This window comes from Vidua macroura, chromosome 3, assembly GCF_024509145.1.
Source record: "Vidua macroura isolate BioBank_ID:100142 chromosome 3, ASM2450914v1, whole genome shotgun sequence".
Lineage (NCBI taxonomy): Eukaryota > Metazoa > Chordata > Aves > Passeriformes > Viduidae > Vidua > Vidua macroura.
The window spans coordinates 31,142,769-31,204,698 of record NC_071573.1 but is presented as its reverse complement, the minus strand read 5'-3'; the positions used below and the strand labels follow the sequence as shown (position 1 = coordinate 31,204,698).

The 61,930-nt window shown below is 39.3% G+C and overlaps 3 protein-coding genes across 6 annotated transcripts; 1 reads left to right on the top strand and 2 right to left on the bottom strand.

The window, feature by feature from the left end:
* Positions 1–13,878: 13,878 nt before the first annotated feature.
* On the bottom strand, positions 13,879–18,600 carry CRIPT (CXXC repeat containing interactor of PDZ3 domain). Its single transcript, XM_053974648.1, has 5 exons — positions 18,503–18,600; positions 17,610–17,675; positions 17,160–17,214; positions 16,397–16,500; positions 13,879–14,344 (listed from the first exon to the last, which is right to left on the bottom strand). Exons 1-5 carry the CDS (start codon positions 18,516–18,518, stop codon positions 14,280–14,282), a joined length of 306 nt encoding a protein of 101 aa, XP_053830623.1. The 5' UTR covers positions 18,519–18,600; the 3' UTR covers positions 13,879–14,279.
* On the top strand, positions 18,587–39,691 carry PIGF (phosphatidylinositol glycan anchor biosynthesis class F). Of its 3 annotated transcripts, none has more exons than XM_053974643.1 (6): positions 18,587–18,619; positions 18,821–19,067; positions 20,688–20,779; positions 21,621–21,737; positions 26,311–26,419; positions 37,417–37,788. In XM_053974643.1, the coding sequence occupies exons 2-6, from the start codon at positions 18,840–18,842 to the stop codon at positions 37,528–37,530; spliced, it is 660 nt and encodes a 219-aa protein (XP_053830618.1). In that variant the 5' UTR covers positions 18,587–18,619; positions 18,821–18,839; the 3' UTR covers positions 37,531–37,788. The 3 variants fall into 3 exon arrangements, with proteins under 3 accessions (XP_053830618.1, XP_053830617.1, XP_053830619.1); XM_053974642.1 differs by having other exon boundaries at positions 18,597–18,655; XM_053974644.1 differs by lacking the exon at positions 18,587–18,619 and adding an exon at positions 38,891–39,691 and having other exon boundaries at positions 18,720–19,067; positions 37,417–37,550.
* Positions 33,060–55,471, bottom strand: RHOQ (ras homolog family member Q). 2 transcript variants are annotated; one of them, XM_053974646.1, is made up of 5 exons: positions 55,280–55,471; positions 55,066–55,124; positions 39,697–39,861; positions 38,859–38,954; positions 33,060–38,125 (listed from the first exon to the last, which is right to left on the bottom strand). In XM_053974646.1, exons 1-5 carry the CDS (start codon positions 55,419–55,421, stop codon positions 37,970–37,972), a joined length of 618 nt encoding a protein of 205 aa, XP_053830621.1. In that variant the 5' UTR covers positions 55,422–55,471; the 3' UTR covers positions 33,060–37,969. The 2 variants fall into 2 exon arrangements, with proteins under 2 accessions (XP_053830621.1, XP_053830622.1); XM_053974647.1 differs by having other exon boundaries at positions 39,697–39,794.
* Positions 55,472–61,930: the final 6,459 nt, after the last annotated feature.

Genomic DNA, 61,930 nt, shown 5'->3' with positions numbered 1-61,930 from the left:
CCCTCAATGTTGTGTCTTCCTCCTTGATTCCTTTCCCCGGATTTTACAGCATCTGTGAGGTTACTTTTGGCATGTTTTGGTCCTTTTCACTGCACCTTGTAGAAGGTTGCATTGTGAGAGAATAGAGATAGCTGAAGGCAATATTGCCCCTGAGGATTTGCAGCTGTACTAATTACCAAGGAGTAGGAACAGCCCTGTCACAGGTGTGTCCAATAAGGATGGGTGTTATAAAAGAGTGGGTCAGCTAGTTGAGAGGAGAGTTGGAATCAGTTGGCTGTGCTGCTGTGAGGAGCAGGGGTCAGCTGGTCGTGTTAGGGACAGAAAGGGTTAGGTGATAGAGATAGGGACAAGAAGAAGGCAGCTGGCCATGTGGAAGAAAAAGAAAAGGAATCAGTGTTGCAAGGAGCTCCCTCTAGGAACTCACAGAGAGAAGGTATGGAAGTCTTACAGTAAGATAATAAACTAATGGTGACAGTCTGTTTACATCCACCAATGACTGGTGCCAAGCACTGATGCCAATAATTGGTGGCCTGTATGGGGATGGATCCTGACAGCACCTCATTTCCTCCCAAATCATTTTCATGTAGTCACTAAATTTCCTAATTATGTATTTTTTTTATTTTTTCAATTGCATATCATTTGGTCGTATCTCCTTTCCCGAGTGTTTTGAAGTCCTTCTTTTCTGTTTCCAATATTTCAATGGGTATCAATTTTGGAAAGCTTTGGTCTTTGTCACTGCACTTCATGGCATGCCATGCCTTTTGATAGCTTTCAATCTGGTGAAGATTTTTTTTTTTTCAGTATTCATGCCATGTCACTCATGTCTTCCCCTCAATATTCTAGTTTCCTCCTTGATTTTTCCCCCAATTTTGCAACATCTGTGAGGTTACTTTTGTCATATTTTGGTCCTTTCCACTACAACTGATGTAATCCTGCTCCATTTTCATGTAGTCACTAAATATCCCAATTTTTTTTTTCACTTGCATTTCATTGGATTATATCTCCTTTCCAGAGTGTTTCTAAGTCCTTCTTTTCTGTTTCCAAGATTTCATTTCCTTTCCTGAAAGAAAATTAATTTCCTTTCAGGAACAGAAAAGAAATCTTGTTACTTCAATTGGGATCAATTTGGCATGCTTTGGTCCATATCCCTGCACTTCATGGCATTCTCTATCTTTGGAAGGATTTCACTTTGAAGATTTTTTTTTTTTTTTTTCCATTTCATTCATGTCTTCCTTCTTTATTTTTCCCCCCCTATGTTTGCAACATCTGTGAGGTTAGTTTTGGCATGTTTTAGTCCTTTTCACTGTCCCTCATTTCCTCCCACACAATTTTCTAGTAGTCAAAAAATGTCCCAATTATCTTTCTTGGTTTTTCACTCACTTGCATTTCATTTGATCATATTTCCTTTCCAGAGTGTATGTAACTCCTTTTCCATTTCCAAGATTTTGTTTCCTTTCCTGAAAGAAAATTCATTTCCTTTTGGGAAAGGAAATGAAATCTTGCAATTTCAATGGGGATCAATGTGGCAAGCTTTGGTACATAGCCCTGCAGTTGCTGGATGTCATGCTTTTGGATGGATTTTACTTTGGTGAATTTTTTTTTTTTTTTTTTTTTTTTTTTTTTTTTGAGTATTCATGCCATGTCACTCATATCTTCCCCTCAATGTTCTGTCTAATCCTCCTGGATTTTTTCCCTGATTTTTCAAGACCTGTGATGTTAGTTTTGTTATGTTTTGGTCCTTTTCCCTGCCCATCATTTTCCAGACCATTTTCTTGTAGTCAAGAAATATCCCAATTTTTTTTTTTTTCAATTGCATTTCACTTGATTGTATCTCCTTTCCCGAGTGTTTCTTAAGTCCTTCTTTTCTGTTTCTAAGATTTCGTTTCCATTCCTGAAAGAGTGTACCTGAGTCATAGATTTGGATGCAGAGAAGAATTTTCAATTTCTTGAATGTAGTGAAAAAGGAAAGAGAAGGTCTGGATGCAAACCCCCACTTCCTCTTAGCACAACTGTGTCCTCAAACTAACTGCACAAGTTAACTGCAGGTTTTTTTCATTAAAGCTGTTTTCAAAGCCTGGATGGACACCTGTATTTCCCATTTGGCAAATTTCTCTTTGGCTCTTTGGGCTGTATGGGTCATTTGTTGCGTTATGACCGTAAACTCCTTCAGAGCAGAGTTTTCTGCTCTAAAGTCAGGTATTTCCTTTCCTGTAAAAGCTCATCTGTGCTTTCATGTACACTTAAGTGATGCTGTCTTGATAAAGGTCTCAGTGAGATGACCATTAAGGATACTGACAGGCTGTCCCCATATAAGTATCACTTACTACCCCTCGTTACTTACTGTCCAGCTCTTTATGGAAAAATCTGTTTTTCAGCATCGTGGATGCCATGTTGAATAAAAGGAAATAAAGAGGGAAATAATAGTGAAGATAATAAAAGAGGAAAAAATTGCTGTGAGTTCTTACTGGCCAGGGAGGTAAACCAGAAAAGAACGCACTCATCCTTAAAGGCATATGTTGAACTGTAGCTTCTTAAGAAGACAGTTTGGGGAGCATGAAATGTGAAAGTTGTTGTGTCTGTGGCATAAAGCAGTCCAGGACTGGTCAGTGTAGATGTCCTCCAAGGAAGAGTTACATTTATTTCTGTAGCTAAATAGCTGAAAGCTGATGGCCTAGTTAGGGGTAAAGCTGTTGCTCTACCTCAGGCATTCATAAGCCCCACTGAAATTAATGACAATAAGGTCAAGTATTGCTCATGCAAACACTATGCAAACTGCACCAAGCGTTTCTACCTGAAATCTGAAAAGCTTAATCTGAATTTTACATTCACTGGCTTGATCTCCAGATCCTTCCACAACTGAAATGCCTTCTACCTTTATTTGCTAGAATGTCATTTAAGCTAATTTCTTTTTTTCTAACCAGTAGAACTTTATTTTTTTTCACCTTCAGCCATAGACATTTTCTATGTACACACTGCTTAGCTACAGCATGGCCCCAGTACTTACTCCATATGAATTTGTGGCAGCTTGAATGACTTGGAATATGCAAAAAATATACCTACCTGCCTTAGCAAAAATCCTTCTTCTAATCCAGACTCACATAAACTGTGCCTCAAAATAAACTGATTAATAATTTGAATCACTGTTTTAATTGTGACTTAATACAGCAAATGGAAATTCCTGACTTGGATCATTTGTTGTTTTCCATTTCCATGGTTTTTTTACCTCACAGAAAGAGTTGGATTCTCATTGACTAGTAATGTATTCATTTGCAGCAGAACATAGCCTTTATATTACATTGGAACTTCTTTTTGCTAATCAGTACAACACCGTTCTTTTCTTACACAATCACGTAACATGGCATGTATTTATTCAGATTTCTAATGCCTATATTTTATTTTAGAAAAAAGTAGCTGCTATTAAAAGTCAATTTATTTTTGATTCCTGATTAGTGTTAAGCTACACTTACATGCCAGTTGGAATATTAAAACATTCAGAATATTAAAGTAATGCTTTACTAGATTAATAAAATCAGTTTGAATACCCAGCTATAGGAATAAAAAGGCTTTCCAAAATAAAATTTCCATTTAAAATGTCACCTTGTCTTCATGAGCTGGATGATTGTTCCTGGGCATTCCATCCTTCACAATGTTATGAGGCTAATGTTATTCTGAAACTGGAGGGAATTAAGTTTCTCAGCTCCTTAACATCTCAGCTGTAAAATACCTCTACATGCGCCCTGTTTACAGCTACTAGGCTCCGTTTCAGATGCAGTAGTGAATCTCCTATCGGTATTGCTGGCAAGATGTGCAAGATTCAAGACCACAGTTTAGGAGCTCAGTGTTTGCTGTTTCTAATTTACACCTATACTGCTGTGGTCAGAGGCAACCCCACAGATTTAGTTGGCACAGAAATCCTCTCTGCTCACTACTTTGTTTAAACATCACTTTTCCTCCTAGGATCACTCCCTGTAGTTATTCAGCACTTAGATCCTCCTTTCTTTTTGCAGGTGCCTCCTTTGAGTTGTGACAAAACTGGCAGATAAAAAGCTCTGCATTGCCTCCCAACCTGACAAAGAAAGATGACCTTCAGGGAGCAGCTGCAAGATACACAGGTGAAACTCCATTTCCACCTCAAGTTCTGAGAATACTTTCCCTTTCTTATAGCAGGCAAGGCTCTTTCACAGACAACAGGAACAATGCCAATGATAGACTGTGATTTGTTTAGACCAGTAACAAAGATTATCTCAGATTTTTTTTGTAGGAAATTATAGTTTACATAATAAGATTTTATTGTAATTTATATGGTTAATTGCAGCTTTTTACTGGCAGGGCTGTTTCATGCCAGAGAAATGGTATCTTTTGTGACAGCATTTCTCAATCAGACTTCTTGAAAGCTTGCACACAAAACACTTGCCATCATCGGCAACCAGAAAGATTGGCAGGAGGGTATTCTGTGTGTGAGGTACTTAACTGAGGACTTGGCATCTCACCCTGAACTAAAATAGCTTCAAGGGCATGCTGTAAATATTTACCTATTGCCCAGACCTCTCAGTGGGCAGGGACTTGGCAGGAAGCTGAGGCCTGTATGAAGAGTAAGTTCTGTGGTCTGCTTAGTTAAGACCTAACCACCATATGTACATATTTTACTGGCAGCTGCTGATGGCCCTGCTGGGCATCTGCTAGGTTTGACAGATTACTTTTGCAAACAAACCAAGAACACCTGTAACTTCTAGACTGGTGCCTCTTTCTGGGTAGAAAAAAAGATTTCTCACAATAGACGAGCTCTACTTTCTGTTGAAGGGGCTGATACTATCAAATAATGAGCATACTCCCTGCACTTGAAAAATGGTCCATATACCCCAGACCCAAAACCAGCACTTGCCAGTGACCCTACTGTATTCCTATGTAACTGCAACAAAGGGACTGTGATATTGGAGATTGCTTTATGACTGCAATAGCAAGGCTGATGCATTGGAAATAGATTACACTGGTAAAATAAATTCTCTTTGTCATGCCTGACAGATACCTTACAGAAAAAAGAAAGGTTTTCATATGTTGACCTTAGAAGATTGTAAAATTTATTAATGTTTAAAGTATGTATTAAAGTAAGTGGGTGCTGCTTTAACTCTGGCCTCATAGACTTGGCCAGAAAGGAGTAGCAAAGGTTTCAACCATAGCTGAGCTGCAGAAAGTTAGGCATGTATTTCACTGGCTTATACAAATGGGACTGGGAGTCCCTCATGCCTTCTTTGAATGCACCCCAAAACTGCCACAGCAGTCACATAATCCAAACTGTAACAGCAGCTGAGTATTTTTTAAACAAAAATATTTTGAGAGATAATTCTACAAAGAATATAGCAATGATAACTAGTACACAGGATATTATGAATAGGCCCGAATACCGTTTTTGTCAGATTCGATATGGTGGTGTACAATAATTTGTATTCCCAGCCCTGTACTCCTCGTTAGTACTATGCTTACTGGCTTTTCAAAGCATTAAATAAATGCTTTTAGCACAACAGCTCACTTCATTACTTGGTGTTCATACGTAATGGCATGTGCCTGGAGCACAGCATGCTACTATTATCTTCATGCTACTTCATAAGTACAAGCTGCCAAAGCAGATTTTGGACCCAAATCCCATGACCTTGGTGAAGTAATTTGCAGTTAGCTCCACTTAGGAGACAGAGGTGCTCCAGGGCTTCATTTTAGGCTAATTCACATACAATGGGATATTCAGCCTTGAGATGGGCACTGCTGCTTATCTGCACAAAAGTGCATTTCAGAGCTGTTCTCAAAAGTTAAAAATGATACTGCTGTGAACCTTTATGCAGACATAATATTCTAGAATATTAAACTCAGACTGAAGTTTTAACAAATCACTGAATGGATGCATATGTGTTCTATTGCTCAGTGCTGACAAACAGCAGGACAGTCACCAGCATCATCAAGGGCAAATGGCCTGAAGTTGCACCAAGGGAGGTTCAGGCTGGATATGAGGAAAACTGTCTTCACTGCAAGCATTTTTAAACATTGGAACAGCCTGCCCAGGGAAGTTGTGGAGTCACGCTCCCTGGAAGTGTAAAAAACAAGCAGACCTAGTGCTTTGTTATATGGTTTAGTGGGCATGGTGGTATTTGGTCAAAGTTTGGACTTGAAGACCTTGAGAATTTTTCCACCCCTAATTGTTCTGTGATATTTTTGCATTTTTGCAAGAAAATACCAAATCCAAGGAAGAAATTTCTCATGCTGATCAAGAATTAAATGGAAACAGACTACAACAGTTTGACAGCACCAACAGTAAAAACGATTGCCAGACACTAGAGCTTCCATATTGTGTTATGTTTGGAGAAACTCTATCAGAGAAACAGCTACTTCACAGCTTTGTTCTCACATTCTGTTAGCACCTTGCAGTCTCCTTAAATTCCTGCTAGAGAATAAAAGTATTTAATTCATAGCTACCCAACAAAAAACAGATGAGGGGTATTCTCTCACTGTTTGCAGCATAATGCCACTCTAACATTTTACTGTCAGAATCTAAAACTACCTACTCATTCCCACACAAGAAATCAAAAACAAACCAACTCATCCCACATACTAACAAAGTGTAGAGAAGAAAAATTTAACTACATATTCCCAAAGACATGCAGGCAATAACCAGATGTCATGGAAAATTGGATGACCAAGCATCCTTGAGGACTCAGACCACTAAACCCTGCTCTTGAGGATTTAGCCCCACTTCAAAGGGTTCTATGGGTTGTTTTCTAAAAGATGCATTGATTTATGTAATTGGAGAGCCATTCTTCTCCAGAACTGCCCCTTTACTCCACAGAAATGTTTCTAGATCCTGAAATTAGGACTCTCTAATACATAGAAATGTTATGGAGCCTTCTGCAGAATCCAAAGAAGAGGACAAACCTGTATTTGTTTAGCCCTCAAATCCTTTTTAATCCTTTTCCTTAACCTAAAGCAAGTTTCTAGAACAACTTGGAGAAGGATTGAATGATACACTGTTATCATGCAATGAAGTACCATGTAATGTATATCAGTGCGGCATGTTCAGCCTGTTTCGACGTACCAAAAATGTTCAGTCAAGAGTTAATAGGCTACCTCATTCCTCCAGTGAAGACAATTTACCACTAGCTAGAAATTGCATGTCAGAAGCAGTTTCCCACTTTTTGAAAGGAATACAGAACCAACCAGGTAATATGAAAAATCAGCTTCTATTGTATCACTATATACCCACTAATGGCAAACTGCATTTTTATTAAATTTTTTCTGGAAAGAAACCTGCAGTAACAGTAAATCAGATGGTGATGGTATATAAAAAAAATACTACTTGCTCTGATATGCCACATTTTGTACCTTATATGTACTTTGCAGTACCTTATTATACAGCTTGATGCAAGCACCCATTCTCAAGGAAATAAATTTAATGGGAATTAAGTCCCTAACTACCCTTAGATATTTTCACCTCTAAACCAAATGAGAAGCAATACTTGGGAGAAAGAGATACCTTACTGCATCAAGAAGTGTGTCAAAATCTGACAGTTAATTTGAATCAAAATCTTATCCTCTATAGATTTTGTTTGTTTTTTTTTTCCCTATCAGGTTATTGATTTATTCAGTATTCCTGGTTTTACCAGTTTTATGAATACAGCATTTTTCAAATGCAAATGTACTTTCAGATATAGTTGTTCTTCAAAGCACTGTAATCCTGTTGACCCATCTTCTTGACAAACACCCTACAACAAGCTGGATATGCCTTAATCTTTGGCAGAACTGGGATAATATAGCCCATACATGTTCAAGTAAGAACAAATTGAACTGATAGCTTTATGTATGAAATGTTCAATAAATATCAAAATTCCTATCTAACTTGAATTGATGCTGAAAGTTGACTAATTATACAGAGGAAATGTTTACACAAACAAAACAGCAGCATAGCCCAAAGTACTAAGTACTGGTACAAAACTTAGACACACACATAAAATGTTCTGGAAAACTGTTTGAATGGACCTTGAGGGAAAAAAAATCCCATATGAAAACTCTGCTGTATTGGTTTCTCAAACTAATTCTTTCACTAAAACACTTCTTGTGTCAAACTTGTGTCTTGCTGTGCCCTGGTCATATGGGTACCAAAAGCTTGCACATGGAAAGGGCACTCAGAGACAAGGCATCTCCCAGCAAACTACAAATGCCACAGCTCTTTTCAGTGAGTTCCTACCTCAACCTGACACCAACTTCCTCATCAGCCTTGGACAAATCAGCTGAGTGGTTCTCATTTATCCACCTGGTGTGGGATTGCAAGGGAAAACGAATGCTTACCGAGTGCTCAGTGACAGAAGTGTGCACTTGTGTTCCACACACTTTTACTGGTCCTAGTCCTGCCATTCTCTCTCTCAGTCCAAATGGTGACATTTTCATTATGGATATAAAGGCAGGAATAAAGCCAGGGCATATGGCACTTCATGGTTGAACAGTGTTTATAGAATTGCATTTCACAGCTAGCATGTGACAAGCACACTTGTCGAAACCTGGCTAACCTATATATTCACCTCCAATGAATCTTCATGACCTTGCCATATACAGCCTTATACTGGAAAGGATTTGAAACTTTTAATTATTTGCTTAAGTAAGCTTAAACTTTAAAAAAAATGTCCCTGGCCCCCAGCTGTTTCTCAAAAAAAACCAAACCAAACCACAATCTTCAGAAATATTTAATAGAATAAAAAAGCATGGAGATTGCAAGCTGGTTTATAACCTTAATATTTGCATGACCATTTGTTTTTAATTCAGCTAAGATAAATAATTTTTAAAGGTTTCTCTTTTATATGAATGTGACAGTCTTTAAAAACTTTTTTTTCTTTTTAATTCATGTGTCATAATACCTGGTCATCTATTTTTTCCTCAGTGCAACTATCAGTACTGCACTTACTCAAAGTACACCAGGAACAAATGCTTGTATGTTACCCAGGAAATCGGGATCCCAAAAAAAGGGTGGGGGGTGGGGAGGAGGATTATGAATATTAGCAGCAAAACTTAAGAAATAAATTTCATTTGCTGTTCTCTACAAAGTTCCCTTAGAAGCTTCAAAGATTCACTCACACAGTTCACTGTTTGTAATGTTTTAGATTTTGCCACAGAAATTAAATTTGAATACTTTGACTTCTAGAACCTGAATTCTGTTGCCCTCACTAGCAGACACTTTTTTCTTTAGCTACCGCCAGGAGTTTCTCTGCCCGGTGCCTCCACAACAGCACTGCAGGATGCCACATGGACTGTGCACATGGTGGCCCCTTCTTTGTCTCCAGGGCAGCCCTACCAAATTTATGTAAATCCATACTGATCTACTTACCTGGCCACTATTTCTAAGCTAGGCTGGGAAATGTTCTGCAAAATGAACTATGGCCCCTCCCATAAAAGTTGATAAAAAAACAGCTACTGATGAATTTCAGATGACAGCTTCGTCCATAAAAGCGCACATCTGGGAGGAAGACAAGCAGTTAAAAACCCAACTGGTCTTCATATGAGGCACAGCTATAACCCCCACAAAAAGAAACACTTGGGTCTGTTATTTCTAAGGGCTGCCATCAGGCTTTCTCATACTGTCCAACCAGTTCTCCTGACTGGGAGAGCAAAAATACTTTTGCTTAATAACAAACCTCAGCTGTGATGCAGCAATGTTTTCATTCTCTCATGATATTGAGGGAGAGTTTTCCTGTCACCACTATTCCCTTTGCACCTGGCCATGTTTATTTTCTAAACCAGTGATCTAGTGAGAAACTCATAAGCAAAGGAAGTATGTTCACATCCCCGTGCTGAACCCGAGCTCATTGAATAGACAGTTCTGTTAAGCAACTGGTAGGTCAGTGCCAAAAACCACTCTTGGATTCTTCAACAGCCAAAGCAAATGACAGAAAAAGGCACATCTTCAGGCTGAATATACTTACGTGAAATCAGGAAGCCCAGTTCCAATCCAAGAAAAGCAATGATTTGTCAAGGGGAATTTTAAAGACTTTGGTAGCTTCAGAATTTTATTCACAGCATAGAGGCCCTATCATAAACTAAATTTTGTCAGAATAGATGTAAAGAACTTGTCTCTTGGCTGTCATCCTTCAATGAATAATGAATCTCTCATGCTGGGGAACCTTGTGTATCTAGGAAACTTACAGCTTTGTATTAGGAAAATAAAGCAACATGGTTCATTGCACTACTTTGAACAGCTGTGTTTCAACTTTTGCATATAGCTTTAATGACCACTGATAATACAAAAGCACCAGCCATTCTTGCCCAGGACTGTGGGGAGATTGGCAGAGGGTCATGGCCTAAGCATCTACAGGTGGAGCAGAACTGGAAGATTTGTACAATCTGAGGCATTGCAGAGAGATGGGCTGATGATACGAGTGATGCCAGAACTAGCAGGTGCAACAGACTTACTATTTGAAATCTGCACATCTCTTATTTTGCCAAAAAAAAAAAAAAAAAAAAAAAAGGAAGATTTTGGTGCCAGTCTGGTCCATTTTCAAGAAAAACTGAATGCAAAGTGGTCAGTAATGCCCCTGTATAGAAGAAAAAGTCTTTCTGGTTATTATTCTGCTGATGAAGGAACAGAATGAACAAAAGAGGGAAAAAACCACCACCACATTTCTATAAGTAAACAATTAGAACAGTCTTAATGCTTTGGAACAGTATTGCCAAACGATCATTCTTGGATGGTCCTTTCTCCAGCTTCTGCAGCAGGAAGAGCAGGGTTAAAAAAATAAAACAACATGGGAATGAATGGGAGAACACCCAGACACAACAAGGACCCTTCAACATCTGCTGTTTAATTTTCAGCTGATTGGCTTCTCCAGTCACAGTGACATTATGTAGCTAATCTGTTCTCTTCATACTCTGCACGAAAATGTTACTTACACTTAGCTCAGTAATAGTTCTGGCCAACAAACACACAAAGGAACAGCAAGGACAGTATATAATAAGAATTCAGCAGTACCAAGGAAAATTCTAATCCTACTAAATTTGGCAGCACAAATCTCTTATGTAACCTGTGATTTAGAGGACAGGCTGATCATATGAGTATATTCCTGTGTTCTTCTCAGTACATTAAACAAAATTGGCAATTTTTCATTACAAATTTTGTTTTTCACTGCATAATGTCTCAGGAAAGACATCCCATGCTTAAACATTTCTAGCATCAACAATATGCTTTTATATATGACAATTCAATTATACAGAAGGTGTATATAAGTTTAATAGCTTAAGTGCTTCTCTGCCAAGGCTGCCTTGAACTGTGGTACATCTCTGAGGTTCAGGAGAGGGACGACTTGTGATCTAAATTTAAAGCATTGAGACTTCAAAATAATGCTTGGAAAAGGAGTTTTTCTCAAAGTTGAGTGTTATAGCAGCAAAATTTACAGATCTCAGGAACTGATACTCTCATGAAGCTGAGGAGCTTTGAGAGCTACAGATGAAAGATCCTAAATATGTAAAAATGACCACAAAACCAGAACAGTTTGTATCCACCATTAAAAAAACCCCACCAAATCAAAACATGTCCTTTTGCAAAAAAAAAAAAAAAAAAAAAAAACAAACAAAAAAAAAAACCACCAACAGATTCTAACATGCAAAAGCAGCTGTCCAGTAATAGGACACAAATGTAAAAAAGCTCAATTCACAAAATAATTATGAACCAAGCATCATATTATTTAAATTTCTGTTGTTCTTCAATCTTCAATACCTCCTTCAAAAGGAGGTATTCATTCAATGTCAATATTTACAGAGTGCAATAAACATTCAATTAATGCCAATTCATTCAAGAATTATGATGCCATGCTTTTGAAATATAGATACTGGCCAGTTTTAGGAAGAGAAGTTTTATTCACACAATAGCAAAATTCAATCAATCTTATAGCATATATCCATAAAGGGTGAAGAGGTCAGGGATTATTGGAGAACCTGCCACCTGAAATTGTCATGCACACTGCTGACAAGATTTGCTGTGAAACTTGAAGCCAATTACAGACATTTTCTTCTCACCCATATAAAGGATGTGTCATAGAGATATACACTAATATGGGAATTTCTTGATGTGTTTGGAAACAAGCGGCCACCACCAAGCTATCACCAGCTAGCTAATCCATGTACCTCCATGCAGTTGTTACAGTAGGAGAAGCTTTTGCAATAAAAAGCAGCAGCATTCCTCTCTTCTTTGGGGAGGCCCAGCTCATTCCACTATGTAAGCTGACAAAGCTTCTCAGCAAATATAAAATGCCAAAAATAGTTACCTCTTTAGCAATTGCAGGAAGCCAATACATTTGAACGAGAAACTTTGGTGATAAATGCTCAAAAATGGATAGATAAGGATGACAGGAAATGTCAGTCAATCCCTTTTAGAGGGCTACTTGCAGCACAACTACTGCATGGTAGAAAGGCAACAGCAAAGAGGGTAACTACAAGCCCAGTGTTCTTTATTTTGCCTCACAGAAAGAATAGCAATTTTTTCAGTTTCCATTATCATGTAGTTTCCTCTGTAATAAAATGAGAACAAAAGGAAACCCAAAACAGAATCTGTCCATAGGGAAATTCCCATTGATAGTTTTTCTGTTACAGCTGAAAGACAGTTGCAGAAGTGTGAAATTGCCAAGAGGAGGTTGCAAGGGAATAAACAATTAAATAGGACTAGTAAAAACTTCACCATGCATTAAGAATTAATAATTCTTTGCCCTAAACTAAGAATGAATTAAAAATTAACAATGAATTAAGAATTAATAATTCTTTTTCTTAAAATACATGCAAAGGGAATAGTTATTATGCTCCATAACATAAATTGCTTTCATATTTAGAAACTAAGCAAAAGACAAAAGAATTGCAGAGCCACAGTCAGCCTCACATGTTCAGAGACTAACTCCTTGTATCAAACCAGAGCTGAAAAGCAGTCAGCCTGCTTTGATCTTTTATATACGTATATAAGCAATTACATCATAGAATTCAAACCCAGTATTTAAAAGACAGACTAACTTAGAAAATTATGAGACTGAGATATTTAGAAATTGATGCTCATTATTTTATTGCCTTGGGCCACCTGATACCATATGTAAAGTTTCCTTGGAGGCTAACAAGGGAATAGCTGATCAGTCCTAATGCCTGTGCTAGTTTTGGATGGGGTGGAGTTCGTTTTCTTCACTGTTAGTGGGTTACTGGGGCTATGTCCTGGATTTGTGCTGAACACAGAGTTGATAATACAAAGATGTTTTTGTTACTGCTGAGCAGGGCTTACACAGAGCCAAGGCCTTTTCTGCCTTTTGCACTGCCACATTGGGAAGGAAGTTGGGGTATTTGGGAAGTTGGGAGGAGACACAGCCAGGACAGGTGACCCCAGCTGACCAAAGGGATATTCCAGACCATATGAAACCATCCTCAGTGTACAAAGTGAGAGGAAGAGAAGGAAGGGGGGACATTCTGAGTGATGAGTTTGTCCTCCCAAGAAACCATAATGGTTGATGGGGCCCTGCTCTCCTGAAGGTGGCTGAACACCAGCCTACCCATGGGAAGTAGTGAATTAATTATATGTTTTGTTTTCCCTATTAAACTGTCTTTATCCCACGTTTTCAGGCTTTTACCCTTCCAATTCTCTCCCCAATTCTGATGGTGGGGGAGTGAGGGAGCAGCCTCTGTGGGGCTTGGTTGCTGGCTGGGGCTAAACCACAACAACGCCACAGAAAGAACTGGCAGGGCAACACACTAGATTTCACTAGCTTAAAAATTTGTGATTTAACCAACCATATTGTAGGCAGAAACAAAATACAACAGGACAATTGCATTAAAATCGAGGTCATAATAGTTTGGGATGAGAATAATTATAAATACTTACAGGCATACAACTAAATAAAGATACTTTAATGAGGTGATGCAAGTTCATATTTAATCTACAAACCATTACCATGAAACAAGCAGAAGACTTGTGATAGGAAAAAAAAGAAGTATTAATCTCAAAGATCTGTGTTCTGATGGCAATCTATTTTCAACTTATCCACTTACATCTTCTCCTTCCTTCTGAACTCTAACAGATGCTGAAAGCCATTACCTTCAAATACCAGTTAATATTAGTGCTAAAACAACAATAATCAAGTATTATGTACATTTTAGGCAAGCAGGCTGTCTTTACCTCTCATTCCAAGTACTATCTTCCAGAAAGTAATATTCACAAATTATTTTAGAGAAAAGTTACTGTACAAAGACACAGAAGCTGAAGTTCATAAAAAGACTAGTCAGTACAATTAGACCGATGTTTGCTTGTAGTTCTTCGTATCCAAGACCTTCTTGCCACACATCGAGCAGATGCCTATAAGCACACAAAAAGTGTGTGAATTATTTTTAAATTATTAAAATATTTTCTCAAAAACACAGTTACTATGTTTTTGTAAGCATCTTTTTCAAGAAATTGTCCAAATGAGCTCTTATTAGCAATCTATCTGTTCTCAGATGTGTCCTCAACAGATATTACAAACTTAGAAGTAATATTTTAACTCCTAATATAAATTAACATGTGCAGTGTGTGTATAATCCTTCCACTGAAGAAAATAAGCTTCATTTTGAGAGCATTATTATTCACAATACTGCTGGAAGCCTCTACAATTTGCTGGAATGCCTGAAGATAGCCAGGAAAGGCTCACTTCTGACAAAAAGGTAAAAATGGTGTATTGTTAATAGTTTTAAGTCCTGTAGCCAAATGAGGCCTGAGATGGACAGAAAGTAGCAGGGCTAAGAAAATACAGTCACCAACAAACTGACTGCTAAATGAGGCATTCACAGGTGGAGTGCTTCAGAGAACTGAGAAAGTTTAGAATATGTTTTCATATAACTAAGGTATTTATAGAGCAGGAGTGAAAAACAATGAACACCAAGAATTCTTGAGAGTTGAAGTGATGAACACTGATGTCCCACTGATGTCGTAAACTCTAAGAGTGTCAAGTCAAAAGACCAGAGCACCAAAATGTACACAAGTTTGGCAGAGGGGTGGGTTGTCTCAATCTTTCCCTCTCCTTTCAAAGCAGAAAGGTGCTAAGTCTTTTATCACCTCAATTTACACAAACATTCACCTGCAGACAAAAAATGTCAAGTGGCATCTACTCCTGCTTTCTCCAAATTGTGTGCTTTCATACACTGACATCATGACTATCATATCTAGCAGTCCTTTAGGGAAGACAACAGCAGGGAACATGGCACAATGATTTACTCTGGTGACCAAAATTCAGCCCACTAAATATTGACTCCAGATCTAAACTAAGGATTAATTAATTTGAGATTGCCTCTCAATTTCAGAGATACGCAAAAGCTGAAGCACTGAGCTTCACTGAAGCACTGAGCTATGACTGCATTTGCTTCAAGAAGTATGCCCTAATGACATCTTTGATGGTCAGAGCTACAACCTAAAGCACTTAGAAAGTTCTCAGTTTAATGAAGATAACAGGTTCAACCTGAAAAGATACAGAAACAAAGATCAAATCCTGAAGTCCACCCAAACCAGACATAAATTTAAGAGAGAGTACAAGTACTTAATAGGGTTCGGTCTGGAGAGGACCTAGCAGGCAACATTCCTACAGCAGGCTGCTAAACCACTGACTCAGTGACACAGCACATATTTATTGAACAATTAATTTCATAAACAAAGCTTACTACTGGTGAGCTGTAGCTCTACACTCAAAAACCAGTTCACCTCATGTGCTGCAAGAACTCTTGGGAATTAAATCATGTAACTGACTTCATGATGCTTTTTTCCATCTAGGAATTTTAGATTTAGCGATTATAAAAAGGGGAGAGAAGGGATGAGAAAAGGGACTGCAGCAAGCAACTGAGTTTTAGAACTTGTTAGATGACAGTTCTCTATGCAATTGCCAAGATTAAGTTTCCAAATGTACTACTTCAGACACTGGAAACATTATAAAAGAAGCAGAATTACAGAATGACAAAGGTTTAAAAGAATCTCCTTCAGTCTCTAGTCCTGCCCCACTCAAAACAGCCAACTTGGATAAGGCTGGCTCAAGACTGTTCAAGCCATTCTCCGAATACCAACTTTAAAGATTCCACAACTTCTGATGGTACCTGCTACTAGAGTATTTGATCACTCCCAGACTGAAAAATTGCTTTCCTTGTATGTAACTAGAATTTTCCACATTCTAACTATGTTTCTTATTTTTTCATTATTTCTTATTCTATTACGGTGTACCTAAGAGTCTGACTCCATGTTCCCTGTGCCTGCCTATCAGTAGCTGAAGATTACAATTAAATCTCATCTTAACCTTCTCTTCACAAATACAAATTTAAGTGTTGTACCTCCTCTCTTGTTCCAAGCCAAACTCAATGAAACTCACCTTTGGCACTCAATGAAACTCACCTTTTTTATAGGCACATCCTTGACAATAGTGGGACCCTGGCTGGTGGACAGAACTCTTACAAATCCGACATATTGCAAATTTGTTCTTTCCGTAAGGATCAAACCTGGGAAAAAGGAAAAGTTCTTTATTTACCCTCCTTGAAATGAAGTATTTTTCTGCCTCATCCTAAAAAGTCTAAGCTAGACGGTGCAGTCAGAAACTCCAGCAACTGCAGTCCAAAAACTGTAATTTAGAAAAGGGACATACAAGAATTTTTTCTAATAGGCTACACAAAGTATGCAGAAAAGCTCCCACTTTCCCTATTAAGAGACATTTCTTCCATCACAGACAACAACTTCATGAAAGCAGAACTAAAAATGTTTATTTTTATTAAGATACTACATGACTTTGAACTTAAACACCTTCCTGCAGCATCTTGCCCCCTTGCACACAGAAAGTCCTGCAGACATGAAGGAAATGCTCAAGAGATTATCCTGGCAATATTAGCACAAAAAATAAGTGTTCTTGGCTTCTCTCCTACAAAAGCATCAAATCCTAGCAATTCCAGTGAGAACTGCAGTAAAATATTCTATGACTGAGCAGAAAGCACCCATGGAATATGTATGGACATATTTTTACCAACAAATCAAATACCATAATCCTAGCAATTTTAATTTATTAAGTGTATTTGGACAAGTTTGGAGTTGCGCAGCTGTTTAGGAAACACGCCTCAGTTAGTTTGCTAACTGATGTTCTTGGCCAAAATCAGGATTAAGTACTAACCTTGCCTTCTTTGAGGTCAATGCCTTGTTTTCATTTAGTTTTCGACCACCGCTTTCTACAAAAAAAAAAAAAACAATAACTCCGTTCCAAGCATACTTTAAAAATCTTCATTTACAACTTTTACACATATGCAAATAAAGTCACAAAGAGAGATAAAAAATTCAGCACAACATTGGGGACAGGGTAATGGAACACTTTTTGCTCCATTTAAATACTCTATGTATTGTCCTCTCATCCAAGAAAGAAAAAAATTAAGAAAATTCAATACCAAAGAGTTCTGGACAAATAAATTCCCAATGCATTAAATCAGCATGGGAGGGAAAGTACATGACTTAATATTTAACCTGATTAGTAATATAAAGTTTTGGTCTTAAGATGGTAACATAGCTCAGGTGCCCAGCTGGCTTTATAATACCTCAAAACCAAGCTGCTAAACCTTGCTGAGGTTACCTGTAGTGTTTCTTGCACCATCTTTCCAGGTATCAGGAGTGATCACCGTTCCAAGCTTCTTCTCGCCTACATAAGGAAAAATTACAAAGGAAAAAGCTCAGAATCCCAGAGTCAATTAGATTGGAAAAGCCCTCTGAATTTATCGAGTCCAACCTGTGACCAATTCCCACCATGTAACTGGACCTTGGCACTGAGTGCCATGTCCAGTCTTTCCTTAAGCACCTTCAGGGGTGGTGACTCCACCACCTTCCTGGGCAGCCCATTCCAGTGTCTCATCTCCATGACTAGGAAAAAATTCTTCTGAATGTCCAACCTAAATGTTCCCTGGTCCAGTTTAAGACTATTGTCCTCTTGTCCTGCAGCTTGTTGCCGGGCAGAAGAGGCCCATCCCCACCTGGCTACAACCTCCTTTCAGGGACTTGAAGAGGGCGATAAGGCCATCCCTGAGTCTCCTCCTCTCCAGACTAAACAACCCCTACACCCTCGGCTGCTCCTCATCAGACCTTTTGCTCCGGACCCTTCACCAGCACTGTTGCCCTTCTATGGACCTGCTCCGCCACCTCAATGTCTTTTTTGTAGTGAGGGGCCCAGAACCGAACACAGCACTCGAGATGCGGCCTCACCAGTGCCGAGTACAGCGGGACAACCCCTTCCCCGGTCCTGCTGCTCACGCTAGTGATGATACAAGACAGAATCATTTAAACTATGCACATCGATACGCTCCTCAGGCGGAGAATGACAGCTCACACAGGGCGCTGCCGGGAACCGCCACCCGCGGCCTGCCCTGAGCAGCCCGGGACCCGCGGCTGCCGCTCCGCTCAGGGCAGCCCTGGATCCCCTCGGGCAGGGCAGGGCACAGCGGCCGGGCCGGCCCCCCGCACCCCCGTACTCACACTTGTCGCACACCATGGCGGCCCTCCACAGCCGCCGCCGCTTCCGGCACCGCCCCGGAAGTGCCGCCGGCCGGGCCCCGCTGCCTTCCGCTGCCGGGCGGCGCCGCGCGCTCCGCGGTAAGAGGCGGGAGCGGCGCCCGCCGCCCGCGCGGGGTTTGTTTGTTTTTTCGAACAAACGCTGTTTTCTGCCCCAAAATCGTCCCCTTCGTCCCCGGCCTGGGCCCAGAGCTCTGCCCTGCGCGTCGCGGCCGGGGAAGATGCTGCCCTGCGGCGCTGCTGCGGCGTGTCGGTGACGGGGCGGGACTCGGTGTGTTGCAGGTGCTGCTGCCCGGACACCATGAGGGAGGCGGAAATCAGGAGGCTCCTGGCTGCAAACCTCCTCTGCGCTCTGTCCATCGTCCTGGCCGCGGTGGCCCCGGCTTTCTTCCTGGACGGATTCAGCGTCCTGGGAACGCACCTCACGTGGCTATGTGTTTGTTCTGTTTGTGTTGCTACCCTTAATATAGTCTTGCACTTAGTCCTTAAACCAAATCAGTTTCCTAAGAGACGTTCCTTTGCTCACAAGGTAAGACTTTTTTTTTTAAATTCTTACGTTGTTACCAGTCAGTCCAGAGGGGAAGCAAATTCTCTGAAATAATCAAATGAGAAAGACAATTTTTGATGGTGAATTTTCATTTTCTATTAGTGAGTTGAGTGTAGCATCTCTTGAAACAAATTTTTCATTATTTTCATGATGTTAAACTTTCTCTGCCTGTAAATAAGCTGTTGAGGTGAGTAATTCTATGCTTTCCTGATTCTTGTCAATGCAATATTGTTTATTGTCCTAAGAATTTGCATGGTGGCAAAACCTGGCAAAATTAAATGGCACAGAACTCATTCTGTAGTCCAGGCCTGACTCATCTTCCTGTTAAGTGGATATACCAGGAAGAAATGGCATCACACGTTTCTCGTGTAAAGTTTGTAATAACTTTAAAAGAAAAAAAAAATTCAGGATCTGACACATAAAAGAGATACTATGCTGCATTTCAACAACTGAAAAAATCATATGGAAAGGTATTAAAATGACTGCATTTCCTCGTATGATGAAATTTGCATACAGAAGAATCTAAAGTTGGGAGAAACTTTTTGTAGTTACAGTTTGCAATGGGGAGCATTAAGGGTACGAATCCCAATGAAATACTTTGGAACAGAGTGATTTTGGAGCAGCACGCAACTTGCCCAGCAGTGGGGGAATGCCCCAGAGTTTTGAAGTCAGGGGGATAGTCTTGTACTCCTGACTTGCTGAGCCAGGCAAGATGTAGTGCTCTGAGGTGGTCCTTAAATGTTTGAGTAATCATCCCTGCCAGCATATCTTTGTGTGCAAAGCTTGTGTATAGTTTTGCTGACTGAGGAGGATATGAAATGCACAAAAACATGATGGAAAGCAAGTATTTCAACTATCCGTGATTTAAAAATGAAGCACACTTCATGTTCTAGGTGAGATTACATCCCAGGAAATAAAAGTAGAAAGGAGTAAATGTAGAAAAAATAAGGGTTCAAGGGAAGTTACGGATTTTGCATTGGTGACCTGATCAGAACAGACCTTACCAGAACTGTTTATCAAGTGTTTTTGCTTCTACATAATATAGTGAGTACCCAGAAACTGTTGTTTAAGTTCATAGAAAATTATGTGTTTTGCAGACTTATAGAAAGTTTTGGATATTTCTCAAATATATTCAGAATTTAAGATGCCAAGTTCAAAATGTAGTTTTAGTTAATGTAATTTTGATTCTTTATTTAGCAGACTTTTTTATATTGTATGTTTTCTTGCTTTTAAATTTTTTCACTTTTTGTGAGAGTTACCTTTTAATGAATGGATATGACAGTCAGATGTAAAACGGAAGTGTAAAAATGTCCAATAAAATTACTTCTGCTTATCTTGTAATTTCTGGTTATATTTTTTGTATGTTTGCCCTGTTTAATGGGATACACGAAAAAAAGTTGTAGGTGGAGTGTGATATTTTAAAATTAATTATTTCAAGTATTAATATATGGGAAACTGTTTTGAAATATGCCATGCTATTACATTATGCTGCAGCTGAAATTAAAGAAGTAATCAGAGTACAATGCACTTGATAAGATATAGTGTGTGTTACTTATGTTCTGTTTTGAAGCATTATTCTGATATTTCATTGCTCTTTTTTAGATATCCAGATTTCTAAAATGCTGTATATACTTTTTCATGTCTTGCATACTATTTCATGCGATTATTGTTCTTTATGGAGCACCTCTCATAGAGTAAGTCAGAAGACCCTCTCTTTCTATAAATATTCTAAGGGGCAGCTCTCCCTGCAAATGTTGGTATAAATACTTGTGTATTTTCTGGTACACTGGAAGTTAAGGGATAAGCTCCTAGCTGGGGGAAGAAAGGTGGCTGTTTCAGCTTCCTCTTGATTTTGGGGTTTTGTTTGTTTGTTTGCTTGTTGTTTTCTTTGGAAGCCAGCTCTTAAATGAGACTTCTGTAAATAAAAATTGTAATGCAGTTACAAACAACTCAGTTTACTTTAATTTTAAACATATGGGCACAAACGCTTTTGTAGCTTTATTTAGTCATTTTCTGTGTATGATTCTAAACCACACATCTTGTCTATCTTTCATCCTTTTGATGTTAGTGTTTTAACTTTTGTGAAAGTTTAAAGAAAGAAGTGTGAAGCAACCTGGGTTTTGAGAGATATAGTAAGTTGTTGACTAACAGTAGTTTCATGTATTTTGGTTTCATGGTTGCTGTCAAACTGGAAAAATAAATGGAATAATGAAGTAAATATCCAAGCATACTTCAGTTTAGAACTAATGACCTATGTGAAGTACACCTGTGGTTTTTTAAAAATGTTACAGGTCTCAGACATTTCAAAAAAATACTACATCTCACTCTTGAGATAACAGGAGAACTCTTTCCAGCTTCCTTTAATATTCTACAGAGTAAGAAAAAAAATTTCATTCTTTTATATGAGGTTTAAGAAAGCGCACATGCTTTCACAATTCAGTTTCACAGTTGAATTAGAGGGGCTTTATTCTTCCTAAATCTTGGAACTTTTAGAACAACCACCTAAATTTTGTAATATTCTTTTTCTTTTTGTAGGTTAGTGACTGAGACGTTTTTGTTTGCAGTTCTTCTGTCTACATTCACTACTTTACAATGCTTGTGTTTGCTGGGACCAAACATACAGGCATGGATACGGGTATTTAGTAAAAATGGGTAAGTCCTAATCTAAAGTTTCTGATATTTCTCTGAATAGAAATGGACAGAATTGGTGTAAAAATATATAATGGAATTTTTTGTAAAGAAAAGAACACTTCCTGGATGATGGGTGGTTTTTGTGATTATAGCTTTTGTGATGAAAGCTTTTCTGACAAAGAAAGATTTATTTGAAGACACTGATTCAGAAAAATGGCTTTTTGTTTTTGGTGTTCAGATGCTAAATCTCACTTTATATGTGTTTGAAGGAAATAATGTTTCCAGCACATACTCTACCGGAGTAAAAGCATCCTGTATGGTGGTTGCCAAATAAAGGGGAGACCTGTCACTGAGCTGTGCATGAAGAATCTTACACATGACCCAGTAATATTTCGTAAATACAACTTTTAAAGTAGGAAGTCAAAACAAGCACTGTTTTAAACTCAAAACAAGCACTGTTTTAAAATTGAATATAATGTTGAAAATTATACACGACTTACTGTGTTCTTAAATATGTAATATTAACCCATAATCTTTTTTCAATTTCAAAGAAAGCTGTTTTGAGTGTCAGAGTTTTCAAGTGTTGATTTTTTCAGGATTATGTTTAAAGTTAAAACAAGCCTTCTAACCACATTTTCACCTCCAGTGGCAGCCATAGCATTAGCATGTATCAAAATACATGTATCAAAAAATTATCAAGGATAATGTATTTTTCAGAAGATTTCCATTTCTTCTGCCTTTTTTCATTCCATAAATAATAACATGTTGAAAGACTGGGACACTGAAACATAAAGAGGTGTCTATGCTTGAGATTCAGTGAGATTTTAGTATTCATTCCCTTTTAATAGTTTGTAATGGTGAAGTCTCATCTCAGAAGACAGTGAAAGGTTGTATTACACTGCTGACCTATGGAATTTTTTTTGGTTTGTACTCCTGTAGAGGAGGAGACTTTAATACTACTTTCAGGTATTAAATTTTGGTTTATCTCAGTTGTCAACTTACTGAAAAATATCTTGAATCCTTATTGAAGTCCTTTACATTTTTTTTTTCCCAGTGGAAATGTAAATACACTCTAATAAAAGCAAGGAGTTGTTTAGACAAATCATTGCTGATTCACTTGGTCATCTTTGGAGGTTTTGAATCTGGAAATAACAGCTGAATTGAAGTAACAGATGTATGACAGTATCAGTTGGTCTTTGTGCTAGGTAGATTTTGAATGCCTGTTGATTTATTTTTTTCCTAGTTTGGATTTTAATGCTGTTTCAGCACAATCATTGCATAGGAAACAGTTGTCTTATTTTGACACTTCTGCTGTGACGACTTGTTAGTACTTCTTACTAGTGAGCCATGTGACATTATTTGAGAAAAATGTTTATTATTAATGATGTTTGTTTACACTTTGAGTATAGACTACAAAGAAATATTGTAGCAGGTTTCTTTATGGATTGTAGCAAGCTGCTTATTTAAAAATAATCCTGTGTTTTTTCATCTGACCTTGTGAAATTGGAACATCTTAGGTCTGGGCATGAGATGAGTGTAGACATGATACATTAAAAGGTGGAATGAGGTGGGACTGGTTAAATTGAAGAAAAGGATGGTTAGGTAAAATCAATAGAGCTGCTTTCCTTGAAGGCAGAGTTTAGGGAATTGAATTGCACTGGAACGGTTAGCTTGAAAGTTCTGATGAAGTGTATAGCTTAGTATGAAAAAAGTATCTGAGTGCAATTTAGACTTAAGTAACCTTAAGCCTATGTGCACATAGAATATGTGAGAAAAGTAAGTCTATGTATTCTACATCACAAACCCTTCCATTCTTAGTTGGTTATAAATAGGGCCCTTTTCACTATTTCTGCATTTGGAAAGGGGTGGTCTCAGGTCAGCATCTCTGGGCTCCTTACTCTGACATCTAGAGTTGTGACTGATGTCAGGGTCATGATACTGATCATATGCTGTCATGTGCTGCTGTGAGTGGTTAGATGGAAGTAAAAGCTATGGAAAGGGTTATCAGCATTAATGGCAGCATGTGGCTGTTACTTAAATAGTGTTTCGGTAACTTAGCTGAAATAGCCTCCTGCATAAAAGTCTTTAGGAAACCAGTTTTCAATTGCCTTTTTTTTTTTTTTTTCCCTCTCTCCTTTTGGAGACTGTTTATTTCAAATCACTGCTCTGAGAAAGCAGTTGAAATTTCTGATATAATATCAATTATAAGGTGTTACCAGTGTAGAAAAGAGATTTTATTGGGATATTGCCAAAAAATAGTAAACCATGATGTTAGGGCTCCTTCCTGTTTTCATTATGCCTATTTTATCACTCTGTGAGCTGCATACTCTTACAGACTTGAAATGTCCCCTTGTAAATGGAGGCATCATCACACCAAGGGCTGCTTAGTATTTAGTCCTGCTGCAGCCAAGAATTCCAAATCTTGTCTATGAAGGAGCTGTCTCAGTAGACTATTTATGTCAGCTAACCTTTTAATTCAAACATTATTTAAAGCTGAACTGAATGTATTGTATTATTTAAAGGGGTTAAATAAATTACTTTAGGGTTTTAAAGACCTTTCTGCCACTAGCATTCATTTATTATTTTAAACATTGCTACTTTTGTCTATGGGATTATCTTAGATTAAAATGAAAGAAATGTGGAAATGCAAAGTTTGTAAACATTACTGCAGTTGTTAGTCTTATGCAAATGAGGAGTTTGTGTGGTGGTTTAAAGAATACCTTCAAAAATCCCAATAAGTCAGTCATTCCAAGAAGAAAAGTGAGTACTTAAGTAATGACTTAGTTAAAAAAGTATGTAATTGCTCCTTCAGGATAATGCTGGAGGACAAGTCAGGTTGTCTTTGGGTAGCCAGTCCATGCTACAGAGGGGTTCAATTCGCAGCTGAAATAGTTGCCAAACTGCCAATGGCTCTTTTTCACTTGTGCAGGTGCCTTGCTAATTCTGTTGTTTTGCATTTGGATTCAGTTTGATACCTCCATATGGTACAGCAGTCTCTGGTGAATCTGCCACACACACAGGATATCTTATGAGGTATAACTAAATAACTCAGTCAGTCCTACCTCAGTGAGAAGGTATTTTAAATGGATCAGTTTGTGGAAATGGTATAGCCAAAGCACTGTACTAAACACTTGGTGTATTCTGTTGTCTCTTTTGCTGATTTAAGGCTGTAGTGAATGTTCTCTTCCTTGTTCTGCCTGACAACTCTCTGCTCAGTTATTCAGCTTCTGAAAATAATTCAAAAGAATTTTCTGTGTGCAGACTCCTAAACAGTTTTCCAGTTACATCAAGACTTTTCTCTTCAAGAATAAGAATCTCAAACTGGTAGAATTGTGAACTGGAGAATTCTAAGTTAAAGGGGTCGTGTTATTGTAGAAGAAACAGCTCTGCTCAAAATGTCAACCTTGCACTGTCAGTACTGTAGTCTGCAAGACATTTTTTTCTGCAAATATTGAAAAATGTTTGCTTTAAACTTGTGAGCTGTTTGGTCAATAGCAAGTGCAGCAGTGTGTATTCAGAAGTAAAGAAATTTTATTCTCTTCAAAACCAAGTGTTCATGTAATGCAACCTAAACAGGACATGCAAAGTTCAGAGTTTACTGTGCATCTAGTGTTCAAGCCATAAAAATGCTCATATTTTTTTCCTCTGTTAGCTGAAGCTAGGTGTACATTTATAATCTGAGATGTAGCAAACTTTAAACTCAGATCTCCTATTGTGCTGATTTGGAGCAGTGACTCTAGCTTAGTCCTCCTGTCTTGAAACTGTGCCCTACTGCATTCTGAACTTCTGTTGCTTGTTTCTTAATTGGTACCAAGTACCTAAATGTTTGTGGCCTGAGCAAAGCAGAGCGATCACTTGGTACATTGATGGTAGTAAGTGCTCATCTGTTAAACAGAAATCCAGCTTTTCAAAAACTTTTGAAATCAGTAGTGGCAGAAGGCTATAAACTGAGAACTGAAGTAATTTAATGTCTCTTACAATGGGTGCCATGACTGGTAAGAGTTCTTTAGTGTGCAAAAAATTTATCCTGCGGCCAGTGTATTGGGACTTGGATGCACTGCTACCAAAGGGCTCCAATGTGTAGTTACATTTACTTGCAATGTTTCTTTTTAGTTGATGGGGACTTGTTTTGAAATATTCTCATACTGGATTTCTCTGTTAAATTTTGAATTGTTGTTGTCATCAAATATGTCTACACCACAGAGTCCTTTGTGACTGTGCTTGTGCTTTTCTGTACAGTCCCACAGTACACATCCATGCCTGCCTCTCCCTGCCATGCACACAGATATTGAGATAGATTTATTTGCTCAGTCTAGCAGTGTTTCATGGTAACATAAATTAGCTTTTGCAGGAAACAGCTAAAGAAAAAAAAATCCTGAAAGTGTGATATAAAAAGATTGTAATTATAGCTCAAATATGCAACTTAGATTGTACTTCTAGTTTGTGTGTTTTAGGAGAAACCTGCATGCTATTTATCAAATATGTGAAATTTTATGTCTGTTTGTAGCCTCAAAAATTTTGGGAGAAATCTGATCTAGCTCTCTGCCATGGGAACTTCTGCTGCTGTTGAAAACTTATAACACACTTTTTACAGAGCTATGTCCATATGGGAAAGCAGTCTACAGATTACTTCCATGTGCAGTGTACTTGGAGCTTGGTTTGGAGCATTTCCTATTCCTCTTGACTGGGATCGGCCTTGGCAGGTCAGTATGTACACCCTTACCATAAAGGTATAAAATACTAATTTTCTGGAGATGCACACTACACAAAATTGCTCTGAAGCTGTTCAGGTATATTGTACTTGGTCATAAGCTGTTCCTTCAGAGTTATGCCAAACTTTAAAAAACTCATTGGAAACATCTGTGCCTAGGGTGTGAGGAAGTAAAATGCATTAGTTTTACTTCCAGTTTAAATAGGTTCTTTATTATGTACTTGAGTATGTTGCATGCATTACACTTGAGTGTCTGTTGCATGCAAATTTTATAATGGAATACAGCTCTTAATGATTTGCATAAGAAGAAGCTAGACAAGTTGGAGGAGAAATGTGAAATGATGAAGATGGCTTCAAATTTGCCTTCAGTCTAGTAGCTTTTACTGTTCACAGGTAGGGAAAGAAAGATGTTTTCCTGGTGTTTTAGCTCCCCTCTGTCTTCCATAAAAGCACTTAACAGAAGGTATTTTAAGTGGATTTAGATCAGTTTGTGGAAATGGTATAGCCAAAGCACTGTACTAAACACTTCTGATTTCAAAGAAAGGCAAACGTTAGCTTTTTAGTTGAACAAGAAAAAAAATGTGAAGCTGGCATTGCAGATTCTATCTTTATGAATTCCAATGTTTATGCTAATTTCTTACTATGTTTTTTGGCATGGAGAAGTGATTCAATTAAATGTTACTAAAGTCTGCAATTGCCATAAAATGATGGCACCAGTAACAGCTTCTTCCTACATGTGCTCAGTGTTTTGTAACTTTGTCTGGTTACCAAACTCATACACTCTTAGCTGATTAGTGTCTACCAAGCCTGTTCTTAAGCAGATGTTTTCAGAGGTTTCTTCCAGAAATCAATGTAACAGGCAGCACACTTTCCTCTGTGATACTGTAGAGATGCGGTGGCTTACAGCTGCACTTAAAATTTTTCTTCCGTAAGTAGCTCACAGCCTGCTTTTATGCCATTAGTCTTTCATTGCAGTAGTGTAATTAGACATTAGAATTTGTATTGCAAAAATAATGGAGCGTAGGTTAATATTTTAAGCAAAACATTTTCTTCCCTGAAAATACTTGGTTTTATTCTTTCAAGATGTTTCACCATCGGTCTAGCATAGGTATGTGTTGGCACTAATTAATTGTGGACAGACATGAATGTAACCCAAAAATCAAGGGATTCAGTGAAATGCAATCTCCTATCTCCTTTCGAAATCTTACTCAGTTCTCTGCTTGCCTGATGAGAGGCAAGCACTTTTTCCTTGCTCAGATGGGATTTTAAAGTAGCATGTCTCATCTGGTAGGTTTTGTTTTAGTCCCAAAATCTCAGACTTTGCTAATACGCTGTGTATAAAACCTTCACCATTTATGCACCAATGATATGATGAAAACTTAGGTCAGGGGGCTCTGATTAACAAAACGAAGCCACTAATAGCTGAAGACAGATACTTTAAGTAGAGTTAATTTTTAGCTTTTGGTCCATTCCCACATGTTCCAGTAGTGGGAGACACAACTTTGATAATGGTCTGAAAACTTGCTGTTTGAAAACTCTTCCCAGTTAACAAAAACCAAACATGACTGAAAATTTAGCTGTATAATCTACACTTAAACATCTAAGATGATACTATATGACTCCTCAGAACAGCAAAGCATCTGCAGAAACTTCAGATACCCAAACTTGTCACTGGCTTTTTCTGGATGTGAATGCTCCCCAGTGCTCCCTGTGTGTCTGCAATTTCCCTTTTCCTTTACCATCTCCACCCTCATTTCTGACATACTTCTGATACCAAAGTTAGCAGGGGAGGGTTTATGACTCAAGTTCTACATCAAAGATCTTTTGCCTAGATCTAGAGTATTTGCTGCTGTTCTTTCCCTTCCCCTCATTTTTCCCATCCTCACTTATCCATCTTACACATTATAGAGTTTTAAATAGTGGGATGGGAGAAGAAATTTTTGTTACACTTTGAGTCTGACCTGCTTGATCTTTAATGATGTGGGCAGTTCAAGAGCAGCCATAGAGAGTTTGCTTATCAGTCCTGCAGGCTGTCACTCCAACAGTCTTTGAAAACTGCAGTTTTAAAGGCTATTTTTTTAAGATCTGCTGTATTAGGGGAGATGAAAGAAGTTCTTGTTAAAATGTAATGTAGTTCTTACAAGTCCAGTTGTTTCAGCAAAGTAACACAGCAAAACACCAAAATTGTAACATATCTTCAAGGCAGAAATCAACCTCTTTAAAATAGCTTGTCAAGGATCCTGCTCACAGCTCTCAGAAGTTTTCAATGACCTATTAATAATCTAATATTTTTCTGAAGGTCATCTCTTAAATATTGGTCACTAAACCATAGAACTGGGGTTCTATGGACACATAGTGTCCTGGCCAGGCATTTTCAGTATTTGCCCAGGAGACACTGCTTCCCAGCTTGCCCAGCTCAGCTAAGAGATATATTGAGATATATGAGATAAATTGTGAATCAGGTTCCGGGGAAAAACAACTTCATGCAACAGCTGATGTCTTTTGTCTTTCTATTCCTATGGAACAGTATGGATTCAGCAACCCAGGTATTGCATGTAGTAGCTGCATGGCTGTCTCAGAAATCTTCAGAACCAAGAGACGTTTCTATTCTTCAGAAGTTCACTGAGCACTGGCACAAAGCCCCTTTTTGCAAGAGTATTCTTTTTGCTACCTGATGTCAGGTGATTACAGAAACTCATAGTAAATTCTTTCACTGTAACAATAAAATAGAAGTGCTTTCTGTGTTGTCTTTAACCTCAGACAGGGGAAAGAAGAATGATCCTCATAAAGGAGTCTGCTGTTGTTACAGATCTGTTTAGTTTAGGAAGAAGATATTTAGTGCTGATTGCCCCCGAGTGACCTAACCACATACGGAATGTAAAAATACCTGCACATCATACAGCTGCAGGATTAATAATAATATTTTTTAATCTCCCCCAAATACAAACTTGAGCTGGTGTGTTTAAGGGAACACCTACAGATTAAATCCCAAGCAAGGTCTGAAAGAATTCATGTAGATCTTAATGTAGACTTAAAAGTAATCAGAACTCAGTCAAAACCAAATTACTTCTAGACATCTGCATGAGTAAAGTATTAAGTTGTTGTGCTTCTGACATCAGCTGTTTCTTGTATTAGCCTAAAACCAGAGAGCTTGAGGATTACAGTTTTGGATTTAGCCTTTTCCTATCAAAAAATGGACTCAGATGGAACAGCTTAGTCTTTGAACTCAAGACTAGCTTTTGAGATAAAAAGAGGTTTCATTAGATGATTGTTTTCCTTTTTGTATTTTAGCCTTTGGGCTGTAAACAATTTTTTTTTATCTGTAGTGGAAGTAGTTCTGCTTTAAAGCAGAAAATGTGGTTTATATGTTATTACTTGGGGAAGACTAAAGTGGTATTATTATTATTTTAGAGAGCAGTGTTAAGACCTTTAAGCCTGTTTATTTCAAAATCTAGTTCTGATGTTTGTATTAATTATAGTTAGTATTTGTGATGTAACAGCATGCAATGGAAACACAGCTGCATTGCTACCTGCAACTTCAGATAATTCATTGTTGGCAGATTGTCACAGAAAAGGTGAAATTGGTACTACAAGAACTGGATGGATCAGCAATAATTGAGAAATATCATGTGATAAAGCAAACCAAAGGGTTTTTGCTGCTGCCCTTGGGCTCTGTTGGTAGCCCTGGAATGTCAAAAGTTGTCAAAACCACAAGATATCCAGCTGGTACAGAAATGTGCTGTGAGTTTGGGATGAAAAATGCTATTGATTTAGCTTTGTTAGAACAATATAATATGAGACAAGGTTCACTGAAAAAGTCACTGTGTCTTGAATTGGCATATTTTTCCACTTAATTGGGATTTAGCACTTAATCAAATCTGGTGTCTACACTTTAAACTGTAGGTAGTTAAAGAGTGTCTGCAGTCAACTTTTAAATTGACAAATCATTCAGGAAGGAGAGAATGTAAACCTGCTTCTGTGAAGTCTGGTTTGTTCATAGAAATGGCTTCAAATGGAAATGGCCTGTAGTCACTCACCTAAAGCAAACAAGAGGTTGGAGGGAGTACTGAGAATGCTGGAATCCCAGCAGAATATTAAATAAAGCTATCTGCATTATTCTGTAAGATACTTGTCTGAATTGCCAGGCTCATACTTACCACAGTTCTTCTGCTTTGTGTCCTTCAAAGAAAAAGCAACATTGCTTTCATTTTTTGCTAGTTTCCCTGCACTTGGCAGTCTGTTTTGGGTCTAGCATATTTTCCTGCAAACTTAATAGAAGAACTGAAAAATTACCTGGTAGTCATTGCTTTACATTGTGGTTGAGATGTATCAGTACAAGTTGAGAAGTCTTTATACTTTTACCTGGATCTTACCTGGTCAGAAAACCAGATGTCAGCATCCTATGTGTCTTTCACTAGAAATTGCTTTTACTTTAAAGTACTTCAGGGTTCTGTGGAGTAAACCTGATGATGAATTTTATAACAAGAGTTCTAATTCATGTGCTAATGACTAAAGCCCAAATGCTAGTTCATCCTGACTTATTTACAAACCAAAGGAAACATATTGCTTCTTTATACATACGTCTTGTGATATGCAACAAAACTGAGATAAATACAGATGTCTCAGAAAATTTTCACTTTATTTTCCATGTTTATGTTTGAAAAATATTGCATACAGGGGATATTCAGATTAGTGTGCCTCTCTACCCTTAAAAATAATAATGTTAATTGCATTTTTTAAAGCATACAACAACTTCTATGCTAAATAAATATTGCTTAACAGGAACAGAATATTGTTTCAGAAATAAACTAACATTAATTATTTAAATAAAGTTTGAGAATTGAGATAAAAAATATATAAAGCATTTATCTTAGAAGTATAAAATATATTGCTGAAAGTAGTTTGTGTCCTATGATTCAGTTTTTTTTCATTATTCTGTTGTTGTTCTTAAAGTAACTTTTAAGCATGCTATGTATGTTACTCCTCTGCTAGCTTTAAGAAAAATTCTGTAACTATGCAAAACAGTTGGTCAGGGAGGCCTAGTCTGTTATTCCTGGTTGTAGGTCTGTAGAATTCAGCTTATCTCAGACAAAGGTAAAGATAATTGCCTTACAGGAATGCAGGTTAGGTGCTACAGTCGTTACATTTCTGTATTAAAAACAAAAAAAACCACAAAACATCAAACTTTCCAGGACTCATTCTGTCAGGCATGTTTCAGTTAGACTGGTAGACTAATTTTGCCAGTGTTTTGAGATTGTTACCTTATTTTTCAGCATTTTTTAAACAGTTTGCAACACTTAATTGTGATGATTTAAATAAGGCTACTCTAGACATTTTAGAGTTGTACATCCATGTTAGATGTCTCTAGGCCACTGAAGCACAATGGGTATGTACAGTTAGCTGGGACAGTTCTACAAAGAAATAGAAAATAACTTCCTTTTTTATAGTTGCTTAGTTTTTCCAACTGCCTGTTTCAAGCTGATGGTCTGCTTTTAATAACCATATGTGATCAAGATCCTGGCTCTGCATGTCACTGAGAAGTGGAACCTCAAAACACCACCACTGAAACAGAAGGGGATGATGGAGGAGTTACTAGGCACATCCTTTCTCTACTCAGCTTGAGGAAACTAGTTGCAGAACAACATGGTATAATTAAAGACCACAACTTTATCTGCACACTTTATATGTGATGGAACTGTTATTCCAGACACAGCATTTGCCACTGACAAAAACTGGGTTTAGCTCACTGGGGAGTTCCTGGGTTTATTGCATGTTTTGATAACAGACTTTTAAGTCATGTCTCTCTGTTTGTTGTGTGCATGCCCTCCCATACATCTGGGGTTTTTTTGTAGCATAATTTTGATCTGTAGTACCTGTTGCTAGTGGTAAAAAGTGAATTTGAAACAATATTCTGCTTACAGTGTTATCATTAGGTAGAAGTAAAATTGCTATATTCCTACTTCATAGTCGATACGGCAAGCATAATAGGTAGTGCTGATATAGCTCACCTGAGTTGACTGACTGCCATGTAATTTGGCCAATATGACTGTAAATATTAGCCTTAGATACCTCCTAGACATTTGTAGCCTGAAAAATAATCCAGAGAATCTTGAGTACAGTTCTTGGTGCTTACTCAATTAAGTAAATGGGACTATAAACTTTCATTCTGCTTTGGTTCTTAACACAGCTCAGAGTTGCCTTCTTGTATTTGTTTTTGAGTCTACTGCCTTCTGTGAAAGTTCTGTTATAAGAGAAGTTCCTTAATATGAGAAGGGATAATATACAGTTGGAGTTGTTTTAAACAGAGGTAGAAGCTTGTTCCACTTTAATGTGGTTATCATTGTTTATTTAATAATATGTTTTCTCAATGTAAACCTTAATGCTGAGATCAAAGGCTGTTATGCTTGCTATAACTTTAGAACACAAATCCATGAAACCAACTTTTAGTTACAAATGCCAGCCTGAAAAAAAACCTCACACTTTCTTCTTGGTGTGTGCTTGTCAACACACACATTCTGTACAACGTGATAAGACACTTGTAGTTAACATGTGCATGCAACCAAAATAGATTAAAGGCATGTACTGAAGTTTTTAAGACAGTACAGACGAGACAATCAGCAATTTAAGGCATGTTAGAAACAGGGAGGGAACATAATTGTGCTCATTTATTCAATTTTAAAATGAAACAAAAATTATTACATAGCCTTCTGATTGACAGTCAGAAATAAGTCTTTTGAAACGGTAAGCATACAAAAAATTGTATTTAGGAATATGAGAAAAACACTCTTAAATTTACTGAAAAGTAAATACACTAGATTGCCCCACTCTGTTTGCATTTGTATAATGAAAGTTCCAGCAGGCGGCTGCTTACTTCATAATATCTTTAAAAACTTTGTGTTGCTCCTCTGGTCTATAAGAATCTGGCCCTTATGTCCTTATCAATGTCTATGTAATTCCTTTGCATGGGATGCAACACTTGTAATAGATGACAAAACTGTCATGCAGTCAGAATTTTGGTTTAGTTAGTTACATGCACAGTCCAGCAGAGCTAGATACCTTGCTGGGATCCTGCAACATGCTCTGCTTTCCATGCAATATGCTAAGCATTCTGACATCATAGAATCTTAGGTGTTCTAAAGAGCACTGAGGAAAACTAGCTCATTTGTGTCCTGAAACGTTGGCAATTCCTATTTTGAGTCATTATTCTTAAAATTAGTTCTAATATATACTAAAATCTTTGCAGTTCTGCAGTGCCTATTTAGCTAGCCTAAAGAAATTCCTGCGGAGTCCTAACACTGCTGCCAGATGAAAAGGCAAAAAGAAAATTTAAATGAATAGCAGAAATCAGAATAATTTTGCATAAAACACTGGCTCATGCTCTGTCCATTAAAATGCATTTTTTGTTCTTGTTAAAATTTGTTTTTGTCAAGCTGCTGTTCAGGTTCCTAGTAATCATCTACAGGTTGTTAAAATTGTCCTTTTCATCATGCATTTGATATGTAAACTGATTCTTCTTGTGTTAGGCTGTGAGAATGGTAGTTGATGTGTCCCAGCTGCTGAGACAGATAAGGCATTTCATGACAGTTTCATGAAAAATGTTCTGTTCTATCTCCTGCGCTCCCCACACTTTTCTCTCCTTATCGGCCTTTTTTCCCCTCAACAAAAGTGCAGCTAGGCCATGTGGCCTAACATCTTATTCCCCTGCTGTTGACCCAGCCCAGACATGACATCAGTACTAGGGCAGGATATGTCAGCCTCCTCAAGGCAGAAGGGAGCATGGTGTAGGAGGAACTGAGCTGAAAAGTTCTCAGGGGATGAGAGGGGTGTATTACAAGTCGCATGTTTTAAGCAAGCAGAATGGAATCTCTTGAAACAGATATTTGCTGCTTAGATTTTTCTCACTTACATGCAGTTCATACCAAGTCAAGGACTTTAAACCAAGTTTGAGATAATATGAAAAAGAGGGCAAAAGCAGGCCAGTTGAATAAGTCAAAGTAATTTAAAATGGTCCAGAAGAAAGTGATTGGGTCTCAGAAAAATGAGGCCAGCAGCTAATACAAAATAAAGCAACCCACTTCCACAGAAAGAAACAACCCATTTTGTAGACAGTCAAAAGCATGTGAAAGTAGTGTTATTTTAGTGCAGCTGATGTGCTTAAGAACCATATCTTAATCTGTCTTTGATAACTTGCTGCTTTAGATATATTGATGGGTGCCTCAGGTTATATGTAGCCTAAAAGCCATCAGTCAAGAATAAAATGTGCAAAACTGGTACTGTTATCTGTTTGTTGTTAGGGGGTTTTGCCCAGTCATGAGGGTTAGAGAAAATGGCAGAAGGACAGCAACACTCTTAAGTCCAGGCTTTTAACTGCTGTGTTTAGGGAGTTTTCAAAAGGCGAAACTGCCCTCATTCTTACTGTGCTGCTTGGACAGCCCGAAGTAGTTCTAAGTGCCCGGCCCAGCACCCGTCTGTTCTGTGCCACTAGAAGGGATGAGGTGGTGTCTCTTTCTGTCTTATTCATAGATGGGGAGATGGCATGTTTTATGTTTTCTTCCCTTTGTTCCCTGTCTTTTCCACCTGCCATTTGTGAGTGTTCAGAGGTCAGAGATTCAACTGTTAAGAGAGAGAGCCTGAAACTTAAGTAAGGTAACACTGACTTTTAAAAACCAAAGCAAAAATTGAAGGTTTTAGAAGACAGACAGAGGCATAATTAATATTAAAAGTTACATCGCTATTGAAAAAACACGTCCCGAGTTGCAGTTCAGTCAGGTGAAAGAGGCTACAACAATCATCAGAGATCTTTTTAATCATACCAATAATCACCCACTATACACAAAATAGCACAATATACAGGGTCATTGGGTCATCAGAGATACTTGCTCTGTAGCTAGGGGAATATGATCAATTCAGAGTCCATCATATACCATAGTCTGGAAAGCAAATAGGCAACTACAAATTCACCTAATGTAGGTAAAAATTTAATGAAGGATTGATCATTGATCACTCAGCAAATTTGATGTAAAAGCACCACCGAGTTAAGAAGCCTTTGTCCATAGTTTTGTGGATATTAGAGTGGTATTTGACTTCATCAATGGATAAAAAATGTGACTTGTAGTCCATCTGAATGTTACTGAGTGAGTGGAAGGGTTTCAGGAACTTTTTTATTGTTTTGTCCTTTAGATGTGTGTAATATGCAAAATGCTATAAATAATTACATTTCCATTAAAAGTTGAAAAGATCCACCTGAAGTGCAAGTTTAGCCAAGGCCACAAACTTATGTGAGTTTCAAATACATGTAGTACTTACCATGCCAAAGCCTCTCAAGGCTTTTTCTAGATGATCTACAGTACACAGTAAATGAATGAAAACAAGCAAATCTTTGGCTTGTGAGGCAACTGCTGAAATACTCAGCAACAAAAACCAGCAGAGACAGAATGTATGAAAGTGAAAGAATGAAACAAGGTCAATAAAGAGTACCTAAGGCACCTTGTTTAATAATCATCTTTGCTACACTCCTTAAGACCTCCAAATAACATAAATCTGTAAATGCTAAGGAATGTGAAGATGAAACAACTGAGGAGATTGTAGATGAAAGAGCAGAGGACAAAATACATTACTCTTATTCATAGTTAAAATTCCCATGATCAAAGGTTGTGAATATTCTTTTAAGTTATAATGAAGTAAAGAGAAGAATCAGAGCTAGGAAAATGAATGAAAGGAGGAACCAGTACCGTTAAGAGTAAGTTAATTTGATATTCATGAATTGCAAGTCAAAGTGAAGTAGAAAAGAAGGCTGGAGATTGGGATATTTCCTCTATTGTCTAGTGTATTTCTCAGTCTCAAGTGAGACTATCCGGGGGGGGGGGGGGGGGGGCGGCATATCCCCCTTAATTTAAAAAACAAAAGAATATGATAGTCCAGTCCGTAATTGCTTTAGGAATATGCACTGTACAGCAGGAACTGCAAAACTGTCTTTGCAAAAAAAAAAAAAAAAAAAAGCAAAGAAGAATTTTAAAGAGGCCTGGGAATTCTGTTTATTCTAAAATAAATAAATAAATTACCACCTTAGTTGAGACTTTCATCAAATGCAGTATGTAGTTTGGACTGGTACTTTGGACTGGTAATATAAGCTACATCTGATGTAGTTTGGATTGGTACTTTGGACTGGTATATAAGCTACGTCTGATGACAAACTGGTTAAGTCTTGATTTGGCCACTCCTCCCTGCAAATCAATACCAACTAAAAAAAAAAAAAAAAAAGGCAGGGAAGAATGCCATTACTACTCTGGCTTATTACAAGATGGTTTGTTAAAGTGAGTCAGATATATTGAGTTGGCTTCCTTTTCTTATACTAGAAAATAGAGCATATAATTAAAGCTCTCTTTGACATAACTGGTTTACTACAAATTTGATGACCTGGGTGCAAGATGTTCAGTCAGCTTCCAAATTTGTGTTCCCTCCCTACTGCTAGCTAAAGGGAAATTTATCCTTTTACATACTTCTCAGGGAAAAAAAAAAGCCAACAAACCTCTATCCATTTCAGTCTCTGGCCTTATTTGAATACTAGTTCCTCTATACACACCTAAAAGTTTCAAAACACCATGAGAGATTGAAAGGAGAAATTGCTGAGAAATCTGTAGGTATCCAAATATGTGCAGCAGAGTAGGAAGTTAGGTCAGCTGAATGCTTCAGGGGGTATAAATACTTCTGAGGCGTTTTTTTCCCACATAGTTTTTGGACTATCAAACTAAAGTCTGCAATAGCCAGAAGCCTGCTTACATTTTAATGCATATTAATTATAAACTGTACAACAGCATTTAGTGCTCATGAAGATGATTGTTACACTTTTGGCGTTTTTAGGAAAGCACATCAAGCTTTAAAATAGAATAAGACTGCTGTCTTTCAGTACCTAGACTTTGTGCTCATGAAGTACAAAAAACCACAGGTATTTTCCTCATTGTCTGCTTTTACCTTACATTCTCCCCTCAGGTATGGCCCATTTCCTGTTCCCTTGGAGCTACCTTTGGCTATATGGCTGGTCTGATTATTGCACCTCTGTGGATACACTGGAACCGGAAGCAGCTTACATACAAAAGCAGATAACTGGAGCAAAAAGAGACAAGGTATTTCTTTGTGCAGATTCCATACAGACTGTGCAAAAGTTGGGGTTTTTTAAGATATATATATATATAGTCAAAGCAGAAGACTGTCCAAATTCAGTTAAGAGTATTTCAGGCCAAGCATCTCCACTCAGTAAAATCACATAGATGCCATTTCAGCATGGTGCAGTTTTTGCTTCCTCTAGACTGTGTAACCCTGAGAGATTGTACCTTCCAGTCTGAATAAAATATTTGTAACAGATATGGTGGCTTCTTATTACAAGTTCGTTGAGTTTGATTTTATTCCTCTGGATTTCACTGGTTGTAGAAGGCAGAAATGTAGGTTTAACTTTCAAACCTGGAACAAATTCACTATGTACTTAATGCATTGTATTTAAAATCAGTAGAATTTCACAGTAAGCCTGGCCATTGTCAAACGTTTCTCACGTGATCAAACAGCAGTTTATGCATCTTGAGCCTATTCTCTTCTTCACTGTGTGTTTCTTTGGAGTTAGAATGGCTATAATAGCTTCATCAAAAACAGTCTTCAGTCCTTTCTGTGTTAAAGCTGAACACTCCACATAACAGTAGGCTCCTATCTGTCAAGAAAATAAGTTAATTCAATAGCAGTATGTCTCAGCTGTTCAATTCCATCTGGGCACTTCTGCTTCCCCCACCCCCTTACCCCCCATAGCAACATTAAAATGTTTGGCTGCAATCTAAAAAAGTTATCTGAATGTGTACCCCCCGTAGGAGAAAATAAGATCTGGAAGGTATTTAAGTTGATTGGTTTCTATGAGAAACAAAAAAGTTCTTTAGATTGGCAGTAGAGGTAAGATATGGTTGATAATTAAAGAGCAAAAAATAATTAGATTACTCATTTGTGTTTCAAAAATAAAGGCTCTGTAAGTGTCCTGATAAGCATTATCTACACAGTAGTTACAGTGGTAGTATAACATTCTCAAATAATGACTAAAAGATGCTTCCAACATTTTGCTTGAGCAGGAGAGGTCCCTTCCAACCTCTGTTTAAAACCAGTCTGTGGATTTTAATTATCTTTGAGTAATATTTATGTAGCTTGTATAACTTTTATAAGTGTCTACACTGAAAATTAGAACTACTACTGACAAGAAAATGTAATTACATACGTCTGCTTGTTACCTATATTCGTTAATTTTAAATGTTGTTAACTGGAAAGCAGTCATAAGATTTCATATGTGGACTGCTAAAAGATATGCAAAAAGTGGTAAATGAAGACAAAGTCAAGTAGAAATAGGGGTGTTTTGTTGTTGTTCTTTGTTACTTGGTCTCATTTAGGTGTATCCAGTTTACCTCTTTTGCTAACTTCTGTCCTTGCTCCACAGATACGGGCTTCTCTTTCATATCATTCAGTCTTGCCAAAGTTTTTGGGTCATCACGGAGATCAATCTAGCAAGAAAGATTGAAGTCATGCTGGAATACTTTATCTAAACAAAAGTCAGCAGGCAATATGATACCCTCTTTTTAAAGGAGAATTATTCAGTGGAATATTATCTCTATAAAAATGGAGTCACGTCATGATTCAGATCGTGGACCCTTCATGATTCAAAAGCCCTAAATTTAAGCTGTGAGCCTTTAATTCAGAAGGAAGAAGCATTTATTCTGTAATTCAGCACTTCAATTAGATGTGATCATCTTAGAATACCAAATGCAGTGGCAGAAAGATTAACCCAAAGGTAACACCAACGTGTGGGTCACTTAATAAATGAAGTCCAGTCCACTACCCACAAGAAGCAAGAGGAAATTGTCTTGCTTCTCCCCTTTTCCTTTGTTTCAGCAAATATTGCATGTGACTAATAGTTGTAAACCCAAGTAATTCCAGTAACATGGGCATGAGCAGACAATTTTATTCAGTAAGTCCCATGACTTTCTAGAAAGTCAAATGGGAGACATGCAGCCCATCTTGCCAGCCACCGTGTTTAAAATGGATATAAGTTTTTTTAACAAAATGGAGATAGCTCATTGGAAGGCAACACATATCTGTGTTTTTCTGCCACCTGTAAGGGTTGTTCCTTCAAAGGCAGGAGGAGGTGCTGCTCAGGTCCTGTTGGGCCTCAACTTCCAGCCCAAAGAAAAGGCACTGTACAATAATCCTAATTGTTTAAATAAAGTAGAACAGAACCAAATATACCTGTGTTCCTACTAGTAAAAAGGGAACATTAGGTGCATATTCCTTCAACTCCGGTACCCATTCTTCCTTCACATTTTGAAATGAAGCAGGGTTTACCACTGAGAAGCAGATAAGGAAGACATCGGTCATAGGGTAAGATAAAGGTCTCAGACGATCATAGTCTTCCTAAGGAAGAAAAATTCTGTTATCTGCAATATTAAATTGTTGCCTGTATTTTAACAGTTATATTCAGAAACTGCATTTGTATTTCATGAAGGTTATTGAGGCCAACTTCCTGAATGTTTAAAACTATTCCAGGTTAGTTAGTGTCACTGTTAGAGCAAAATCTACATATGAAGATAACTATATGTGAATATAAGTATTTTGAAAAATGTGTTAATACGGATAGAAACTTGCTTCTCTATGAGAATATACAGAAGATTACCATTCAAAAAGTTTTCACTTAAGGAAAAAACCAAAAGGCTTATGGTTCAAACATACTTGCAGATCAAAGATTAGTATTGTAGAGAAATAAGCAGGTGTGCCTGCTGTAGAGTCATTCAGGTTATACAACGCTAGACTAGATTAAGGCTGTTTGATGCACTTAAATGTTCTATTTTGGATCATACACAGAGGTGATATTTAAAGCCCTCCTTAGAATTTTCTTTGTTTCTTAGAAACCTTACAGTCCTGTTCCTAGTGTTCAGGGCAGTAGGAAGGATCAGAAGGGACCTCCTTTGTCTAGACTGTGCTTTCTATTAGCAAGCCCAGCAAAGGATCAGATGGAACAGAAATTCAGGATCAAGAACACTATCAGCAGAATATTAATGCCTCTCTTTGTTTGTTGGGTGTGTTGGGAAGAGTTAGTGTGAAAAGATGATTTAGGACATTTAGAGCCCCAGCATTTAAAGCCAGCAGTCCTACTGCCAGGGCATACAATACTGTGGCGAGACAAGTACCTAGGAGCATTGCCCCCCTGTAAATCAGAGTTCTCTCTAGCAAGGGAGAAAGTGGATTTTTGCTGACATCCGGAGGGAACATGCCTCAGCTTCTCTCTGCAAGGCTTCCTTTGGTCTTTGGCAGTGAACCAATGCCTTATCATTCCTGCTATAGAATTTTGGTGGTTTTTGCAACATAGATAACTAAGACTGAGGCCAGGCATTGCAGAGGCACTAACAAATGCTGGATTTATACCTTCCACAGTAAACACCAATTTATTAGGGCTGCTGCAGCAGTTTCCCTCTTTCCTATGTAAACCGCCCATATTAATTAAGTTTCACAAATATTGCAATGATTTGTTCACTAAACAGAGACAGAAATGTAATTCAAGTCCATGTTTGAAATGAGACAGAAAATTAAATTCCTGTTTCCTTGGCAACAGCCACATTACCAGAGTATTAACCTGTAGTCACACCCTCAAAAACACCCTTCATTGATTCATTAGGTTTTAAACATGGTCTCTAGAATTTCAGAAAAACTGTGAGAACTTCCTCAGAACAGTTTCTGCTTGGCTCATCTTTCCATTTGGAAGTCAACAGCTGTGGGAAGAGAGCTGTTATTCTCATGAACTGGAGGAAAGACAAGCATTGACAGAAATTCTGCAGTAGGAAGGAGGTGATCATTCCTTGTCATACTCTTGTGCCATTCTGAGTGTCTGCTCTAGTTTTGTAAACAGGCTTGTCAATTAGCTAGAGAATACTTAATTGTTGACATGGATTCCCAATTTCACAACCACAGTAACTGACACCACTTCGAAGCTACAACATTTGACAGGCCTTTTCCCTGTCTGTGTCAGGCTCTTGCCCTGATTCAGAAGAAAGAAACCATGTCTCTTCCAAATCTGTGGGCATTCATCATAGAAAGCAGAAATAACTTCAAAACACCAACACAGGAAGTTGAAACTCTTTTAACATTTAGTTAGTTTTTTTAGGCATGTATTTTACGTTTCATTTCTACTACTGAATGTAGCTGGATCCTGCTTAGGGTTGCACTCTGTTTTCTGGGGTGGAGACTAAAATCCTAAAAGAAGCTTCTCAACTACCAATTACTCTGTTCCCTGGGGTACAAAATCTGCATGAAAGAACACCTAGTGGATCTGTCAGTTGCTCTCAAATTCAGCTCTAGATCATATGTGGGGTATTACTGAATAAGTTGTGTTTTTAAAAAATCTAGTTAAAAGCTGTTATTTGTTCCTACCACCAAAGAGCTGCCCTCCCTATACTCTGTATTTTCTAAAAACCTCGTATCTGCATTAGCATAACTAGAATACTGCCTGCACTAAATGCTGGAATAGAGAAAGCATTTCACTGTCACCAGAAATTACTGTTAGTCCATTAACCTTAAAATAGCTCTTTACTTAATCTATTTCAAATTACGGTTGGACCTTTTATTCATAGCAAATATTAATCATTTTCTTAAAGCTAGTCTCAGGTCTGAACTCCTTTCCTGCTCCTGCATTTGTTTATATGCCTTTTGATTTATATCCTATCCCACTTGCACTGGGCAAGCTGTGGGCAAGTGTAATTAAGAGTTAAATGGACGGCAAGTGCAATGTGATTAGATACATCATGTACCACAGCCAAAGATGTGTGTGGTATTTGCTGCAGTGGCTTCACTGCATTTAAGCTTCCTTAAATTATCAGAGAATTTGGCTATACCCACCAGTCCTGCTGCTTGAAACATGACAGCACTCTCAGGTGCTCCTTTAAACCTTGTCTGTGCTCTGAACATTAGGTGTGCATTGATACTAATAGTGGCAGTAGTTCTAACAAAGCCTCCCATCACATGATTGGACTGGTCCTGAGTCGTCCTGGGAGAACCTCTGCTTAAATTTCGTCAGCATCTAGTAGGCCATCTGTGCTTAAAGACTCCTCCTGCCTCCCAACAGCCCCTCAGAAACAGCAATAAAATCTGTGAACTTTCTCTGATGTATTGGGCTAGCATAACTGCTACAATTGGTAGAAGAATCTAAAATACCAAATTAATTTAGACTGAATATTAGAGAAGTCTGGGAAAATCTTACTGTTTCAACTATAACTTATTTCCTGAATCTAGCATAAGGGAAATAAATGTGATTTATTCTAAAATTAAATGCAATGGCAAAATTGATTATACTAGCCAGTCAACATAAATTCTAATTTGAGTACATGGACATACCACACTATACAGCAATTATAAGTAATTAGACAATCTGACTGGGGGAGGCACTGCATATATATTTAGGCTTTAAAAATATTTAAGGATATGGGTAAGAATATTTTAAGAATGTGAATAAGATGGCCAAGAAAGCCCCCAAGGATTGAAATATTCAGCATAAGTCTCAAAAACTCGACGCTATAATAGTGAAACAGCTCATTCTCCAACATACTCTAGAGGTTAAAAAAAATTGTTTGCTGAAGCAGGTGAATACAGAAAATACGAGGGCTGTAGTAACTTCAAGCAAAATTGAACACAAGAATGTTGACTTAATTAATGTTCTATGGAGCTGTGATCCCTCTAAAAGACATGACACAGCAGGACTGTTCATAATTTCCCTAGTATCCATGTGGAAACCCAGGACAGTGTTTCCTGTGGAAGTCCCAGGACAGCTGCCAGTACACAGTAGACATGAAAAAGGAGATGAGATGAAGGAGCTAAAGACTTGGGTTCTCAACTACAAATGGGGCTTTTGTTTTTGAAGTGGAGAATGGAAATTCAGACTTTAAAATTACCATGTCTTCTTATGGTAGGCTGAAGGTATGTCTAGCATTGCCTTTATCTTGGTTCCTTAAAATCTGTCCTTTAGGTGTCCTTTTCCATGTGCAGTACCTAATAATCTGCCTGAGATTTTCTGCTGCCTTGTATTTGAATACTGTATTTTGGATGATGAAGAGGATTTGCTCTAACATGTCCAAAATCTGGCTATTTCCAGCATTTATCTGTTCAGAAACAGAGGTCTTGGGAAACTTTTTGTATGCAGACTGAAGAATGGTATTGCAATTCCACAGCATTATAATATTCTTCATTTCATGGGTTTGCTCAGACCAAAAGCAGAACACAGTGTCTTGTTTCAAGTCATGCATTTGATTTTGAACTGATACTTTTGACCAGTTCTGTGGATATCAGCTGAGACACAGCTAAACCCACGGAAACTGTATTCCAAATTCTGCCACTGACACAGTATGTAGTCCTGAGGAAATCATTATCCTCTCTCTGTTTGCATCCTCCCATCTGTAGGGGTTTGCTAGCTTAATAATGCATTAGTCTTTGCAAAGCACTCCAAAAGTCTTTGATGTACACAGCTTATGTGCAGTGGAATATTTAAAAAAAGAAATAAACTCAGACAAAATGGAGTATAATAATTTCTGGACAACCTTCTTGACCCACAAAAAGCACTATTTCCTTATATTTATTAGGACGCTGAAGTGAGAGGTGCAGACATACAGAGATTCTGTATGTAGCGACCTTGTAGCTCCCCCGATTTATGGTATCATGCTCCTCCCGGCTCGAGTTGAAGTGATGGATGCAGAGACAGAGGTCCTTACCCCTCTGTCAGTAGTGTGAGACCACAGGCCTCCTGCTCATCTGGAATGGTATTAGGGTCTCTCTGTCCACTTCGGAGAGATGAAAGGCAATTAGTCCTTTGCCGCCAATACCTTCCCATACCTTGACCAAGACCTTTGAGGAAGTCCAGGCCTCTCAGATCTGCCATTGCAAGTCATGAAGACAATGTTAACCTAGATCTGTCTGGTTGATTTTTATTTCCTTTAAGGAAATAGAAGAAACCAAATTCTGATATGTCACTAACATTGATGCAAGGGCCTAAGATGTGTCATGTTTTAATCCACACTCAGTATCTTGTTCTGACAGAACCAAAGTAATGAATTCTTGTTGCTATTGAGTAAGAAAGCGGCAGACTCCAAGAAGGCTGGTTTGCACAACAACCGCTTTAATGTGAAAAACTCTCCTCTTTATAGACTGACTGGACACATTCTACCTGGTTGGCTAATTAACAAAAACACTTTTCTCACAAACAATCCTTGAGAAGAACAGAAAAACAAAGAGTAGAAAAACACCACCTGCAGGTTTTTTACAACAACAAGCTATCATCGTTTCTCTACAACTCCCTAAAAGTCTCACAAGTCTGCTGTGAGAAAACTTACCTCGTTTTCTCGCTCTCTGACCCGACTATCATATCCACAAATTATTTTATGTGTTTTGCAGTTTAGGAATGAAATTTTAACAATGCATTTTCAGTTGTTTTACTGACACATCCTTGATAAACCTATTTCTATTCCAAGTGGTAAAAGTGAGTGGGTGGGAAACAAAATAAAGCTTGCACCACTGGAAGAAAAACTGGAGCTCAAAACCTCTGCATTTGTGATCTCTGTGTTAGCAACCATCTGTTGCTTTCACAGCTTACAACAGCAATCAAAAGGAGAGGTTCTCACTCCCAACCATCTGTTTTTAGAGGGGAAGCCAAAAATAGACATCAGGCAGAGTTGCTAAAGGAATCCAACCTTCATGCAGCAAAGGGTAATCACTACTGCTCAGAGGGGCTCAGTGAGGCAGAGTTTTGCAGAGTAAAATCCCTGGTAAAAGTCTAAGTTTTAACCACTTCATAGTAACAAGAGTCAGAAGTCCTCTCTTATTATAAACTGTCATATTTCAATTTTTAAAATTCATTTCAAAGCTGTCCTTCAAGACTGCATTTTTCAGTTTTCCTCCCTGAAAATAAGTTTCTGTTTCAGAAGGTCCCCTGTAATATTTTGGAAAAGTGAACCATAATGACTGATGTACATCATATGTGGACTTAGTAACAACTCAGAGCTACCTCTGGACACATCTTGCCATCTCCCCCAAATTGTTTGGAATTAAAGGCTGATCTACAGCTTTACCATAAGCACCAGGCAAAGCTTCTCTCTGAAGGTTTTGAAAGCAACTGTATACTCCAAGAGCACACCAGGAAACGGACTTCACTCCGCTGAATCACCCTGTGGTTTCTGATTCTACAAGACGCTTGGTGGGGGAGGAGAGAGAGGGAAGTGGCCTGTACTGCCCCATGCCAAGCACAAATTGCTTCCCTGGCTAAAAAACACTCTTCTAATTTTTCAGTCTGGGCTGTGTAACACTGTAACCCTTTGCAAGGCAGGAGGGTGGAGTGTCCCCCAGGATGCTGGTTTCCTGGCACTGCCACTCACAAGGCACCACTAATGCAGGACCATTTGGCATAAAGCTGCAGTTTGGACTGACAGTGCATTGCCATAAAACATCTGCTTATCCAATTCCATGTCCCAAGCTCTGCTAAGGTGATGACTGCATTTGATTTTTCAGTTGCCTACATCTGTAGCCCCTAGCTTTTGAACATGCAAAACAAGAAAGATGCAGTGATTATTCCCTGGCTGCAGGGGAAAAGTGCACTACAGACCCTGTCTCTTCACAGGCTTCTGAGGATGCAGCTTGCATTGCTAAAGAAAGCAGAATTGTCCTGTTGTGGTTTATTTGCACAGGTTTCACAGAGAGTGCAAAAAGCTGTTGGTTTTGGCCCAGCATCTATTTTTAATTTATAGAAAAGGCTGCAAGTATGCAGAGTAAGTGCTCTTCCATTGTATTCTAAAAATGAAGTAAACTGATCTAAATCCATTTCTGAATTCCTGTGAGGAGGACTGTTCAAAGGACATATGAATTATACATTGAAAAAGCCCACGGTTTGTGAATTACCTTTTTTTATAATAACAAAACTTTCCTCCTGGCATATTTGAGAACTGTGCAGCTGCTTACATGTCTGAAAAGGTTTTCTGGATGGAGAGAAATAACTAGCTGGAAGATGGAGCTTAGTAAGATGGATTTTACATCATTAGAGACAGGAAGGACAGCATATTTTTTTAATTATACACAAAATTGCCTTTAAGTGATCAGATTTGATCCTGTCCTTAATATGGGATTCAGTACTGTCCAAATGCTACATCTTGCCATGTGGTGATGCTAAACTGCTTTCCTAGATGGTCTCAATAGCACACTCCCTTCTCTCCATCACTGTGAGAACTTCAACTTGCTGGTTGGTTTTCTAGAAGTGAAAGTCCCTGAATTTTCTCTATAGGGTTTATTATTTCAGCATCTGTATCAACAGAACATGTATTCAACTGACTGCAGGCACAGTTTCACTTGAACACCTTCACCTAAACCTGTTGTCTACCCACTATGGAGCTCCTAAGAAATGGCAGAGTAGCTGGCATGGACAAACCCTTTCACTCCTTGCCCATAAGAAATCTCAGTCCTGCTGTGCATTTCTTTCTTACTGTCAGTGACTTTATGAACAGCATTCTTTTCACACTGGATTTCCATTTTCCCCAGGAAAGGGATTTACCTTGTTGTGTCTGCAGCCATGAACAATCAGGATTTACCATTCTTTCAGATACAGCAAATTAAAGTTAAACATAAAATGCACTCTGACACAGGAGATCTGGACAGATCCTCTGCAGAACTTGCTCTTTAGAAAGATGGGTTCTCTGACTTTTATTTTTACAGAAGAATATGACCTGTTCTCACAGGCAAACAGCCTACAGGGCAGAGTTGTTTTAGTACAGTTATCCATATAATATCAGATATGTCTTTTAATTTGCTACCTGTATAAAGACTGATCAAACAAGACTGATCAGTTAGGTGTCCCATTCCCTTTCACCTTTTACAAATAAACCCCAAAAGCACATTCTTCAGACCAGTATTGAGGAACACATAGAAGATTACAGCTTTACTGCCTCCTCAAGATTAGTTCCCATCACACAACTTTCTCAGGAGAGTGCCAAGGCCATCATGTGCACCTTTAATTATCACAGTGAAAGTGTTTCTGGAAAGAAAGGAGTTCCTAAGAGTCTTCTGCACCTTGTTTTATATCAAGTCCCATTTGCTAGGGCTAAAAGCTGCCACTGAAAAATGTGATAAAACACTTAGCACATGTTAAGGCAATTGAAAAACTGTAGGCAGTTTTTCTTAAGTGAGGAATTTTTAAGCCATCTCACTCCCTGTGGCTGGCCTATCTGTTGGTCATAACTGAAGATGCATCCCCGGGCACACCTGGCATCCATCCCTTGTTGACTCCAACACCAAATCCCAACTGGAAATCAGACCAACAAGGAAGTAGCATTAAGTCATAATGATGATCTTAAAGCATTTGTGACTACATCTAATTTAGAGCACAAGCTGCCTGAGGTACTCTGAATCTGTGTTTTATTCATGTGAAGCAATATACTCACCTAGGATGCTGACAGATGTTGCTTTGCTCTGGAGAATAATGCTACCACCTGCATTTTTATGTGCACACCAGTAAGTGCCTGGCATAGCAAAGAATTATTGCACACGTGCCACAGCACAGATGCAGCATGTAACAGGATTAAAACAGACTGGGACAGTAACTGTAAAGTGTCAAATGACACAACCTCTTTGGAACTGCTGAAAGTGTCACGTAGCATTCAGACATTTTTCTTAACACAACTCACCCAATCACCAATTCAAAGAAATAGACTGCTTCCAAAACCACAGAACAGAGCAGTAAAAAGGTACAGTTCTTCTCCTCTGTGTCCTTATTTTGCATTTTTTCTCATTAGAGGAGGTGCAATTTTGTTACAAATGCAACTGCTAATTTGGAGGCTTAAAAAAAAAGTCCTGAAGATCTGCCCCAAAGCATCCATTTTTGAGATGTTGAAGTTTATAATTCACAATAGAACTGCAGATTTTGAATCCATGTGCTTTATATTATTTCCTAATTACCAGGTTCCTGGAGTCTCTATAAAGAAGAAGCACATCCTTTTCACGTTTAAATTAAAGATTAATTTCTAGTACCCCACAGAGAAAGGTTGATACGTGAAGATAGATGAAGGCCAAAGATTTAAAGAAAACCCACATACAGCAAAGGGCAAAACCATTTTAATTTCCTAGATTTTTTAGGAAGTGGTGTATGTGGGTAGGAAGAGCTGGCTCATCATTTTGAATACCCAGGACTAACCTGAAAAAAAACCCAAAAAAACCAAACCTTGCTGAAATAGGTTTTGCATCCATTTTCCCCACGTGTTCTTAATAAAGGAATTGTAACAAAGTTTACTGAAATCAGCAGTAGGGTGCCAGCTAACACAGAACTTAGGATCAGACCCTAACACACCCTTTTTACTTTGCAGGTCCGTGCTATGGAGACAGTGCTCTCATCTAATTTTGTTTACTTTCTTTTAAGATGCAGTTTGGAGGCTGAATCAGGAGTTAGGCTATAAATGAAAACTGCATTTTTTTATACTTCTCCTATTTACCAAAATATGTAGAGTTCTTTGCAAAGAAAACAGAATTAAATGGTGAAGTCTAAGTATGGACCTGACAAAAATTCCCAGGGTCTCATATGTTCTCTAGCAGAAAAATTCCAGAGTCATGCTACCTTACCCAGTTGTCCCATTCCATCAGTCCTGCCTCCTGCAGCACAGCTGTAGATTATATGATACTCAGCTGAGTGCAGATGCACACACCATCTTAAAATGAACTGGGCAAGTAAGAGGATACACAATAACAATGTGCTGGAAGAACAGTAACTATTTGAATTCAGTGTTGCCTTTTTAGTTGGTCATGTTTAGCTAGCATGGTAAGATGCCACTGTGCCTCAAAGAAATTAAAAATTCGTAAAATTCAGACAGCACTCTGTCACAAACTAAAGGATATCTGCTGACTCTTAACCTGGGAAAAAAGGGCTTTTTACTTGGCCATGTAATCAGTGTTTAGCAAAGGGTCCATCCTAGGTCAGTAGTCTTCATAAAAATGTGCTTTTAACATACCAAAAATTGAAATTTCAGAGAACCTGTCAAACTTGGTTTGCTTTGTATTCTTTATTTTGGTCTGCCATTAACTTGCTGTTAAAGTGGCAAAGATATTCTGGATCTACTTTTTCAAATGCATCCCTTAGATTTGATTTTAACATAACTCAGTGTCACTATTCAGAAGTACTGTGGGGCTTTTGGCACTCTGAAAATGAAATGTAACTGTCTTGAGTTTCCAACATCTATCTAGTTGATGCTTCTGGGAACTCAGAACACCATCTCCCGTTCCACAACTCCCCATCTGGTGATAACAGTACTTACCTATCCTTCTAGGAAAGCTGCCGTGCTTTCAAAGCATGAGTCACAGCTCATGAAGAGGCGTTTAGATGCAGGCTTTGCACTGACAGTATTATTGTTGCAAGGCCATTTTTAATAACCAATCTGAAGGTATAAGTCCTTTTCCTTTTAAAGAGAAAGCTTTGCTTAAATACTTATCTAGAGAGCTCTAAACAGATATTGTCAGCTCAGGCACTTCACCTCCTCTTACATTGAATAACTTAAATTCCAAAGGGAGAATCGAGGATCTAGGCATGTTTTTATTTTATCTGCATACATCCAGTTGTTAAATCTTTGTGGCTGGCAACATCCTGAGGCATAGAGCAGCTTCAGCAGAGGCTGAGCTATTCATAGGCCAGCACGCTGGGCTGGGAGTGAGCTCATAAACTCACAGCTTCTCAGTGCCAGCTGCCAGCTCGGCTGGGACATGGGAGTGAGGGGAAAATGCATGTGGGAGGAGGGAGGCACGGGGGCGGGGTGAGGGCAGAAAGGGGACAGGATGTTAGTTACTGACATTTCATGTTTAGATCTAGATCTGCCAAAATTATGTTGGAGGTCTTGGTGTTTACACTTCTGCAGTAAAGGGTGGCAGGCTTTGCATTGTGTGAGACTGCTTCACTCCAGGCTGACATTTGGAGCTACGGCTGCCTGGTAGGGGCAACTCAGAAGGAGCAGTGTGCTCTGAGGAGGAACATTTCTATTTTGCAACAGACCAGCAGCTGCCTCTCTTCTCAGTAAGATACTGGAGTGGTACCTAGGGCTAGACCAGAGCCAGCAAGGAGTATAAAGATTACTGCTATTTATTTATAGCAACCACCACAGGTTTGGGAACTATCCATTTTAATATCCACACCTCACACACAGACACCTTCACATTTATAACCATTTGTTTTTACACCTCTCCTTAATGCAGACACTCATCTCCCTAATAACTGAGTTAGCTTTATACACTTCAGCAGCCTGACCAACTTAAACATAAAATTGCTTTAGCATCAGGTCTTCTGTTACAACCAAAAAAATCAGAGATAGCTGTGGCTGCAACCAGTGTGACCATCTGAGCTGAGATGTGCAAAGAAGTGGATTATTCTGTGCTTGTCAATACCATGTTTTATGATACTGTTCTTGGGACAGGTGAGAAGGCACCGAGAGCTTCATTGTATCAGACCCTGTATTAGGATGTTTAGGGCAGAGATATAAAAGCAGAGAGCCAAGGAACACAGTTCACCTCAGCTTTGTCCAACCAGGCCCTGCTAGTATCAACAGTAAGTGATGCCCAGATGCTGGCTTGCTGCCAAATCTGCACCAAACAGCCATGCCGTGCCTCAGCATCTTTCTTCCCAGAGTAACACAAGCAGTACAGGCTCTGCTACTGCAGACTCCCCATCCTTCCTCTAGATACCAACCATCCTTTACAGCAAAGACACAGGAGCAGAGCAAGATTTCCCCCTGTATGTGGTCAGCACACCCTGGGAGAAAGGGACACCATGGATTAAAATCCTACACCAAAAGAAACTGGCAGAAGGATAGACTCCAACTTTCATTTTAAACAACAACCTTGAATATAGAGCAAAATCCCCAAAAGGCAACTCCTGTGTGTCCTACCACTTATTCTGACCACTTGGGATATAGCAACGGGACATGTGCCACCGCTTTGTTAGTGCTTGTAGACATTCCTCCAAAAATGTTAACATCTTGAGAGCTGGCAGTATTACTTCTAATATCTTGGAAGAGCAAAATGATAATCACTTGCCAGCAGTTCAAAACCACTCTGACATGGTGATCTTAACAGACCCCTGATGAAGCCATGGTTCTCTTCCCAAGCCGATATTGCCATGTACCCCTGTTCAATGAAGAGCAGTATTGACACACAGTCTCCCAGAAGAGGCTGCTGCAAAGTCAGAGGCCTCCAAACACCAGTATCACAAACATTTCATGTTTAAACTTCAGTGCATTGATGTGTCTTCAGTGTAGGTGGGTTCCACAGTTCTCATCTTCCAGGGAAACCAAGACCTGCTCTAAACCCACCCAGTACATGCAGCAAGGCTAAAAGGAGCTGCTAGCTCCACCTCTGGGAGGAATTGCTGAAGGAATGGCACCCAATTCCCACCCGCCTCCCTGATATCAGAGGCTGCCTCCACAGCTGCAAACCCAAATGGGCTCTCAGAGCCTCCACAGCCCAGCAGCTGTAGTGGCTATTCTCTGCTGAACCAGGGCCTCTGTATTTTCAGCCAGAGAAAAGCCTTCTTGAACTCACAAACTCACACACACTCAAAGGCCTGTGTGTAAACTGAACTTTTGTGAACCACTAGTGGCATTTTTCCTTGCTATATATATTACCAGGGAAAAAATGAGATTTTAATAGATTTATTTTCAACCTACTTTAAACTCATGAAGATATGAGGCCTTATGTCATCGTTATAGCTACTACACGTGATCCTGTGTGTGTTGTGAGGAAGCAAGCTGGAAATGAGTACTGGATGAAATCAAAAGCTTGCAACTCCTCTGCCAAAGCAAAGTCTGTCACAAGTTGCTAAATACATAACCACACAAGTTAAAGAGACCCACACACTGATAAGCCAGTATTTCAGGGTGAGAGCCTGCTGTGCACCAGCGATGAATCAAAATCTTATCTTTAATCTTTCTTCTGCTATGGGCTTTCTGCATGGATAGTTAAGTCACTATTTGAACTTTCATTAACCCTCTTCACCCCTCTTCCCCCTGAACTGAGATCTGTAGAAATCTGTACCTATTTACTTTGTCCAGGGCTGGAAGTATAAACATGCTGATGATTGTGAACTGCTTAGATACCAGAGTGATCACACACAGCCAAGTTTTATAAAACTATACTATCGGGCCAGTATTTTACAGTAAAATTATTTGGGGGTGATAGAATTAGAGACAAAAGCACTGATGTGTGCTGGCGTAGAAATCCCAGCTTTGGGCAGCAATGTATCCAATCCATATGTAAGTCTGTGGAAGCAGCAGCCATGTACCAGGTACAGCATGCTGTTTCCCCAACACAGAGAAGACATCATCAACTCATGTCTTCTCTTTACTATATATATATATTTAAGCTTTAATGTAAGTTTTCTATTATTGTGTAGCTTTGGGAAGACAGGCTTGTCAGCTGCTCTGACAAAGCAGCTTTTAACTAAATGAAGTTGCTGGGCTGGCATCTTGATACAGACTCCCTTCTTTAGTTGTATCGGATGTTGGGATGGGGCTCCTGTGGGCAGTCTCTGACATGCACCAATTCCCCAAACATGCTCAAGTGGGATGGGGGTAGTAGTAAAGATTTTATTAATACCACAGATCTGACTAAAAGGGGACTTTTGCCAAGACCAGATACATCTGTAAAGGTAGCCTCATTAAAACACTCTGTGAACTGAGGGTCCTTTGAATCAGGCCAACAAGATCTATTTCTAGGTGCCTCAAAAACTGCCCTGGAATTCAAAATGAGGATTTCAGCTTCTCAGAAATTGAAAAAAAAATCTCTATATACAGCTTCACACGGAAAAGTTTTTCTTAGTGTAACAGGAACACCTTCATTTGCTGTTTGTTGTAAACTGGCCAGTTTACCCTACTGACTTTTGAGGAGGCCAAAGGTCACCTGTGTTTGCAGTCAGCACATTCAGGCAGAGTGGGGTACCACAAAGCCACCTTAGTTAAGGTTACACAGAGCTAACAACATGTACATTAATAGCAACAAGCCCAGAACAAGCAGTTTGAGACAGCATCCCCAAATAAACCGTGCATATGTACAGCAGTGCTAGGCTCACTTTCACACTTTCCAGTGCTCATTATAAAAAAAAAAAAAATTAGTTGCACACTAACCAAATGCTTTGTCTGAGCACTAGATCCTCACTTTGCAACCTACTTAAGCAACATTTTAAAGCTGTGTTCTGAACTAATTACTATTCAAAAATAGTAATATTCTGCTATGATAGCAATAAGAAATGCACTTAGCTGGCATAAATTTGACTAGCTTGTGTTTATATCAGGGAGATGACAAGCATGAAGTCAGTTTTTGTGGGAAGAGTCATCCTTCAGGGTATCAGCTTTCTGGAAATGGCGCTGTTTCCTACAATTCTCAGGGAATTAATTTTTTTACTGATTTCAGGCCTAACAAATATATAAGACTGGTAAAATGCTGATTGCCTAACTCAAGGCTACATACAGATCTGAAAAGGTACACTAATTCAGGCAGCAGTTGTTCAATTAAGTATAGGAACAACATGGTTAAAAATTACAGCTTTAATCTATGCAACTTCAGTGAGATTGTCTTACGAGTTGCTCTTTACAACAAGGAAGCATGTCTGAGGTCATGTGAGACTAAAGCACATGCTTGTTCACACTGCAAGAAGAAGTTTAATATAGGGAATACACGACTTTACAGAAACCCATGCTGCATTTCCGTATATGCTCTGCACCTCCTTCAGAGATGCCTGCACCTCCTGGGGTCAGGCTCTTCACAAACTGTTTCAAATAAGGGATCCCCAGAAAGTACTCTAACCCTGGAGACCATGCAAGTTAAGCTAAGGAAGAGATTATTTGAATCATGGAGCCCTTTAGAAACCACTAGACCAGTGACCCCTCCAAACATCCAGTATTTTATCCATCATTAAAGTTACTTAAGAGCCATGCTGACATCACAGCATCTTTCACAACTGGTAGTAATGATCTTAACCAAACGAATCACTTGAGTTGTCTGGGACAGCAAAAGAAACCCAGGTTATCTCAAAGGCAGTGGCTAAGAATTACATGTTATTATTTTCCACCTTTAGTTCGAACAACTCTTTGTAGCTATTTGAGTGCTGTAAACCACAACCAAGGCAAGCTGCGGCAGCCTGGCTCTCCATCCGACCCGAGGCGGCTGAGGCAGCGTGTGCCCTCTGTGCTGAACGGGGCACATTTCTTCACCTGAAGGCCGGCGAGAGAGTCGGAACCCCGGAGAAGGGGGATCTGGCCAGTGGCCATGCCTGGCCCGGAGCACTGCCCCGCAGGCGCCGGGCATCCCCCCACCCCAGCGCCGGGCGATGCCGTGGCGCCTCGGCCCCAGCGCCGCTAAAAATAAAGCCCGTCTCCGCCTGCCCGCCCTCGGGAATCGAGGTTGGATCGATGGTTTTCTTTTAAAGCCGGATTTTATCAATCGTCCCCCCACCCCCACCAACCCGCCTCTGAACCGCCCAGCCCGGACCACAGCCCTGCGAATAACTTCAGCGCCGGGATCGCCGGCGGGCGGGGGGACGGGGCCGAGGATCCGCGGGCAGCGCTCGGCACTCACCTGGCCGGCGGTGTCGTACAGCCCCAGCAGGTACTGCTTGCCCCCGACGGTAACGCTGACTGCGAGGGGAGAGAAACACGGCGGGTGAGGGGGGGCAAGCCCGGCCGACCCCTCTGCCGGCCCCCCGGCAGGGCCAGGCCAGGGGATGGAGGGAGGAGGGAGGGGAGAAAGCGGCTGCCGCTCCCAGCGGTAGCGGGACCCCCCGCCCGCTCACCTGCGTAGTGGTCGAAGACGGTGGGCACGTACTCCTCGGGGAAGGCGTCGTTGGCGTAGCTCATCAGCAGGCACGTCTTGCCCACGGCGCCGTCCCCCACCACCACGCACTTCAGCATGACCGCCGCGCTGCCATGGGCCATGGCCGGAGCCCGCCCTCATGGCCCCGCGGGCGCGCCCCGCCGAGCCGGGCCCCTCGGCATCGCCGCCGCCGCTCAGCGGGCGCCCCCGCCGGCCCCCGCCGGGCGCGGCCCCCCCCGCCATCCGCCGCCGCGCTGGGCCCGGCGGGAGCCGCCTTCCCCCGGCCGCGCCGCGCCGCGCAGGGAGCGCCCGCCCGGGCGCGGGGCCGGGCAGGCGGGAGGGCCGGCCCGCGCGGGGGCGGGCGGGCGGCGGGGCTGCAGGGCCGGGGCCGCTGTGCGAGAGCGGCCCTCGCTCCGGCCCCGCTGCCCGCACACGCATGCACGGCAGCGCCCGGCGCTTCCCCGCCCCGCAAGTTACTTGGGCGCTGCGGACACCCCCTGCCCCGCGCAAGCAGCGCGGCCGCGTTGATTCTGTGGTGAAACCCCAGCACCGCCCTGTGCGTACAAAGGAAACTCCGGTAGCATCATCTGGTATTAGCCCCTAACTGTGCAGGTAAGTGTGAAAATAATCAACGGGATGTAAAAGGATTTTGTTCTGTGCTGAGTTTGTTGTCTCTGGGTCTAAATTCAATAGTGGGAACAGATTTAAGAACACCAACGTGTATCATTTGAACAGGCGTGAGTACCCTTTTGTAAAGACCAGAGGACAAGACCTAGAAAGAGATGCTGCATGAAAAATGAGTGAAATCATGCTCCCACTAGTGTCAGTAGCAAAAGTCCCACTGTTCAGTGGCACTCGGCTGTCACCTTAGCAAGCTGTTTCCAACTTCACATTTTCAAATGGTGTGAAATACGTCTACAGTCAGACAGAAACAATTGCCTTTTTTAGTTTACAATTTTTCCAGATATATGCTATAAGCCCTATCCAATTACAACAAAAACAGCACACAACAGTGCAAGCCACAAGGAGACCTCTGTGTTGTGTAGTTTGTATTTCTATTTGATCTGACATGCTCAGGGAGAAAATAAATGCAAATCCCACATTGCACAAAGCTTATCTGAATATTCAATGAGGCACATTTCCAAACCAGGACAAAATACAAAAGTTATTACTTTGCAAGTTTTTCAGCTTAGTCAATCAAGCTTTCATGCCTTTAGACCACAGAGGGTGTGAACAGGACATCCAAGACTACTTGCTCTGGTGCAATCTCATCACAATTCATCCAGAGAGCATCAAAGCCAAGAAGAGACAGAAGCTGCCCCAGGAGGGCCCTTGGAAAATGCCAGCTATAAAGGAAAGCTGGATTTACCGAGAAGTCAGTCAACTGGCAGCCAGTGCAGGACTCAGCACACAGGTCTCCCAGACAACAGCTCTTCCTAGTGAGCAGATATGTCCTGCAGGAACACCTGTTTCAGGATGGGTTATGGCACCACATCCAGGAAAACTGCTTTAGAGGTTTGCAAGTATCCATGAGGGACTTGAAATAATGCAGATACTCAGTGGCCCAGGTGACATCCACTTCCCTTTTGCTTGCCAATGTATACATTTAGGGGTACCCAACACATCCTTGAGCACGTGCAGCCCAGGCTGCCGTCTACACAGCTGATGGGAAGTATACTTCCTCCACTCTGCTGCTTGTTTAATTGCTAGTGTTGCTTCCCAAATCCTGTAATCATCATTTTGAACTTGTACAATCTCAGCCAAATGATTCTCATCCAGTCCTCCATCTTGCTCAGACAATGCATAACCAATTAGTCTGCACTAAATATTTAGAGAAAATGAAGATACAGAACTGTCAAACTGAAACACTCACCTTGGCTCTTTCCTCGCTAGTTTGGCTGGTTGTATAGCCAGGGAATCACATAGCTGAAGGACTGGGACCTCATAAAATCTAACAAGTGTCCTAACAAGAGTGATATGGCTCTATGGAATCACCCATAGGGGTGTAGGACTGTTGGTTTCATCCACAGCATAACTGGTTTGTTTTTCACCCTTTGCAGATGTCATTTTCCAGCCAGCAGCCACAGCAGTGGGATAAGGAGGATGCAGCTCTAAGGAGAATACACATTTTGAAAGTTCCTGGGTATTTGTTTATTGTCTTAAACTTCTCTAGCTTTCAGTAGCTCCTCAAGAATGTGTTAGAATCTGCTCAGTGGAGGTTTTCAATTCAGCTGTATCGGCACAATGGATACCTTATCACATCCTTCTTTCACATAGATTAACAATCTGTTCTGTGTAATATGCTTCCATTTTTCAGCAGTACAAATACAGTATTAAATAATTGCCTATAACAAATATTATTTTCAATATCTTTATTAAAGACACTCAGTCTAGCCATTTTCCCCTAACTTCTTTCATAAGGTTGTAAAATAAACCAGTATGAAATGTTAAAAAGAAACTCTTACAATCTTAGTGATATTTAAAATGTATTTTTATTCCTCATTGTTTGCTATAAAGTTACAGGAAATGAGAAAACAGTTCCATCTAATTTTTCACAAAAGGGACACTTTCTGACTAGTTCTAGGCTATGTGCTGAATGCTTACTTTAGTATCATATATGAGTACTAGACAGTCCATTTTTTTCATTTAAGGAATTAAAATTTTGCTTTGTAGGATTTTTGTAAGAGTTCTATATGCATATGAGGCTGAACACTCATTGGGAGGGAGAAATGTAACTAGATTACCCTTAGCAAGAAGTCCTGTTCCAAATAATTCAGGTCAGTAATGGAGGAAAGTGTGTAGAGGAGAAGGTCTAATAAATGATGGGAAGCCTAGGAGGACACAAGCCTAGTGAAACTCCATAATGGTTGTGCAGCTAAACATTTCTTGGAAGAAATTTCAGGGGTATCCAGACTTTTCAACTGGGAACATGGCACAGGACAATGAAGTAGGATCAAAAAAACCCTTCACCTGCATTACCAGCAGCAGCTAGAAGAGAGAGGAATGGAGCCAGGCCTCAGTACAAGCAGCAGACCTGTTTGGTCTATGGAATCAGGGGATAAGTGGTATTAATAATGTAATCAACACATTTTGAAATTACAGATCTGTCCATGTCCATTATTAACATGTCTATTAATTTAACCTAGAAATTTACGCAAATTTGTTACTTTCATCAACTGTGCTGCCACTCTGTGTTGTGAGTACACTTCAGCAAGTCTCTTCCCAATTCTCCTGTTCAGCTGCCAGATAAACTGCAATGCCTCGCTTTGTCACTGGGGTGTTGTGCATCACTAGCATGTGGCCATGCATCTCACAGAGGTGGACATCTTTCATGCTGGGTGAAATGACTTCATGGAAACAGCCAATATTTGAGGAAACACCCCTAAAAATGCCAAGTCTCAACTGAAGCTCAAAGCAATGTATGAAAAAAACCCTGAATTACTCCCACAAAACCCATCAGAGGATTAATTTCTTTTTAGGCATCCCTGCCTGTGGAAAATTGGAGCCCTGGTTCTCTAGTTCTCTAAAAAAACTTCTAGACTTACAAGGAACGTTAAGTCTTTAGGAAAGTCAGTGAAAAATGCCATCTGAACTCCCTGTTTGCACCATATTGTCTTTCAGACCAATCAATCTCTCATCCTCAAGTAGAGATGTCCCTCAGCAGAAGGTTACACCTAAGTGAACATAACACAAACCCAGTTTTTAGTCAGAATAATTTACTGTTTTCATAATAATTTACTGTTTTCATACTGTTTTCATACTGTTTTCATAAGTGGTGAGAACACAACTTCTACAGTTTATGAATCATTACAGCTTTGTTTTTCTGCCCAAGATTAGGTAAAGCTGAGAATGTGACTGTATTTCAGATAATACAGAGGAAAGAAATCACATATTTCTAATGTGCCAAAAAAGGATAGACAATTTGATAGTTGCAGATCTAATTCCTTCTGAATGTCAGTTTCCACTCTAATTTTCTCTCAATTCTAAAAGGTCACAGCTGCGAGTTTGCCTTCCTCATGTTTTTCAAGAACATGGTGATATCTCCAAGCAAGGGAGATGATGAACTATATGAAATCAGAATGACAGGATGACACATTTTAGGACATCCGCAGTGGTCATCTGCTAAAGCACACTGGCTCTTTAGTGTACCTGTAGTGGACCCCATCTCCAAATGGGGATGAATTTTGCAAACAGGGGAAGCATCACTGGTTTTCTTCAGGGAGCAGCCTAGTGTGCTGCCCTACCTGGAAAGCTCCTGCACAGGTCTGGTCTCATTCTGTTATGCTGTTGCAGCTTGTGATTCTTTATCAAAATTTCCTTTCTTTTTTTGCATGGATGCAACTGAGATGGGAGTTCTCACAAAAGCAATATAGTAGCAAAATAGGAAATGTGAAATAATAGCACCAGGATCAAAACTAGAATGCATTGCTGAGAATGAGATACAATATTTCAAAAATAAATTTGTACTACCCACTGCAAAGTGTCACAATCAGCACTCTGTGCTTGTTCTTAATACCTCTAGTTCAGGAGCTTTAAAAGTGGTCAAAGAAAATACATCAGTGGAAATATTTCCTCTGAAAAATCAGATCCTTTGAGAAGAATACCTTTTGAAATCATGTCAATTCCATGAAAATGTTTTAAGAAAGCCATACAAATGTTCTGACAGTTTCAACACATTCAATTTTTATTTTTGCAGAGTAAAACATTTTAATTTCTAAATCACTACGGTTTCAATTTAAGTTAGCATAGTGTTAGCATATGGTGCAACATAAATGAAAAGGTGCCATCATTAAGCATTTCCACCAGCTTCATTTTGCTTGCAGAAGTTTTGGGGTTTCTTTAAGGACAGCAAAATTTTCAGATTGTATTGCTAATTAGAACAAAGACAAATCTCAAAAATATTCATTAAAGTGAACTTTTATCCTCTGAACAGCTTATGTCCTTGTCATACTCCTGGCAGGGCTAAAAGAGATATTAAGAAAAAGAAAAAATAAACAGCAACCAAAAAAAGAAACAAAAGTGTCTGGTTCAGATAACTTCTGAAAGGGTACTAAATTTCAAATATGAGAGGTCCACCGATCCAAGCCCATGCCTAAAGTTAATTTTGTGTTTTATTCAGGCTAATATAAAATTCAGTTTTCTACACAAGGATTTAAAGCAGAAAATAAATCTGTTGGAAACTTGGTGAGATTAGGGCACCTGTCTCCCACAGGTTTCTTGACAAATCTTGCATTTCAAGATACAGTATTAAAATAAAAAATAAATTATACCAGAGTTCTCTCGGTGCTATTTCATATTCAGTGAAGGAACCTGAGCAGAATTAAATTTCTACTCAGCTACTTAGCACTGGGCTAAGTGTCAAGAAGCAGCACTTCTTTTCCTCAGGCCAACCTGATAACAATGCCTTGCAGTTCACCAGACATTTTGTTGGAAATAAAATCTGCATCATGATGGGGCTTTTTGTACAGCTCAAATCACCACCATTCCTGGGCATGGAAGAGAGGATTAAGCACTTAACCTCCTCAGTTGATGCCACCTCTATGGCTCCATATATCCCCACAGCATCAGAGCATCCCTTTCATGGGTGCTACTAAATACCCACCTCTGATTCATCCCTGACTCATGGCAGCACTCAAGACTGTATAGTCTGGCATGGCTGTTATGTACCATGGTGTACCAAAAGGAGAATGAAATAAACCTTGGTTCACTGCCAAAGATCAGAAGAGGTATTGTTACATGAATGGAATGGGATTTGAGAAAGGAATACTGACTCCTTCCTGTATTTTGAAACAAAACTAATCCCCAAAATATCTGGTTCTGGAAAGCTAAAATTGATTCCTACATGGCATTGGTGAGTTCCCTGGGAGAATCATGGGGTTGCTCCATTCAAAACTACCCCAAAGAATGTTCTAGGGATGTCACAGTGCTGGCAACTGAGTCTTAGCATTTGATAATATACTCTGACTTTGTGTAATTTACTAGGATAAATGTCATCATTGCAAGGCATTGCAAGGCCTATGTGTTCCAAATTGCATTTTTATTGAGCTGCACTTATCCAAAGCAAATTATTTCCCTTGATTCTTACCAGTAATTATTATTTTTTAATTCTGGTAAATCTGGCAATATTCCCCTTTGTGCAAAAACCAACTAACCAATCAACAATTCTTCCAGCTCTAGATATATATGCATGAAAAAAAAAAAAACCTTTTAAATTCCACTTGTTATAAATGAATCTGACCCTAAAACTGACATCTGGATTTTCCACAACCTTTGATGAAATCTGGATTCAAGTTTGAATTTTCATGAAGTTTGGAATTCTTTCAACAGGTTCTCTGAATTTGATTCTAGAACTCCTTGACAGACAGAAGTAAGTCCCTAAATGAGTTAATCTTCTGTACACCAGTAAGATTCAATTGTAAAGCCAAATGGAGGTATAAACATCTTTGGTATAGTAGTAGAATGGGATACTGGGAAATGGAGGTGGAGAACAAGAGAAGCAAGTGGAAAGGCAGGCAACCCCACAGTACCCCTACTCCTGCTTTAGGACCCAAATGCACCTTGCACTGGTAAGGAAAGATAGGTCTTTATTTGGCTGTCCTCTTCAACAACTTCTCATGTAATCTGGCATGTG

Coding starts and splice junctions, on each gene's coding strand:
- CRIPT (XM_053974648.1), bottom strand. Junction 17,215..17,609: donor TGGTGCAAGAAACACTACAG/GTAACCTCAGCA, acceptor TTTTTTTTGTAG/AAAGCGGTGGTCGAAAACTA. Junction 16,501..17,159: donor TTGACCTCAAAGAAGGCAAG/GTTAGTACTTAA, acceptor CCTTTTTCCCAG/GTTTGATCCTTACGGAAAGA.
- PIGF (XM_053974644.1), top strand. CDS start 18,840: ATGAGGGAGGCGGAAATCAGGAGGCTCCTGGCTGCAAACCTCCTCTGC. Junction 19,068..20,687: donor GACGTTCCTTTGCTCACAAG/GTAAGACTTTTT, acceptor GCTCTTTTTTAG/ATATCCAGATTTCTAAAATG. Junction 26,420..37,416: donor ACTGGGATCGGCCTTGGCAG/GTCAGTATGTAC, acceptor TTCTCCCCTCAG/GTATGGCCCATTTCCTGTTC.
- RHOQ (XM_053974646.1), bottom strand. CDS start 55,421: ATGGCCCATGGCAGCGCGGCGGTCATGCTGAAGTGCGTGGTGGTGGGG. Junction 55,125..55,279: donor CGTCTTCGACCACTACGCAG/GTGAGCGGGCGG, acceptor CTCCCCTCGCAG/TCAGCGTTACCGTCGGGGGC. Junction 38,126..38,858: donor GACAGAAGTTAGCAAAAGAG/GTAAACTGGATA, acceptor TTTTCTTGACAG/ATAGGAGCCTACTGTTATGT.